The sequence below is a fragment of the Quercus robur genome, chromosome 8, assembly GCF_932294415.1.
Source record: "Quercus robur chromosome 8, dhQueRobu3.1, whole genome shotgun sequence".
In the NCBI taxonomy this organism is placed as follows: domain Eukaryota; kingdom Viridiplantae; phylum Streptophyta; class Magnoliopsida; order Fagales; family Fagaceae; genus Quercus; species Quercus robur.
In genome coordinates, this window is record NC_065541.1 from 62,212,498 (window position 1) to 62,284,586 (window position 72,089).

Genomic DNA, 72,089 nt, shown 5'->3' on the forward strand with positions numbered 1-72,089 from the left:
CTATAAAAGGAGGGTCTTGCCGTGAACAGAGGAGGAATAACGGGAACTTGGACTAAGAAATAGAAAACTTAAAAGAAATAGCAAAGAAAACGAAGTGAGAAGAAAGAAAGAAATAGTGAGAATTAGAAAGGTGGGCATGCACCGGTAGATTGGTCACTTCTCTCCCTCATGAAATCCTGCCCTCTGTAAGAAAACTCGAGAGTATTTGCGCAGAAAACCACTCAGACCCGTTTCCCTCAGGGCGGTTAACCTCTATGGCAGGACTTTTTCCTGAGAGATTGACTGCTTTAAGGAGGAGCGTTCTTCCCTTTGTGGTTTTGCTCCTGCGGATTGGATTTCTGGTCGATTTCCTCTAATATTCTGACTAACCCATGCGTATTAACATTTGATGTCCTCTGTTATGCTTTTTTTTTTCTCTTCCATAAAAAAAAAAACAATTAGTATTGCTGTTGTAATTGATTTTAGGGCCTATTTGGTCAATTCCCCATTAAATGGCTAGATATTTTCTGTTTATTTTATTATTATTATGTCTGCCTGTCATGATTTGTCTGAAACAGTTTCGCCTGCTGTGAACACGTCCCTGGCAGACTTGGCCTAGTTTGCGCACAAGTCGGACCAACTTAAGCTGAAGCTGGGCCGGTCCCGACTCTCTTATCCAGAAAACTTGGGCTTAGTGCAGCAGGAGGCAGCCCAACACCACTAACACAGCCCACCCCCTTACACCTGTGTGCACAATATCACATCATATCAAGAAAATAAAGTCTGTTTAAATCATGCTTAAAAGTCTTCTCTTACATTTTCAGTATTTCACTTTATTCTCTACTAGTCACAATTTGCTATGCAATTTTTTCCCTCTTTAAGAAATAGACAAAGTTTAAAATTAAAGGGAGAAAAAAAAAATCAAATACTACATACCATAGGTCAATTGGTGGGGATAGAGCTAAGGGAGTTGGGTGGGAAGACCAAAGGGGCCATGACCCCATAGCTTTTCAAAAATTTCCTTAACACTAAACCTATTTTAGAATTTAGCCTAATAAAATTGAACTTGGCCCCCCTAACAATATCCTTAGCCTCCTTTTTCTTTTTTCTTTTTTAAAAAGCCCAAATATCAATCCAACAACGAAAATTAATTAATGGGCATATGAAAGCCCAAAAATTTACCAAAAATTTATTAGACCCATCATATTCATATAGTCAAAATCTCCCTCCCCAAAAAAGTAAAATAAATAAATAAATAAATAAGAAGAAGAAGAAGAAAAATTCCCAACATTAAAGCTGGTCCAATCACTTTAGAAAGTAAATAAAGTAACTAAAGTACGGGCTAAAATATTATAATAAAGTTTATCTAAAAAATATATATTAGATTAAAGTTGGTTAGAGAGCATCTTCAGCAGACTTAGCAAATTTTTGTACTGTTTAGAGAATGAATAATAACTTTTACCTTTATCTACCCACTTTTTCAAATACACTTTCTAACAGACTCTCTATCTCATTTAAATATTATTTCTTTATTCATTATTTATTATTTTTTTAACAACTACACATCTTCCAACATTTTTTTATTCAACACCCAATTATTATAATAGAAAAAAAAGATTTGAAGAATGAATAATAATAATAGTAGGTGAAGTTAAGAGAAACTCAAATTAAAAATTCAAAATTAGAGTTCCAATTTTGCGTTATGTGTCCTAAATTTTTATTCTTAAAGAGTTTTATTTCTTAATTTTAAAATTAAATGTGGGACCACATTATAAATATTTATCCAAGTGAGTTATTAAGTATAAAAACCAAAGAATCTAGAATAAATGAATCGTAAAAATTAAACAAAAAAAAGAAAAAAAGAAAAAAAATTGATTTATAATAATTTAAAAAAATACATGGACAATTTACATTTTATACCTAATAATATCTTTACAAATTTTTTTAAAGAGTTGACAAAATATAAAAATGACTATCAATAATATTTAAATTATATATATAAGAATTATATTATACATCTTATTGTATATTTTTTAAGTGCATCCATGCATTTGCATGGAGTTACAAGTTAGTATATAATAATAGGTAAAGCAAAGAAAAAATCTAATTAAATTTCAAATTGAAATTCAATTAAAGTCTAATTTTGTCTTCTATCTCATTTAATTTAAATTTTAGAATTTCGTGCCAAGTGAGTTAATTTAATGGAAAAATTGAATTTCAATTAAAGTTTAATTTTACGCCACGTGTCTCATCTAATATAAATTTTTAAATTTTGTGCCAAATAAGTTAATTTAGTGTAGAAAATGAGGAGTCCAATATAATAAACCATAAAAAACATAATCATATAACTAAAAAAAATTCAAATTTATAAGTCATCTATATATATATATATATATTAATAGGTAAAACTTAGAGAAAGTTGAATTAGAATTTGAAATTATAATCCAATTTTGCACGTGTCTAAATTTATGTGGGAACTACGCCATAATTATCCACTTAAGCATGTGTCATGTGTTTAATTAAGTTTTTTAATCTTTGTGTCAAGTGAGTTAATGAGTGCAAAATACTAAAAATCTAATATTAATGAACTATATATATATATATATATATATATATATATATATAACAATTACATACACTCAATAAAAATCACCACATGTTTCTTAAAAAATAAATAAAATAAAAATCACCACACATTCTATCTTATTAAAAATTAGAAAAAAAAATGATCATAAGTAGTATTAAATTTAGATAATAATTTTAATATGTGACTAATTATATTTACTTTAAAAAAATAATTTGACTAATTAGCTATATTTTATGATAAAAATTGTGTTTAATTTTAAATGTATCTATATGTATGCATGAATACATGTGTCACATGTTTTTTTTTTTTTTAAAAAATAATAATTTGACTAATTATTTATATTTTTATAATAAAAATTTTGTTTAATTTTAAATGCATCCATACGTTTGTATGGAGTTACATGCTAGTTCTCTATCAAACTAAAAATAAAGTGTGAATTTGAATTTCTTCTTCTTTGAACTTTTTAGTTTATATGTTCAAAAAAGAAATTAATCCAATTGTCTTCCAAGATTAGATATGTAACAATGACAAAAAAAACAAACACCAAAACCTTAATCTCAAAGATTAGATATGGAGCCCCAATATAAATGAAATTGTGAAAGACAATAAACAACATTAACTTTAATTATATATATATATATATATATATATATAAAATTAAAGGAAAAGTTAAGAGAAAATTTAATTAGATTCCAATTATTATTTAATTTTACACCGTGTGTCTAAGAGAAAGAGAGTAAAACTTATCTATAACTTAAAAAATGTGTAACTATTACATTAAGTATAATTTGAATACATATGTGTGTAATTATAATTGTTTTTAATTATATCGTGTATATGCACATGCTATATACTAGTAAAATATAATAACTAGCTCGTAACCATATGCATACACATTGACATCTTCAAGAATAAATACAACAAAGTACATATTAAACTTTCATAATTAAGTTGAATTCTACCAATACTTGTTTTTGATTTTTTGTTAACTCCAAAAATCTTGTAAAGATATTATTTGGAAACGTACACAAAACGTTTATCCTTAATTACTCCATTTTAGGGGGAAAGAAAAATTAATTTGTTTACCAATATACGGGAAATTATTGTTTACTTTCGGAGTACCTTGTTGAGGTGCACGACACTTAGAGTCCAACCCATATATAAGGAATCCTATATCCATCAGAAATAGGTGTATTTGTTGCACAAGAAGTCAAAGACTCCTATTCAATTAAGAATAGGAGTGTAGGCGTTAGAGCTTTTATATACAGCATATTATGTGCTCTCACGTATAGTGTGAGAGATTTAGAGAGACTAAAGAGTGAAACATAGATTTGAAGCCGATTGAAGGAAAAATATTAGTGCTTTGTGTGGCATTGAGGGAAAAAAGAAAATGTGATTTTTCTTTTGCTCAAGACACACAAGGAAGATAAATTGGGGGTTTTCTCTAGGACGATTATTTGAGTGCTACAACCACAGAGAGTTGAAGTATTTAGAGTGGAAAATCTTGCTACCAGGTTTTGTGGTGAGGTTGTATTTGTTCCTAGAAGTATTATTATATTTTCCCAATTTATTGTGAATTCAGGTTTTTGGATATAACTTGAGTGTTGTAATCTCTATTTTATTATAGTGGATTAATTGAATTTGCCTCGTGGTTTTTCCCTTTACGCTAGAGGGTTTTCCGCGTAATTTCTTGGTGTTCTTGTTGGTTGATTTTTATCACTTCTGTAGATTTCTATTTTCTTTATTGCTTGGGTTATATTTAATTTAATTCACACATAGACAGGGATTTATCCCAACAAGTGGTATCAGAGCCAGGTTATTGGATGTGATTGTCTTGTGTTGAATTAAATAGAAAATATGAATATGAATATGAGCACTATGATTAAACTCTCAGCATCAAATTATTCGATCTGGAACCCGATGATGGAGGATGTCCTTTACTGTAAGGATTTGCATGACCCTATTGAGGGTGATAGTGCTAAGCCAAGCAAGATGTCTAATAAAGACTAGGAGAAGTTAAATAGAAAAACCATTGGATGTATTAGACAACGCATCGATGTGAGTGTGTTTCATCATGTATCTCAAGAGACTAATGTAAAAGCTCTTTGGGAAAAATTAAAGGGTCTCTATGAAAGAAAGACAACTCAAAATAAAGCTTTTGTGGCTAGAAAACTTGTGAATTTGAAGTTTAAGGAAGGGAGATCCGTTGCCGAGCATTTGAGTGAGTTTCAAGATCTGGTGAATCAGATGGTTACAATGAAGTTGATAATTGATGATGAGCTTCAAGCTTTATTACTTCTGAGTTCCTTACCTGACAGTTGGGAGACTTTGGTGGTGTCACTTTGTAACTCTGCTCCAAATGGTGTGCTACAACTTGCAGTGGTCAAGGATAGCTTGTTCAATGAAGAAATAAGAAGAAAAGACATGGGCAAGGATAATGCATAGGCTCTTGTCATAGAGAACATGGGGAGGAGTAAGACTAGAAATTCTAAGGGGCATGGTAAATCTAGAAGTCAGTTAGAATCAAAAGGAAAATTCAAGTGTTTCTACTGTGACAAAGAAGGTCATATAAGAAGAAACTACAAGGCTTGGAAGAATAAACAGAAAGATGAGAAAAATCAGAATAAGGTAGAAGAACAGAATACCACTGCTGTCTCGACAATTGAAGATGTGGTGATTTGTGTAGGAAAGGATGAGTGTTGCAATGTTTCACATGCTTATGTTGAATAGGTGATTGACTCAGCATTTTCCTGTCATGTCACTCCAAGAAAGGAGCTCTTTACTTCATATAAAGTAGGAGATTTTGAGAGAGCGAAGATGGGCAATAACAGTTATGTTGACATTGTGGGAATTGGAGATATTTGTGTTGAGACTAACACTGGATACACCTTGGAATTGAAGAATGTGCGACATGTGCCTGATATGCGCTTGAATCTGATTTCTACTCATATTCTAGATAATGAAGGCTACAACAACTATTTTGGAGATGGCAAATGGAGACTCTCCAAAGGATCATTGGTGCTTGCTAGAGGGAAGATTTGTTGTACACTTTACAAGACACAAGTAAAGGTGTGCAAAGATATTGTTAGTGCAACTCAGGAAGATTCTACGCCTAACTTGTGGCATAGGCGATTGGCTCACATGAGTGGAAGGGGATGTAGATTTTGGCAAAAAAGTCTCTCATTCCTTTTGCCAAAGGTATGCCACTTAAACCTTGTAATTAATGTTTATTTGGAAAACAACATAGAGTGTCTTTTTGCATTCCTTCTATTAGAAAGCCCAATGTGTTAGATCTTGTTTATTCTGATGTATGTGGTCCCATTGATGTCGAGTCCTTAGGTGTCAATAAGTATTTTGTTACTTTTATTGATGATGCTTCACGAAAGGTGTGGGTGTATTTTTTGAAAACTAAAGACCAGGTATTTGAGCACTTCAAGAAATTCCATGCCATGGCGAAAAGAGAGAAAAGGAAGCCTTTGAAATGTTTTCGTACTGACAACGGAGGAGAATATACGTCTAATGAGTTCAAAAGTTACTGCTTCGAGAAAGATATTAGACATGAAAAGATAGTTCATGGTACCCCACATCAAAATGGTGTGGCAGAGAGGATGAATCGCACTATTGTTGAGAAGGTCAGATGTATGTTGAGAATGACTAATCTGCCTAAGTCATTCTGGTGTGAAGTTGTTCAAACTGTGTGCTACCTAATTAATCGGTCTCCATCAGTTCCATCAGTTCTATTGTTGAGAAGGTCAGATGTTTGTTGAGAATGACTAATCTGCCTAAGTCATTTTGGTGTGAAGCTGTTCAAACTGCGTGCTACCTAATTAATCAATCTCCATCAGTTCCATTGGAGTTTGATATTCCAAAGAGAGTTTGGACTGGGAAAGATATTTCTTACTCTCACTTGAAGGTATTTGGGTGCAAGACATTTGCACGTGTGCCTAAGGAACAAAGATTGAAGCTTGATAGTAAAGCCATTCCTTGTAAATTTGTAGGCTAAGGAGATGCAGAATTTGGCTAAAAGTTATGGGATCTTGAGAAAAAGAAGATGATCAGAAGTCGAGATGTGGTTTTTCATGAGAATAAAAATTTGGCAAACTTTGAGAAAACTGAAAAGACAAAGGATGTTGTTGTAGGTGTTCCTAACCTTACACCTACCTCTTCTTCCTCTAATCGTGCCACAAATAGGGAAGAGGTGCAAGATGAGAATCTTGGTGATGATCCAATAGCAGTTGATGGTGATGTACCAGTAAGAGCTGATGGTGATGATGCTCAAGATATTGAAGATGTTGAACAGGGGGAGCAACCTGTTCCACCAGAGATTGAAAAACCTCAAGTGAGGAGGTCTACTAGGGAGCGTCGTCCATTGACTAGATATCCCTCTTCTGAGTATATTTTGCTTACTGATGAGGGGGAGCCAGAATGCTTTCAAAAAGTAGAGTCTCATAAGGACAAGCAGAGCTGGATGAAGTCTATGCAAGAAAAGATGAATTCTTTGTACAAGAATAAAACTTATGAGTTGGTTGAACTTCCAAAAGGTAAGAAGGCATTGAGAAATAAATAGGTGTTCAAGAAAGATAGTGAAAAGTTAGTGAAGTACAAAGCTTGATTGGTGGTCCAGGGTTTTAGTTAGAAACATGGGGTTGATTTTGATGAAATATTCTCTCCAGTAGTAAAGATGAGTTCCATTCGAGTAGTTCTGGGATTAGTAGCTAGCTTGGATCTTGAGCTTGAGTAATTAGATGTGAAGACTGCTTTCCTCCATGGTGATTTGGAGGAAGAGATCTACATGGTACAGCCAGAGGGATTTGAAGTGAAAGGAAAAGAACACATGGTGTGCAGATTGAAGAAGAGTTTGTATGGGTTGAAGCAAGTTCCAAGACAGTGGTACAAGAAGTTTAACTCATTCATGGTAGGTCACGGGTACACAAAGACAAATGTAGATCATTGTGTGTATGTCAAAAAGTTTCCTGATGGTAAATTTCTTATTCTTCTGTTATCTGTAGATGATATGTTGATAGTAGGGCAAGATGATAGTATGATTGGTGATTTGAAGAAGGATTTGTTCAAGGCCTTTGATATAAAAGACTTAGGTCCAGCACGACAAATTCTAGGCATGAAAATTACACGTGATAGGAAAGCCAAGAAGTTATGATTGTCACAAGAAAAAAATGTTGAAAGAATACTTGAAAGGTTTAACATGAAGCATGCCAAACCAATTGGTACACCTCTTGGCGGTCATTTCAAGCTAAGTAAGAAATCTTGTCCGTCATCCATGAAAGAGAAAGAGAACATGGCATCAGTTCCTTATTCCTCTGCAGTCGGGAGTTTGATGTATGCTATGGTTTGCACATGACTAGATATTGCTCATGCAGTTGATGTTGTCAACAGGTTTATGGTTAATCCCGATAAAGATCACTAGGAAGCAGTGAAGTGGATCTTTAGATATTTGAGAGGTAGCTCTAAGTCTTGCTTGAGTTTTGGTAGCTCTAAACCAGTTTTGGAGGGTTATACAGATGCAGATATGGCTGGTGACCTTGATGGTAGAAAATCTACTTCTTGGTATTTATTTACTTTTGTAGGGGGAGCTGTATCATGGCAGTCAAAATTGTAGAAGTGTGTTGCCTTATCTACAATTGAGGTTGAGTATATTGTAGCGAATGAAGCAAGTAAAGAAATGCTTTGGATGAAACGATTTCTCCAAGAATTGGGTTTGACGCAAGACAAGTGTGTAGTTCATTGTGATAGTCAAAGTGCAATAGACTTGAGCAAGAATGCTATGTTCCATTCTCGCTTGAAGCACATTGAAGTAAGATACCATTGAATAAGACTAGTTGTTGAAAAAAGATTGATGTAACTGAGAAAGATTCATACTGAGAAGAATCCAGTTGATATGTTGACTAAGGTTGTGACCAAAGAGAAGCTTGAGCTTTGTGCCAGAACAGTCGGCATGAATTCTAACTGAAGAGTTGGGATGAAGATCTCTTTCCTTGATGGGCAGGAGGGGGAGATTGTTGAGGTGCACGGCACCTAGAGTCCAGCCCATATATAAGGAATCCTATTTCCATTAGAAATAGGTGTATGTGTTGCACAAGAAGTCAAAGACTCCTATTCAATTAAGAATAGGAGTGTAGGCGGCAGAACTTTTATATAAAGCATATTTCGTGCTTTCACGTATAGTGTGAGAGATTCAGAGAGACTGAAGAGTGAAACACAAATTTGAAGCCGACTGAAGGAAAAATATTGGTGCTTTGTGTGGCATTGAGGGAAAAATGAAAATGTGATTTTTCTTTTGCTCAAGACACACAAGGAAGATAAATTGAGGGGTTTTCTTTAGGATGATTATTTGAGTGCTACAACCATAGAGAGTTGAAGTATTCAAAGTGGAAGATCTTGCTACCGGATTTTGTGGTGAGGTTGTATTTGTTCCTAGAAGTATTATTGTATTTTCTCAATTTATTGTGACCCACCATTCATGTGAGATGAGAGAGTACACATTTATGGTACTCCGAGAGTACCTAATAATTTTTCCCAATATACATACTCTTCTTTCTTTCTTTATTGTTTGTTATATAGAAAAATTGTAGGGGGTGACTTGTCCAAGGAAGACCTTGCCTAGGTATGACCATTAACCATCACAACATCTATTCATTGAGTAACCAATGTCTTTAGAATCTAAATAAGAGATTGGGAAATGGAGGACCGGGGACCATAGATACTCATCCAATGGGTTCAGCCATAGCATAACCTCAAAACTAGTATTGTCTGTGGGTGCTTGAAAACCAAATTTATGAATTAAGGATTGTGATAGTCTATAGTGATATCTTAGTCGTGTCCGATGTCTATATATAGTTTGAATCTCACCTCTCTTTAATCTCCTCCTCCTAATTAACTCCCCCACAATATACCTTAAACAAAATTAAAATTTATATTACAACACGTAATAGGTCCTCTTAATTTAAGGCTTCAATATTACTATACATAACTAGATAATTAGATTACGTACTAAAAAAATTTCTCTTAAGAAGTTATCAATATATCAAGAACAAATAAGTTTACACAGTTGCTAATTCTGCAAAAGTTTGTGTATTAGCAGTGCTTGTAATAAACACTATCTACAATTATATATTCCAAAAAGCGACATCACCAACAACTAACCAAAAATGCCGTAAGTATTTTAAGGCAATAAATTGTGGAGGCAGAAAAGTCTACGCGAAGACCGAGTAAACCCACACTTAACAAATTTCCAACGTTGACAAGATTTGAAAATGAGACACTTAACAAATTCATTGCATACCTATGTTACCTGTCAACATTTTTTTTATCACAATATTGGGCCATGACACGACTTGTGTCATACTGTCCACGTCACAAATTATGAATGATGGAAAAAAAGTGGCAATTTAATATGAAAGTAACAGATAATTAATCACAGTCTAACATGTAAGAAAGTTATATAAAAAATTGTAATAATTTATGTGGTACTAGAATTACTCCAAACTCCTCTATCCTATTCTTAGTCCTTAGAGCAGTCTAGTCAATGCTGTTCACTCAAAGTGTACATGAGAGAAATGGACATTTTAAACGAAGGAACTGAACTTGGGCCAAACTAAAGAGTCTTCTAGCCTCAAATAGCTTTTGTTAAGCCCGCCAATAAACTAATTAAACTGTCCGAAGCCAACACTAACAATCTTCTGATCTTATCTCAAATAGTTATTTTAAAAATAATTTTTTGTTTTCCAATTACAGAAAATTGTAGGTCCCAAAAGAAAAGTGTATTTAACGCCTATTTTAAGAAAATTGTTCTCAAAAGTCACTACAGAGAACAGTTTTTTGTTTTCAATTTAATTTAGTCTTCAAAGGCAATGTTTATTTAAATAATAATATATGTTTTTGTCTTTAAACCCATCTCTCTCTCTCTCTCTCAAGCTCCCTTCATCGGTGGGCAAATTAGGTTGGGCTTCTTGGGTGTTTTGCGGCAAGGCTGGGTTGTCAGGAATTGCAATGGTGAGACGCAACACTCTCTCTCTCTCTCTCTCTCTCTCAAAACACCATAACGACTTGAGATTTTAATTAGTATTTATAATAGTATCTATCCCAAACATTTTACAAAATAAAAAGGTAAAACTATATATATATATATATATTTTTTTTGTTAAATTTTATAAATAAACCAAGATATTTGATTCTTTATATAAAATTAATCAAGTTGTATATTGTATTTTACGACTCGCCTTTATTATGAAAATGTTGTGAATGTATGTATCATTTTTTTTTTTGAGAAATAAGATTAATACACCATTATCGTAGGTCTCAAATTGTATTAAGTTGACCTTGATTACATATCAGAAAGACATAATCTTTAATGGGGGTACTACAGTTAAGTACAATCAAGCAACAAAAGTTTACAACCATTTTTTGTGGTGTAGTTTCATCGCCACTATCATCGTTCTTAATATGAGCATAATACTTCAAAGCTTTTGCTTTATTATTAATATTATTTTTGAATTCAAAGCTTTTGCTTGCTTAATATTGGTAATACATGTTCCATATATAGAATGTCAAAATGCTTCATACACAACAATGGGGCTCCTCACTTGAAATGTGCCATCATCCCAAATTAAAGAAGCAGAGACTATTTGTCTATCTATTGTTCCTTTAATCGTAAGGGAAAACGATAGCTTTTGTTTGAGAGATGTAAATGATAGAACACTAGGGTTCACTTTGATACTAAGTCCAGGTGGGGTGCTCACAATAGCTTTGTATGTAGATGTTGATGTTCCAACATTGGTGATTGTCCGATTGAAAACATGACTTATAGAATTTGAGGATGGTGTGGATAGAGCAAAAGAAGGATAGTTTAGATCGAAAACTTTTCTATTAGTACCTTTGGGACAACTACTACTGTCTCCGGTAATAGCTTGTAATAACTTCGTACTATATCCTTGTCCACACAAAAAAGCTATGTAGTCAAGTGCATCAATATCATATATTAAACCGGGATTTGCACCCCTATGTGGATTAATATTGCCCGCACCATATGCAAATTCAGCTCCAGAGCTCTCTTCAGGATTCATGGGGACAGCTGCAAGTATTACACCAAATTTGGTTGTGGTTATGGTTTATATTAAAATGAGGATAAAATACAATATTAATCCTTAAACTTTAAACTTTAATTTACCAACTATATTAGTTCCTAAAGTTTAAAGTTATATCTTTTAATTCCTAACAAACTTAAGGTAATCTTTTTATTTTTATTTTATATATATATATATATATATATATATATATATATATATATATATATATATATATATTTATATATTCAACAACCATCAAATCTCTCTAATGAAACGATGACATGACCAAACTAAAAACTAACACATCATCATTATGTTAGACATGTTAGGGACAAAAGTCACAAAAGACGATCACTTTAAGCTTAAGAGACAAAAGAGACTCACTTTTGTTAGGGATTTAAAACAATCAATTTAGACTTAAAGAACAAACTAATTAGTTTGGCCTTAAAATGACCAAGATTAGGAACTGAATATAGCTATTACCAGTAGTCATCAGAGCAGATTTGATAGCTGCAGGTGACCATGTGGGATGGAAAGATTTGATGTAGGCAGCCGCGCCTGAACCATGAGGGCAAGACATTGATGTCCCCGAGATTATATTATATGACAATGCTCTCTTATCAAAATTGACATTAGAAATTGGGGAAATTGGAGAAATTGGTGGCCATGCAGCTAGAATGTCTACTCCAGGAGCAGCTAAATCGGGCTAAAACAAGATAAAATAGGTTTCAATAAGAATAATAATACCAATAATTCTAGGGGAGTAACATAATTTATAACTTTATTCACCACTATTGACATAGTCGGTTGTGATTGATGTATAATAAAAGCAATTACTGATTACTAGGAAGTTACCTTGAGAATGTTGTGTGCAGCTGGGTTTGGACCTCTAGATGAGAACTCAGCTATGTAAGGTGCAAATGGATCTTTACGGTCATCAGTCTTAAGAATAGTCGCAGTTGGGCTTCTGTAAAATTGTGCATCTTGATTAGGATTAGTGTGTCCTGTGAGTTGTGAAGTCCTTAATTGTCTAGGATATTTTAGATTAATACCTTGTCGAATTTATGTACAAGTAAATATCGCCACCATCCTCCAAGCTAAGGTAAGCTGCAGGCAAGGGAAACGCAAAAGCCCCAGAACCGGGGCGTCGGCCTTGCATCACAGTACCAACTGCACCAGCTAAGAGTTGCCCAACCCCATAATTCTCAACATCACAAAGTACAATTTTACCTTTCACCAAATTTTTGTCCAAGGAATCTTCGTAGCAATACCTGCATTTTTCCAATAAGTTCCATTTTTTTTAACTACCAACTTTTCTTTTATAATACTTCCATGTTAGAATACGCTTTTTTTCAATAATTCGATAGTTAAGTGGATGAATATGAATCTTAAATGTTTCTATTAAAAATACTAAAAAGTTTCAATTAAGTTATAAAGCACTTGATAATTGGTACCACTCCTTTGAAGCAAAAGGAATTTCCACCTGCTAGTTTAATACAATTTCTACCATTCATCTCAAAAAAAAAAAAAAAAAAAACCATAAAATTGCTCCTTTTGTTTGTGAGTAGTTCTAAGACCACAAACTATTCCACCACTTTTTTGTTACAACTCTGACATGGCAAACTATGAATAGTTAATTATCACTTATAAATAGACCCATAATTTTTTCTTCACCATCACACTTTGTCACATCACAATTATAGCAAAGAAGTTGTGTAATTTTTTGTGGTACTAGAATTTTTCATTTTGTATATGTATATATCAAAAAAAGTTACTTTCTTTTTTTTTTCAATTACCTGGACAGGGATGAATCATACTCTTCTGTCTTGTTTGGTGCATCTCCACCATAAATTATTGGATACGTTTCATTTTTGAGGTCAAATGTATTAATTGAAATACCCTACACACGAAGTAAAGAAATTCTACAAATTAGTTTGCAGTTTTATTTTTATACCATAGGCTTTACACATGCAATTCGACAGTACTATTAAGGAAATGGTTCGCTCAGCAGTTTCAAATAGAATGCAACTCCAATTCTCACATTGAGCGACTGAGTGTTTTACTTTATGTTTCATCAATTACCTTATATTATGTGCCTATATTTTTTATATCTCAATTTATTGTTACTTTCTAAGGAAAAACTAGGAATGTGTTGTAGACTACAATTAGTGAAGTATAAAATATAACACCAAGATTAGGATATAGGAATTTTTCCTTATGTATTAGCATTTTATTAATGTTATTATTTTTCAGAAAAACAAATTACATAGAATCTTTTCTTATAGGTCAAAAATAATAATAATTATTATTATCAAAAAAATCCCTAATTAAATTCCACAAGGGCATATTAATTACCTCAAAGATCTTGTTGTTACCTAATCGGACCTTGGTGTAGAACTTTCGGTCCATGGTGCTTGCAGCCACAGAAAGAGACCATGGGGCGAAGCTTGAGAGTGTTGCTAGATATGGACCTCGGTTACCAGCAGGAGTTGATGTCAATATTCCATTTCTCATAGCATGAAAGGCACCAATGGCAATTGTATCTATAAAATAGTTGTCAGAAGATCCACCAATTGAAATAGATATTATGTCAACTCCATCAGCAATGGCATCATCGAATGCTGCAAGAATATCAACATCATCACAGCCAAGATACCAACATACTTTGTACACAGCAATACGTGCTGATGGAAGCCCTCCTCGTGCTGTTCCCAAACCAATGCCTTTTACGCTGGCCTTGCTCACTAAGTTCCCAGCTGCTATTGATGCAACATGTGTTCCATGGCCTTCTGAATCTCTTGGAGATCGAAAATCTTCTTTTTGAAAATCTCGATCACTACGGTAATATTTTGCTCCAATGATTTTACTGCATTAATTTTAACCACATTTGTTAGTTGTACTTTTGATTCTAAATTTATGTGCTTGGCACAACGTTTTTCACAAACTTTTTCCCTAGTTGCTAACATGGCTTTTTGTGATTGGAACAATATTACTTTTACTTGCTTTACGATTGACATCAATTTTATTGTTCACTAATTACAATTAGTCATGTTAGTAATTTATAAAATAAAATACAAAACGCAATAGATGGATGTTAAAGATATACTTGTTGCAAGTGAAATTGGTTGGGGCTTGACATTTGCCCTTCCATTTGCTAGGTGGTGGACCAAATCCTTTGTCATTAAAGCTATCAGACTCCGGCCAAATTCCAGTGTCGAATACTCCTATAATGACGTCGCTCTTAGTTGTTGGTCTATCGACTTGCTTAGGAAGGCCAAGGAAGTCCCATGACCTTGTTGTATGGAGCTCTTTTTTTTGGTTAGGGAACACCGACACTACCCCATCCATTCCTACATATTCATTGTTACATCATTTTGTTATGAATTCAAGAAATTTTTTTTTGGGGGGGAAGAATTGTGATTAGGTTCACCCACCAGCCATTTTTTGAGCTTCTTGCTCAGTTAGCTCCACTGCAAATCCATGGAAACTCCTTTTGTAGCTATAAAGTAAAGATTCTGGACCAATATGGCTGAAAGTAGGCATATGCATTTTGACAGGTTAGGACCTAGAAGCATTTCAATGCTTGATAACTATAACCATATATTTTTTTATGTAATTGAGATCTTGTTAACTTTTTTTTTTTCTAACTTTTTTGAATCTAATGGATAAATTTAAAAAAAAAAAATCATATATATATATAAATTACAAAATTGCTAAAATCATTGAAATTGATAATAAAATAATAGCTAATAAAAATACAAAATGGAAAAATTAACTCATATTACATAAAGTACATTGCTTAAGTTTAATAATTTATCAAAACATAAAATGAAAATGTAAAATGGAATTTTAACCAGGGTAGTGTTTCTAACTTTTTGGGAATAAAATTTTATATATAATGTATTATATTAATAATTTTAAGGTAAAACCACAAATATATATTGAATGTATAACATTTATATTGAATCATATAATCTTAATATTATAATAATATGTAAAAACCAATGTTTATTATATTACATGTAATAATGATATAAGATTCTAAAAAAACCAAGTGACATAGATATAAAATACAACATGTGAGACTCCACTTTTTATTTTCCCACTAAATATAACATGACAAAAACTTATCGTGAAAAATGTCAAAAACTTGTTATAAAAAAAATAAAAAAAATAACATTCATATAGCGAGTTTATGGTGGTGCCATTATACTACTTTTATAACCTGCCGATGACATCTTGTAGCATGCTTGTGTAAAGGGATGATGTGGAAACTTCATCCCTCTTGTTGCCCATATACACAATATAAGCCTGCGTGCATAATATCATATCATATCATTTCAAGAAAATAAAGTTAGTTTAAGTCATGCCTAAAAGTCTTCCTTTATGAGTATTTTGCATTATTCTCTACTAATCATAGTTTGTCACATAATTCTTTTCCCTTTAAGAAGTATCCAAAGTTTAAAATTAAAGGGAGAAGAAAAAATCAAGTACTACATACCATACGTCAATTGCTGGCAGGGATAGAGGTAGGGGATTTGGGTGGGGAGACCAAAGGGGCCATGGCCCCCATATATAGCATTTCAAAAATCTCCTTAACACAATACCTATTTTAGAATTTAGCCCAATAAACTTGGCCCCCCCTAACAACCTAACAACATCATTGGCCTCCTTAAAAAAAAAAAAAAAGCCCAAATAACAATCCAACGACTAAAATTAAACGATTGGCATATGAAAGCCCAAGCATTTACCAAAAATTTACTAAACCCATCATATTCATATAGTCAAAATCTCACTCCCCAATTTTTTTTTTTTTTTGAAGAAGAAAAAAAATGCCCAAAATTAAAGCTGGTCCAATCACTTTAGAAAGTTAATAATAAAGCAGAGGCTAAAATATTATAATAAATTTATCTAAAAAGTAAATATTTGATTAAAGTTGGTTGAGCATTCTGATTTGATTTCCTTTATTTAATAGCAATGCAACATGCATAAAAAATTTAACAATATTTTTTTACAAAAGTTGAGTTGACAAACTTTTCGTAGTTCTCATATAGATTTATCATTAACATCATTTTTTTTAACTACCAGTAACAATTAGTCTCATCAACAATTGTGCAATTTTTTGTCTTCTTCTTTTTTTTTTTTTTTTTTTTTTGTGTGTGTTTATAGATTTTTGGTTTTCTAAAGGTTGTTGACTTACTAAAGTATTTAATAAAGATTTTTTTTTTTTGAGAAACTTTAATAAAGATAGTTGAGCACTTGTTTTTAGTTTGACATCCTTATATTAAAGAGACAGAACATTTCTAGACATAAATTATTAACTTAGCAATAATAACTAATGTTAACAACAATCTTAATTATAGCAACATTTGACTTTGGATTTTTTGTTTTCTTGTATTTTTTTTTTTACCTAGCAAGTAGCAACCATAATTAATCTGAATAACAATACATGTATTGTAGTGAGGTATGGCATGATGAAATTTGCCAACTTATTTTACTATTCAGCTTATTTTTACTACTATTCATGGCCTCACTATACTTTTTTGTATTATTTATGGGTTTTACTATATTATTTCAACTAATTTTTACTTTTATCTACCTTACTTTCAGAAAAAAGTTTTCAGTTTCAGCAAAATAAACGGATCTCAAACAGATCCTAAAAAACAATCATTTTGTGTTTTTCAGTTTGTTTAGAAATTGCTAATATTGAATGAGTGTTATTTTGAACTTTTATGAATTTTTTATATTCATATTCTCCCTTCAATCGAAATTTTGGCTTCGTCCCTAATTAATGCAACTGTAAATTAAGCGGAAAAGCATAATTTACCTTTCGATCATTCTGAGAAGTTGAGTGACCAATAAGCAGAGTGGAGGCGAAGCTGAGAAAGAGAAGCATCAAAAGACTGGTGGTTTTGCCTGCCATTGGAGGGTCAGGTCAGGTAGCTATAAATCTGGCTAGCCTGTTATAAATATTACCTGCACAAAAGGTTTCGGCTCAACTGAAACTCCAGCCCTTTCAAAACACATTGATGCTCATGTATTATGATTCATAGAGGTCAAGTATAGTCATAGCTCCCCCAAGTATTTAAAAGTCAAGAATTTAAGGAAAACTAAAAGTTTTACCTTGATTTATAGTGGCTGCCAATGGTGGGACTACGTAGTGGCATAGCCGGGCCAAGTGAGAAGAAGATGAGTCTGGGATAGGGGAAGGAGGTAGATATATAGAGCCGTAGAGGACTGGGTACGTATAGTTTCTTGTTGGAGAGCTTGGGCTTCAAATTGGCAAAATATCTTGGGTGCATGTATTTGTACTAGGTTGCCCCTTAAAAGCAATAATTCTCTATAGAACTAAAAATAAAGTGTGAATTTATTTATTTATTTTTTTGGTTGAACTTTTTAGTTTATTTGTTTATGTATCAGTAATTTTTTTAAACCTCGTTTTCATTGATAACTTTCAACAAAAAATTAATCCAATTTTATTCCAAGATTTTTTTTTTTTTTTTTTTTAGAAACAAACACACACATACAAAAGATGAGAAAATGGGTTCTAATACAAAGACATGTCACAATTCCACTCAAAAGCCATTGTCATGTAACAATAACAAAAAAAACAACAACCAAAGCCTTAATCTCAAAGATTAGATATGGATCCCCAATAAAAATGAAATTGTGAAAGACAAATAAACAACATTAACTATAATTATAAAATAACAACTAGGTTGTAACCATATGCATACACACTTACACATTTAAGAATAAATACAACTAAATACATATTAAAATTTCATAATTAAGTTGAGTTATACTGATATTTGTTTTGAATTTTTGTTAACTCCAAAAATTATGTAAAGATATTATTTGGAAACTTACACAAAATGTTTATTCTTGATTACTTCATTTTAGGGGGGAAAGAAAAATTAATTTGTTTACCAATATATAGACTTTTTTTTTTCTTTCTTATGAAGAAATATTGTAGGGGTGACTCGTTCAAGGAAGACCTTGCCTAGGTTTGGCCATTAACCATCACAACATCTATTCATTGAGGAGTCAATGTCTACGAAACTTAAATAAGTGATGGGAGAAAATGGAGGATTACATAACCTACTACTAGGGTCTATTTGGTTTGGAGGATGGAAAAGTATGAGAAAAGAAAATGGGGAGGGGTGGTATAGGTAGATAGAAAATATTTAGTTTTCCCTCCGTATGTTTGATCGAAGGAGTGAAAAAGTTGAGAGATGAAAAACTATTTTGTTTGGTTGAGTAAAAAAGTGAGAGGATTGAAAATGTAGATAGTATAAATTTACTCTCATACTCCTAGTACATAAAAAATAAAAAATTCTAATAATTTATAAAATAAAATTTTTAATTACTACAAACTAATACAACTAATAAAGCATCTAGCAAAATAAAAACTAATAATAATTAAAAAAAAATTGTCATTGATAGGAAAAAAAAAGGAAAAAGAAAAGAAAAGGAAGCAAAACAACGCAACCAACGTGGCACAATAACATACCACGGAAAAACAAAAAGAAGAAGAAAGAGGAAGTCAAAAATAGAAAAAGAACACCAACGTTAAATAAGGGGAAGGGCAAATAGGTAATTTTTCATCAAACCTACTCCCTCCCCACTTTTCTGTTTAGTTCTCTCCCCAACTTTAGGGAGAAAACTAGTACTATTTTCTCCTAAATGGTGGGCTTGGGGAGAAAACTCCCCCACCCCCATTCTCTCTCCAATTTTTTCTCCTCTTGTATTTTGTCTGCTCATTTCACTCCAACTAAAAAGACCATTAGAGTCGCAGTATTGTCTGTGGGTACTTGAAAACTAAATTTATGTTTAAGGATTGTGATATCCCAATTCCTAATGGTAATAATTTTTGTAGTGTCCTATGTCTATAATTTGAACCTCACCTCTCCCTTCCTCCCTCCCTCCCTCCCCCACTATGTACCTTAAACAAAATTAAATTTTATATTACAACACGTAACATGAACCTACGTCCTCTTAATTTAAGGCTTCATTATCACTATACATAAGTAGATAAGAACTAAAAGTTTCTCATAAGAAATTATCAATATATCAAAAAGAAACAGTTTACAGAGTTGCTTTTTCTAGTTTTGTAAAAATTTGTGTATTAAGGGTGTATGTCACACTACTAAAAAAAAATATCTACAATTATATCCTCCAAAAAGCGACATCACCGCCAGCTAACCAAAAATGAGATAAGTATTTTAAGGCCATAGATATTAGATAGTGGAAGACTTGGAAGTTGGAAGCAGAAAAGTCTACGCGAAGACCGAGTAAACGTACCATACATAACAAATTTCCATAGTTGATAAGACTCGCAAATGAGAATTCATCGCATATCCGTGTTTACCTGTCAATTATTTTTTTAACTTTTTTTTTTAATCACAATACTGGCCCATGAGCTATCGGTTTCTTTTTTGCTGAATGAGCTATCAGTTTCGGTAAGGCTAATCAAGATAAAGCCATGCAAGGGAAGATGTTTGGCTTTCCATTAGAGAACTCTCCTATCCTATTCTGAGTCCTAAGTCCTACGAGCAGTCTAATCAATGTTGTTCGCTCAAAGTGTGCGTCAGAGAAAAATGGACTTTTAAAGGAAGGAATTGAACTTTTTATTTTTTCTATTTTTATATAAAATAGAAATTCTATTTTAATCTAATCTAAGTATATATGTGTGTGAAACTCATTCGTAGAAACTTGAATTTTGACCCTTATCCTTCCATGCCAGAAGTACTTTGTATTTGTGAAATGAAGCGTGGTGGGGTGGAATTGAACTTGAGCCAAACTCTTTAAGTTCAATATTCTTCTTGTAGATTTTTGCGGTAAAACCTTGGTGAAAATAGTCAAATACCATGTTTTGGCAAAATTTGTGGCAAACTAGTACTGTTTCGGAAATATTTAACAATCTACCACTTTTTTAATACTTGAGTTTCATAAAATCGAGTTCTAAATAGTACTCAAGTTCAGTAAACTCGAATTCCTAAGTGAGCCACCAGCGTGACACTGCTGACTTAGAATTAGTGTAATTGAAAAAGTAACGCGGTACTCGATTTTATAGAAATCGATTACTTCTTTATAGTACTCGATCTTAAGGAAGTCAAGTACTTTTTTTTTTTCTACTTTTTGTTTTATAGTAGAAGACTAGTTCCCACCAACTTTGCTAAAACTTCCAAGCAAGTGATGAAATGTAAATGTAAATGAAAAAGAAGATTTTTTAGGAAAAAAAAGAAAAAATAAATGAAAGTTGGAATAAGTGGGTTTTGAAATACCTGTTTGAAGGGAAGAGCTTAATAGTAGTAGTGGGTAGCAAGAAGCTTCAAACAAACAAACAAAAAGACAGCAAGTACTCTAACTCTCTCGTAGACAGAGTAAAATTGGATTTTGGTCGAAAATGGAGACGCAAAGACAAAAAATTATATATTAAAAAAAAATGGAGCAACGACCATTTTTAAGCTCAAGATGACTTAAAAACGAAGCCGTTGACTACAATGTAAAGAAAGAGAAAAGAGAAAAGAGTTTTTAATAATTCTAATAATGACTTTGAAAAGTTTGTTGTCGTGTGGGAGTGGGAGAGGGAGTGGGAATGGGATTGGGATGGATGGACAAAAAGGCAAAAAGAAAGGGTTTGTTGTTTGTTTACATTTACATTTACATTTCATCACTTGCTTGGAAGTTTCAACAGAGATGGTGGGACTAGTCTTCTACTACGAAACAAAAAGTAGAAAAAAGAAAAAAGAAAAAGAAAAAAGAAAAAGAAAAAAAAGAAACGAAAAACAAGGTACTCGACTTTAGTAAAATCGAGTACTGTAAAGAAGTACTCAATTTTCGTATTATCAAGTACCACATTACTTTTTAGTTACACAAATTCCAGATCAGCAGTGCCACGCTGGTGACTTACCTAGAAACTCGAGTTCACTGAGCTCGAGTACTAAAAAAGTGGTAGATTGCTAAATATTTCTGAAACAATGCTAGTTTGCCACAAATTTTGCCAAAACGTGGTGTTTGGCTATTTTCATTGTAAAACCTTCTTGTTGTAACTACAAATAAGAGCAGTGTACAATATTAATGAAGGAATTGAACTTGGGCCAAACTAAAAAGTCTTTTGATCTCAAATAGCTTTTGTCAAGCCCGCCAACAAACTAAATTGTCCGAAGCCAACGCTAACAATCTTCTGATCTTATCTCAAATAGTTATTTTAAAAATAGTTTTCTATTTTCCAATTACAAAAAATTGTAGGACCCAAAAGAAAAGAATGTTTAACACATGTTTTAAGAAAATTGTTCTCCAAAAGTCACTACAGAGTACAGAGAACAATTTTTTTGTTTCAATTTTAGTCTTCAAAGGTAATGTTTATTTAAATAATAAAATATGTTTTTGTCTTTAAACCCATTCGTCTCTCTCTCTCCCTCTCTCAAGCTCCCTTCATTGGTGGGTGGATTAGGTTGGGCTTCTTGGGTGTTTTGCGACTAGGTTGGGTTGTCGGGAATTGCAATGGTGAGATGTGATTCTCTCTCTTTCTCAACACCATAACGTCTTGAGATTTTAATTAGTCTACTAACTATATAAAAAGAGGCAATGCCTCTATAGTGCCACTTTTGGTTTCGTGAGTCCTTTATTGTCTGTTTATGGAGGGCTAAATGATGTGTTTGGCTGAATAAAACAATAAAAGGGAGAGAGACAATAACAATGAAAGGGAGAGAGGCCAAAGGGTCTGGAACTCTCTTTTCTCTCTGGAACTCTCCGTGTATCTTCTCTCTCTCTTTTCTCTCTATCATTTTAGGATGACAAGACCAGATCGGCTTAGGAAAAAAAAAAAATACGTGGGAAGAAAGATCAACTAATTTTTACTGTAAGTATCTCTTTTTTTTTTTTTTTTTTTTTTCTCCGTTTCTTCAAAATTTCCTTTTTTTTTTTTTTTGGTTCTTAAAATCTGTGTTTGTATTTATTTCCCTCTGGGTTTCAATCTTTGATTGTTTGCTAATACGGGTCTTTTAGGTTTTGATAAAGAAAGGAGATTTGGTTCCATTTTCGGCATTTTCGACTTACACAAGAAACAGAGATGGGAGTGGGTGAAAGCGACAAACAGAGAGGGGTGAAAGACGAGAGACCTCATTTTGGCACTAAAGAACTCTAAGTTTCTTCTTTTCAATGAAAGCAAATCTCCTTTCTTTATCAAAACCTAAAATATCTGTATTAGCTAATATGGGTATTAACCATTCTTGATTTCTTCTTTTCATTTGCTAATATGTGTATTTTGGGTTTCTTTTCTTCTAAACTTTTAGCTACTGGGTATGGAGTTGTATGTGCGTGGGTTTCTCCTTTCTAAGGTGAGAAGCTATTGAAAGAGGGAGAGAGAAACAGATCATAAAGAAAGGGGATTTGGTTCCATTTTTGGTATTTTCGGCTAACACACTATAGGTAAGTGCTCTCTCTCTCTCTCTCTCTAATATTTCCACTTTGAAGTTTCACTAATCATAATTTGGTTCCATTTTTGCCTAATCCCATGTCATTCTCTCTATTTTATAACAACGGGAAAAAAATGGACTGATGATACAGACCTATACACTAGAGACAAAAACCAATTTTTCCAAAAAGAAAAGCTGCCTTCTCCATTCGATTGTAAAGTTGCTGTTTTTCCATCAATTTCATAGAAAAATTTGTGCTTTATGTTTTTCTCTATACACATAAATGAATGATCCTACCTGTAGAAAGAATTAAAAGAACCATACAAATTAGAATGTTCTAGAAGAATATATCAATTGTTGTTGTTTTTGTTTCTGGTAATGGTGGTGGTGATGTGGTTGGTCATGGGGTTTGTAATCTTCCTCTCTTTTTTTTTGGTTTAAACAAATTTTTTGGAAGTGTTAATTTGTTATATTCGATTTGTAGCCACCAGATTCAAAAGTAGTGACTAATCTTTTGGATATCATCCTCACAAAGGTAAGGTATGCTTTGTGTTTTGGTAAAAATGTTTGGTCTTTGAATATATATATATATATATATATATATATATATATTTATATATTTTTAAATATTTGATATATTGATTCTAGGCACAACGTGATCAGTGATCTGTAATCAAACCAATTTTCACTCAAATTAATCTCTTTTCTTCTTGTTTTATTCATTTTCATCATGGGTTTTGGATTTCATCTCATCTTTCTTCTTTCTAAAAATGCACTTATGTCACTTTCTCTTATTTAACTCTATATTTCTATTATTCTAGAATGTTAGTTTCATAGTTCTTGGAATTTTGGGAGGATGATCAATTTTGTTCTTTTATTATTTATTTTAAGCTTAGTTGGCTATTGATCTAATCTTTATATATGTGTGTGTGTGTGTATATCTTATATTTTAAATCTCTGATATTTTAAATGGGAAATCTTACACTATGATCTGAACTTCTAAAGCATATTTGTATATTAAATCGATGTGTATGACTAAATTTTTTACCCCATCTATGAATATTAATTTTGAACAACATCATCAGAATTCTGTTAAGATGTTTCATCCCTAATTTCTTTGCCTTTTCGTTTGTGAGATTTTTGAGTTGCTAATCCCAATTCTTATCTTAGGTCTTTTTACAAATTTGGCTTGGAAAATTATTTGCATTAAATCAAGTTAGCATAACTAAAAAGAGCTTGACCAAACCAAAGTGCCAATTTATCCAAATTATCAAGGATTGGATTCTATTAATCTAGGCAAACACTAACCATGGTAGAATAGGTTCAATCATATCTCATCTCTTTTTCCCCCTAATGTATATTCTTATTCCAAGGCTATTTTTTGTGGTTATGCTTCTAAAATCACCATTTATGTACATTGCAGATGGAGAAGGTTGTTAGGACATATGTGATTCACTTGTTAGGAACATATGTCACTACTTTATGTAATTGTCTAATCCTTTGACAAAACACACTTTATTTGTAATTGGGTAGTTCTAGGATATGTTTAATACTTCAAGAAACCTTGTTTCAAGTCAAGTGTTAAAGCCATGTAAGTCTGTCCAAGATTCAAGTGTAGAAAATGTTGTTTATTAAAACTCGACAGCAGCTTGACAGATAGGCATCTGTCGAGGTTCATGAAAAACAGAATTTCAGTTCTGTTTTGGCTCTAATCCGTGATTGTATGTTTGGACTTTCTTTTCTTACAACCCTAGACATATAAAAGGATTATTTTAAGGGCCGTCAAAGTGGACACAAATTGCACAAGTGTTGAGCAAAGTTTGTTCAAGCAAATTGTGACTGGAGACAGAATTTGCCCTAGTTCATCTTTCTTGTGAAGAAGCTGCTGTGTTTGTGCACAGTTGGGTTTTGTGACCAAGCATCTTCTTGATCTTCATTGTTTGTATGAACTGAAGAATTTTGCAGCCAACAACCTTCTCTAGTTGGTGATTGAAGTCGTGTACTGGGATCCACACAATTGATTAGTCACGTATTGAGAGCCGTGCATTACAATGAGAGATTGTCACAACAGAACAAGTTCAATTGGGTATTGGGGTAAGGGTTCAACTGTAAGTTGGTATAAGGTACTAGGATTCCTTTACTTGTAACCGCTTGTTATGATAATAGTGAATTCTCGGGAGTGGTGACCTTAAAATCACCCGGTGGGGTTTTTGCCGTGTTGGTTTTTCCTATTCGTAAACAAATCACTGTGTCAATTTATTTTTCGTTGCATACTTAGTTTAATTGGTAATTTGTTTGTGCTACCACGCATTTGCATGTTAATTTGATTAATTATTAAACTTGGCTAATTAATCAATTAATTCATCATAAGGGGTCAATACATTTTTGGCCTATCAAAGGTGTTCTTGATTTTACCCAAAGTTTTCCTCATGTAAGATTTCACAGTTTCGTTTGGATATAGCTATATCCATGTTTCTTTTCTTTGCTTTGAAAATGTTGCACGTGTGTCTTTTGAGATGAGAATGGTTAAGAGCAAGATTTAAATTTGTTTTCTTTTAATATTCTAGCATTGTCTAATTTAGACAATTGAAGTGTGTGTAATCAATTGGAAGGCTATTGGTTACTGAAAATGGATAAGAAGAAAAGTATAGAGATCTAAATTTCAAAATTCTTAGATCTTTTGGGTTGTGTGTCTATTCAGAGATGGGGATAGTGAAGGGTGAGTATTAAAATTTGGATTTCATTTCTATTGTTTTCTGACATTTTCTTATGTAAGCAAATGAAGTTTGTAAAATGAATTGGAAGTCTATTTGGTAACTCAGAAAGGATAAGAAGAAAAGTATTAGCAATTTGAATTTTACAATTCTTAGATATTTTGGGTTATAAGTTTTTTTTTTTTTGGAATTCAAATATTATCTTTCCCCTTTTTGTTTCTATTTGCCTTATCGTTTTTCACTTATTTATTTTTATACTTTTTGTAATTTGTAATTAAATTTTTGTTTAATATAATAATATCGCATAAATATGTTTTTGTTAATAGTTGTGCAAATGTGTGGTTTTTCCTCATTCGTTACATTTTATAGGAAACTACATAATACTTGCTTGTGGTTTAAGCATATTTTGGCTTTGTAATATTGCAATTTCATGGTTCACAATTGTCATTAAGACAAATGATATAGTAGATGTTTAAATGACATTTCTCTTTGCAATTTAAACTCAGTTCAACCATAATTTTGACTCTCTTTTTATTTCTTGCCACCAAGATAAATAGAGAAATGAAATTTAATTTACATGGTTTGTTGAAATTATGCCTTCTTTGTTAAAGCAAGAAATTATGTGAATGTGACTTATTTAGAAAAATGTGCTTCTTGGAGTTAAAGCTCCTTTCTTGCTAGTCAAGCCACAAGAATTGTAAATAGTAATTAGGAAGCCAAAAGAATGGACAATTTTGATTTATGGCACATCACATAATGATATATAAGGTTGTGTTTGTTTCCTTTGGCTGAATATCATTTTTTTCTAATGTTATATCACATCTATATGTGTGTGTGTTTTACTGTAATTTTGACTTTTTAGAAAATAAAAAATAGAAAAGAAAGTGAGCTTTTTACTTGTCATGTTGAAGCTATTAGCTTATGTAAGAATTAAATTATAATAAATCCAGAGGCTAACAAAAGTATAAATTAATGAAATGGTACAAGTTTTGTTATTTAAGGATGTCTTTTGGTAAGAGAAAAATGGAAAAGAAAGTAAGCTTATTACTTCTCTTGTTGAAGCTATAAGCTTAGTTGAGCTTATGTGAGTTCAATTATGAGAAACTTAAGAGGGGTTAAAAAAGAAAAGAAAAAAAATAATAGTCCAGATTGTGTCATTTTGGATTTTGGGTCTTTTAGTAAGAGAAAAAACAATAAAGAAGCAGAGCTTATTACATGTCTTGTCAAAGCTATGAATTTAGGGAGCTGAGGTTAGAGTTAAAATATGAAAATCCCAATAGAAGAAAAAAGAATGAATTGCACAAAATTTTGCTTTCTTTCCTATTCTTAAGTAAACAAATGGAGAGCTTAAAATTTTTGCCTCTCTTAGGAAAGGTTGTTCAAATTTTAAGCAATAAAATTAAGTGAATGCTTTTTTTTTTTTTTTAATTCGTCAATAAGGATCAAATTTTGTGCATAATTAGGTAATGAGATTATTAGAACATGTGAATAAGTAGCGTACACTCTTGTCTCTTAGCTTGAGCTTTTAGAGTAATTGGTAAATTCGGTTGGAAATCAGAAGTTGTATTTGAATTGAACCAAAAGTATTATATTGTTTATGTTAAATATCTCAATGCTGAAATTCAGACAGTTTTCAGGCTCATTTAAATTAAGAAGCTCTAAGAAGATTGAAACAAATGCACTTGGAGAAATTAGCCCTGTCATTTGGTGATATTTTTCAACTCTATGATGGAATTTAACTTAGAGAATTAAAAAAAATTAAATTGATATCTTCGTTCTCTCTAGAGAGAGAGAGAGAGAGAGAGAGAGAGAGAGAGAGAGAGTTTTGTGAATCAATTAGCTCCGTTCCTTTTTGGATGTTTTGATTTTGTCTCTTACATGTTGTTCAGTTTAGTTTAGTTTAGTTTAATATTACAAATGGTTATAGAATTATGAAATTGAAACTGGTTGATTGAATATAACCTTTTTTAAAAATATATATAATTCGATAGTTGTGGGAGAGGCAATTTGAAGTTTGAACCCTTGATGTCTCAGATGAAAATACTAGGAGGTGCCAATCAATTGAGTTACAGGGCTCTTGGCTAATTGAATATACTTTTAGTTTAGTTTGGTTATACCATTACAATGCATATTAGGCATCCTTTCCAAATATGTGAGGAGAAATGTTTTTAATATATTATTTATTGGTTTTGTTTTGTTTGTATACGCATATTAGGCATTGTTTCCGAATATATTGATAGGCCACAAATTGAATGACCCCTTGTGATAGAAATTAATTAATTAATTAGTCAAGTTATTAATTAATCAATTTATCATGCAAACGCATGGTAGCACAAACAAATCACCAATAAACTAATTATGCAGCGAAAAATAAATAACACGGTGATTTGTTTACAAATGGGGAAAACCTAACGGCAAAAACTCCACCGGATGATTTTCAGGTCACCACTTCCGAAATTCCACCATTATCACAACAAGAGGTTACAAGTAAAGGAATCCCAAGAACCTTACCAACCTACAGTTGAATCCTTACCCCAATACCCAATTGGACTTATTCTGTAATGATAGTTCCCCTTTCAATGCACGACTCCCAAGTACATGACTAACCAATTGCACGGATCCCAGTACGCGACTTCAATCACCAACTAGGAAGGTTGTTGGTTGCAAAGTTCTTCAATTCATTCACACGATGAAGATCAAGAAGATGCTTAGTCACAAAACCCTACGGTGCACATACATAGTAACTTCTTCAAGAGAAAGAGATGAACTAGGGCAAGAACTTTGTCTCCGGTCACAATTTGCTTGAACAGAGTTTGTTCAATGCTTGTACAACTTGTGAACAGTTTGACAGCCCTTAAACTGATCTTTTTCTATGTCTAGGGTTAGGAGAAAAGAAAACCCAAAGACAAATTCACGGATCTCAAGAAAATCATATTGGAATTCTGAGAATCTTAAACCTCGACAGATAGGAGGTGTCGAGCAACTGTCGAGAACACCGAATGTAGAACAGCTTCCTTAAGCTCGATAGATACAGCTGTCGAGCTTTAATGATTTTGCACAATGAACTTGTTTTCTTGGACAGACTTGAAGGCTTCAATACTTGATCTTGAAATATGACTTCTTAAAGTATTTATACACATCGTAGATCTACTCAAATACAAGTAAAATGCATTTTGTCAAATGATAAGCCAATTACATAAAATCATAACATATGTTCTTAACGTGTGAAACACATATGTCCTAACAATCTCCCCCTTTTGGCAATCCGTGACAAAACACAACAAACAAATTAACATATGAGAGAAGTCATAAATCACTCAATTCATATTCACTTGTTGAATACAATAAAATCTTTCCTAACACAAACTCTTGAAAAACTTTGCAAGAAGATAGTTTATGACAAGTAGACTTTGACAATCTGTATTTCTGAAGCACTTTAAACAAAACTCATCAAGACATCTTTGTGTGAAACAGAAATAATAGATTGCATACAAGTATAAGAAACATGTGTATAAAGGGAGAAAAGAAACAACAAATGAAAGGGTAGGTGAAAGAAAAACATACAACAATATAAATAAGAAAATAGGCACAATGTATGTCTATAAATGGTCACAAGACCTCATGTACAAGAGTAATGTATCTAAAAGGAAAGAAAAGAAAAGATACATACTATCCTCACTACATCCCTCAAAATGTGTCAAAACTCCCCCTAACAAAATGGTCTTATACTAACTCTCCCCCTAAGATAGACTACTCTCATATCCAAAACTACTCTCCCTTTTTGTCATGAGTGACAAAGGGTAAGAGTGTCAAGTAGACATCTCATCGGTAGAGCTAGCATCTCCATTAGCATCATCTGAATCATCATCATCATCACCATCATCATTATCCTCATCCTTAGAAGCAGAAGCTACGGGAGAAGGTGGTGAAGGAGTAGCCTCAGGAGCAAAGCCACCCATGGACGCTTGTCGCTGTGCAATACGACCGACACGAACGTTCACCTGATACAACTTCGTAGAGAGTGTATCTAGGCGAGCATCCATGCGCTGCAGCTGCGCCATGATGTCTTCTAAAGTCACATCGCCTAAAGAAGAAGGAGGAGTAGATGTGGATGGAGTAAAACGAGATGGAGCTGAACGGGAGGGAGGAACAGTTGAATCCGACTGCCGCGACCAAAGCTGGGCCTCGCTACGTTTAACGGTAGCATAATCTATGGCACACATGACGGTGAAATGGTCGGAAGAGGGAAAAGGAACAGAAAAATGGCGTAAGATCCTCGTGATAGCAGAAGGAAAGATGAGCTTATCACGGGACGTCGAATCTAGATGAATATCTATAATAAATAGAATGAAATGAGAAGGAAAATCTATAGTAAGATGCTCAAGAAGCGACAACAAAAATCGAGCACGAGGCTCTGGAATGGAGTTATAGTGAAAGAGTGGATGCAAAACAAAGGTCATCACCATGTTCATGAATCTAGGACCTTTAGCAAAAGGTCGACATGGTGTAAACAGATGCTCACCCCAAGTAGAAGGGCTCTCACAGAAAGCAGACATGAGCTCATCCCTAGACACAGTCCTCAGATGCTCACAACTAGGATAGTCAGGAAACTCTATCCTAGGGACCCGAAGCACATTCGCAACAAGTTGCAGTGTGATAGGAATGCGCGTACCTCGCGAGTGAAGAAAAGAGGTACTGAACGATCAATCCTGTGCATGTTGGAGTAAAACTCCTGGATAAGCACGAGAGGACAGGTGACCGGGACATTACACAGTGACTCCTATCCCCTACTGTGAATGACAGAGGGAAGGTCGGTGTCAGCAAAGTCCGTCAGAATGACTTGGCGCTCCGAATGAATGCCTCGTCTAGAAAAGTTCTCTGAAATTGCTTTAAAGGCATTATCATCACGGAACCGGATATGAGTCAGAGTCTGATCAGAGGACAAAGAAGCGCTGGAATGAAGAGGGTTCTGGGTGGAGTGGATTTACACTTAGGTGCCATAGACACGACTAACGTAAACTAACAGAGAGGGAGAGAAAGAATGACAATAAGAAAAGTCCCAAGCAAAATCAAATATAACAAGTATATTGAAAAAGAGTACGTATGCATGGGAAATGCATGAACATGTGACATGCAAAAGAAATTGCATCTTGGGCTCAGTCCAATCCAAACCTATCAGCACACAAACAGATAGCACACATCTAAATGCATGACAATATCATTATAATGCTAATGTGATGCAATGTATGGGGTTTTAAACACATTTAAGTGAAAACCCATCCCAAAATTTCAATAAAAACTCATCAATTTTGAAAACCCCCAAAATTTTTCAAAAATCCCAAAATCTAGGTTTCAAAACATGAAATGCATGAATGTGAAAGGATTAGAAGCTTACCAATTAAAGAAAAAATTGAAAAAACTTGAAGAATCCTTGAGGAACCAAGATTGGAGTGAGATGAGAGTGTTTTGGGAGAGAAAATAGAGAAGTATCGAGAGAGAGATTGAAGGAAATGAGTTCCAGATCGCACAGTGGGCTTATATAATGCTGCCATTAAATCTCGACAGATGCAGGTATCGAGAGGTATCGAGGTATCTGTCGAGGAGGTGTCGAGAAAAAGCTCTTCGACAGCTGAGGTGTCGAGGAGGTATCGAGGAACAACACATCAGAATCAAGAACAGAAGCTCGATCGATCCACCAGGTGTCGAGGTGCTAGCGAGATTGCAATAAGAAAAAGCTTAGAAAGCTCGACAGATAGCTAGCTATCGAGGAGGTGTCGAGCAAGTTTTTTAAAAATAGTTTTTCGAGATGTGAAAAACACAGACATGAATGCAATCCAACATGCAACTTAACCAGTGATCCAATCAACATATTAATCTCTTAAAATCATCTCTCAATTAAAATTTTAATCGCATGGATCTTCAAAAACACACACACACACTAAACAAGTCTAACCAATTTTATATTTCAAAAACAAGTCAAAACAGTTTAGTGCGCATACATTAACACATGTAAAACCTCGTGATGGCCAAATCACATTGTACCTGCACATGTATCAAGAATAGCAAAGAATATTGTGTGTTGTGTGTGAAAAACATCGCAAGATTGCATAAGTGTATACATGTTATGACGATTTGAGATACGAGAAAATCCCTTTAACTCACACACAATCATAACTGCTTGATGGGGACTATCACCTTCAAGGTACATCTTATAACTCCCACATCTCCTAGAATACACGCTTGCAATCATATTTAGAGCATTTTTGATCTTTTTGCTTTTAATTTTCTTTGTATATTTTTCTTTTAAGCATATCATGCATGGGCACATTAGAGAGAGAAAAGAAATACCCAATGATATTTGACATTCCAATTTTGCTATGCCTAAGCACACAAATGTCATTGACACTGCACTTTTGCTATGCCGAAGCATACATGTGTCATATTATGATAGGCGGGCAACAGTGGTGAGATGGTTATTTATATCTTTCTCTTAGGATTTTCTAGTCCTTCCCGTCAAAAAGAGTGATATGAGTGTTAAGTATAAGAGATAACTTAATCTTACTCATCACAAACATGAGCCACAAAGCTCACTTGCTTAGTTGTGTATAGAGATGCTCATTTAAGCTACAAATGATACAAAGTTTAGAAGACTTTATTTCAATGGCCATTCAGGGTACACAAGTACCAATGTACACAAAACACAAACTGTTTTTGTATTTTTCTGATTTTTCAATTTTTTGTTATATGAAAAACAAAACAAAGCAAAATAGAAAAATAACAAAACAAAAAACATGTTAAACAAACAAAGCATAAAAACTAGACTGACTCAAAACTTGAAAGCAAAACACATAAGTAATGCACACACAAAAACAAGAAGAGAGAGAGAAAAGTGACGACATCACTTGGAACCCTTTTCCTTCCATACCTTGGAAGAACCTTTTCGTCTAGCAAACACTTGAACTGGCGGTGAAGGGGAAGAATTAAAATCGTTCAAGTTTGAAATGAACATAAGGGCATTGAGAAGATCTCCAAGGGGAGCAAGAGAGGATTGAAGCTGATTCTAGTTCCCAAATGCTATCATGCCGTTGTTCTGTTGAGTGACAAGCCACTTATAGCAATTTGGTCGAGTATGACTGGCAGCTCCACAATGATGACAGAGGTGTTGTTTCTTTTGTTTAGGCTTTTGAGAGTTAGCCTTCTTAGCCCTAGGGTTTTTAACATCTTTCTTCTCAAGCTTAGGGGGTGCTCCTAAGGTAGATTTACCCTTGTCTATGTTTTCACTAGCTAATTCAGATGTAATCTCATTGTTCTTAGTTTTAACATTATTAGCAAAAGGAACAAAAACAGTAGTATTAGAAGAAGCAGTATTAGAGGAAGAAAGTCCATACCCTAAACCTGTTTGATCTGAAGCAGATTTTTGAATGCTTAGCATCTCATCCAACTTAGCGCTTGAAGTCCTCTCCAGTTGAGCTCTGACTTGACATAGCTTTGTTTCAATCTTCTTGGTCTTCTCAGCTAAGAAATTGTTCTCAAACCTCAGTGCCCCAATAATCTGATTAGCCTCATCAAACTTTGTGGAAAGCTCCTCACGGTCAAGTTCCACATCACTGAGCTTTTTAGTGGTTAGCCTATATAGTTTCTCATGCTTCTCAGAAAGCTTGTACAGCTTCTCATATGCTGTATGGATGTCATCTTGATCATCCATTTTCTCAAACTTAGATTTCACCAATTCCTCTTCTTCAACAATCCCATCAGTAGGATCAATAGTGGCAGTGAAGGCATTCAAGATTCCGTCATCATCATTGTCGGAATTATCCTCAGGCTCGATGTCACTCAGGGTAACAGCAAGTACCTTGCTTTTCCCAATGCTCTCAAGATATGTAGGACACTCATGCTTCATGTGACCGAAGCCTTGACACCCAAAGCACTTAGGTCCTGCTGGAACAGTGTACTGACCACCTTTCTTAGCATCCTTCTTCCCTTTGTCTTGGCCTTTAAACTGAGAAGAACTGGATTGCCTACGATCCTTGTCAAAACCCTTTCCATTGGCGTTCTTCATAAACTTCTTGAACTGCCTGGTGATGTAGGACTTCATCTTGGAATCTTCATCATCAGAAGATTCATCTGTTTCACTGCTCTTGGCCTTCATTGCCATACTCTTGCTTTTACCCGACTTGCCTATTCTTGTCAACCCTAACTCGTAGGTTTGCAAGTTTCCAACCAGCTCAGTCAGAGGAATCTTGTCAATATCCTTTGATTCCTCTATTACTGTAATCTTGGCATGGAATCTCTCGGGTAGAAATCTGAGCACTTTCCTCACAATCTTGGGTTCAGGAATGATTTCCCCAAGATTGAAAGCTGAGTTCGCTATGTCCTTTAGTTTGGCATAGAACTCATCGAATGACTCATCCTCCTCCATCTTTATCTCTTCAAAGCTTGTAATGAGCCTCTGAAACTTTGAGTCCTTGACAGCCTTAGTACCTTCATAGGTTGTTTAGAGAATGGTCCAAGCCTCCTTGGCAGTTTCAGTTGAGGATATCTTCTTGAACTCCTCATTGGTGACTGCACTGAACAATGCATTCAGTGCTCTGCTGTTGAAGTTTGCCGCCTTAATCTTGGCATCATCCCAGTCGGCTGGCACTTCTGTAGGCTTAGTCTAGCCTATCTCCATAGCTTGCCACACTTTCTCATCTAAAGACTACAAGAAGGCTCTCATACGTACTTTTCAGTATGCATAGTTAGTGTCATCAAATAAAGGAGGTATGATTAATGACTGTCCTCTATCCATGACAAACAGATGTCAATGGATCAACACAACAAAGATTAAACCTTAATCAGAGTGTACCTGCTCTGATACCACTTGATAGGCCACAAACTGAATGACCCCTTGTGATAGAAATTAATTAATTAATTAGTCAAGTTATTAATTAATCAATTTATCATGCAAATGCGTGGTAGCACAAACAAATTACCAATAAACTAATTATGCAGCAAAAAATGAATAACACGATGATTTGTTTATGAATGGGGAAAACCTAACGGCAAAAACCCCACCAAGTGATTTTCAGGTCACCATTCCCGAAACTCCACTATTATCACAACAAACAGTTACAAGTAAAGGAATCCCAAGTACTTTACCAACCTACAGTTGAACCCTTACCCCAATACCCAATTGGACTTGTTCTATAGTAACAGTTCTCCTTTCAATGCACGACTCCCACGTACGTGACTAACCAATTGTGCGGATCCCAGTACGCGACTTCAATCACCAACTAAGAAGGTTGTTGGTTGCAAAGTTCTTCAGTTCATCCACACGATGAATATCAAAAAGATGCTTGGTCACAAAATCCTACGGTGCACATACACAGCAATTTCTTCAAGTGAAAGAGATGAACTAGGGTAAGAACTTCGTCTCCTATCACAATTTGCTTGAACAGAGTTTGTTCAATACTTGTGCAACTTGTGAACAGTTTGACAGCCCTTAAACTGATCCTTTTATATGTCTAGGGTTAGGAGAAAAGAAAGCCCAAAGACAAATTCACGGATCCCAAGAAAATCATATTGGAATTCTGAGAATCTTAAACCTCGACAGATAGGAGGTATCGAGCAGCTGTCGAGCAAGTGTCGAGAACACCGAATGTAGAATAGCTTCCTTAAGCTTGATAGATACAGCTGTCGAGCTTTAATGATTTTGCACAATGAACTTGTTTTCTTGGACAGATTTGAAGGCTTTAACACTTGATCTTGAAACATGGTTTCTTGAAGTATTTAAACAGATCTTAAATCTACCCAAATACAAGTAAAGTGCATTTTGTCAAAGGATAAGCCAATTACATAAAATCATGACATATGTTCTTAACATGTGAAACACATATGTCCTAACATATGTAAGGAGAAATGTTTTAATATATTTTTCAATTTTGTTTTGTTTGTATTGTATGTAGGGTGTAGTAAACAACATTCATTCCTTTAACAGGTGGTCACCTAATGTGCTACGGTGGAAGTGCCAATTCATGAAGGTTTTATGGCTTAACACTGCAGATACTTAAGAGCCTAAACCTTTGACAGAGTAGAAAGTGTGGATCAGCAAATGAGATTAAGAGTATAAAAAGTCAGAGAAAGATCATTGTTTATAAATTCTTTATGATGTTTTGAACTTTGATAATGTTCAATGTTTTGATGGCATTGAAAAGTACATTGTTTCATGACATAGAATATATGTGTCTTCTTTAATTAGGATTTGATTGTAGAAGTGGGTTTTTGATCTAAATTGGAATTTATATTATAGACACAAGCTGATAATAGGTTCTACATTTGACTTTATGTGACTATTAAGTATAATGGCAGGCACGTGCTGCCCCAAATAGTATTTATAATAGTATCTATCCTACACATAATAGTTGTCAATATTAGTCATCTAATATCTTATATGGTCCCCCAACAAATAATCTCTCTCTCTCGCTCTCTCTCTCTACACCAAAATCATATTTGGAAATTAGATTTCAATTTTTTTCTTTCATCATGTAACCGGTTATTCAAGGTAAATCAAAACTCATTTTACAAAATAAAAACTAAAACTATATCTCTTTTTTGTTAAAGTTTATAGATAAACCAAAGTATTTGATTCTTTATATAAAACTAATCAAGTTATATATTTTATTCGACGATTTTTCTTTGTTACGAATATGTTGTTAACTTTAACATACATATCAATTTTTTTTTTTTTTTTGAGAAATAAGATTAATACACCATTATCTTTGGTCTCAAATTGTATCAAGTTGACCTGATTACATATCAGAAAGACAATCTTTAATGGGGGCACTACAGTTAATTACAATCAAGAAGCAAAGGCTTACAACCATTTTTTGTGGTGTAATTTCATCGCTACCGCCATCCTTCTTTATGAGCATATTACTTCAAAGCTTTTGCTTTATTATTAATTTTATTTATTTTTTAGAGAATTTCAATATATGGCGTCCGCTCTTGATGATAGCTCTTTATCATCAGACCATGACACCAATCAATTTTTGTGCAAACGAGAATTAAACCCCAGATCTCTTATACAACCATCAGAGACTTTACCAATTGAAATGGAACCCACATTATTAATTTTATTTTTGAAACCAAAGCTTTTGCTTTATTAATATTGGTAATACATGTTCCATATATAGAATGTCAAAATGCGTACACAACAATGGGGCTCCTCACTTGAAATGTACCATCATCCCAGATTAAAGAAGCAGAGACTATCTGTCTATCTATTGTTCCTTCAATAGTAAGTGTAAACGATAGCTTTTGACCAAGACATGTAAATGATAGAACAGTAGGGTTCACTTTGATACTAAGTCCAGGTGGGGCACTTACTTTAGCTTTGTATGTAGATGTTGATGTTCCAACATTGGTGACTGTTCGATTGAAAACATGACTTATAGAATTTGAGGACGATGTGGATAGAGCAAATGAAGGATAGTTTAGATCAAAAACTTTTCCATTAGTACCTTTGGGACAACTACTACTGTCTCCAGTAACAGCTTGTAATAACTTTGTACTATATCCTTGTCCACACAAAAAAGCTATGTAGTCAAGTGCATCAATATCATATATTAAACCAGGATTTGCACTCTTATGTGGATTAATATTGCCTGCACCATATGCAAATTCAGCTCCTGAGCTCTCTTCAGGACTCATGGGGACAGCTACAAGTAATACACCAAATTGGTCATGGTTTTGGTTTAAATAAAATGAGGATAAAATACAATATTGATTCTTAAACTTTAGTTTATCAACTATTTTAGTTCCTAAAGTTTAAAGTTATCGCTTTTAATTCCTAACACACTTAGAGTAATATTTTTTGTTCTTCAATAACCATCAAATCTTTCTAATGAAATGATGACATGACCAAACTAAAACCTAACACATCATCATTTCGTTAGACATGTTAGGGACAAAAGGAGACCGCTTTAAATTTTAAAGACAAAAGACAATCACTTATACACTTAAGTTTGGAACAAACTAATTAGTTTGGCCTTAAAATTACTAAGATTCGGAATTGAATATAACTATTACCAGTCGTCATAAGAGCAGATTTGATAGCTGCAGGTGACCATGTTGGATGGAGGGATTTGATGTAGGCCGCCGCCCCTGAACCATGAGGGCAAGACATTGATGTCCCTGAGATTATATTATATAAGAATGCTCTCTTATCAGAACTGACATCGGAAATCGGGGAAATTGGAGACCATGCAGCTACAATCTCAACTCCAGGAGCAGCTAAATCAGGCTAAAACAACATAAAATTTTGTGTCTCTAGAATTACTCAAATAATACGAGGGTTCAAATGTTAAAAAAAAAAAAAAAGTGATTATTAGAAATTACCTTGAGAATGTTATGTGAAGCTGGATTGGGACCTCTAGATGAGAATTCAGCTACGTAAGGAGCATATGGATCTTTACGTTCATTAGTCTTAAGGATAGTCGCAGTTGGGCTTCTGTAAAATTGTGCATCTTCATTAGGATTAGTATGTGTTGTGAGTTGTGACGTCCTTAATTGTCAAAGGTGTTTTAGCTTAATATATATATATACCTTGTCGAATTCATGTAGGAGTAAACGTTGCCACCATCCTCCAAACTAACGTAAGCTGCAGGCAATGGGAACGCAAAAGAACCAGAACTAGGGCGTCGGCCTTGCATCACAGTACCTACTGCACCGGCTGAGAGTTGCCCAGTCCCTTCATTCTCAACATCACAAAGTACAATTTTACCTTTCACCAAATTTTTGTCTAATGTATCATCGTCGCAATACCTGCATTTTTACAGTAAGTTCCATTTTTTTTTAACTACCATTTGGGATTTGAACTCTGTATGTTTTTATTTAAAATATAAAAAAGTTTCAATTGATAGTGCTCTTTTGAAGTTATTTCACCTGCTAGTTTCATAGATTTGTGTATGCACAGCTTTTCAAATGGTTAAACATGTTTCTTTTGTCTATAAGTACATCAAAAAATAGTTAAAGATTATTTGAACTTTCTTATTATTTTTCAGTTACCTACTTACCTGGAAATGGATGAGTCAACATTTGCTTTCTTGTTTGGTGCATCTCCACCATAGATTATTGGATACGTTTTATTCTTGAGATCAAATGTATTAATTGAAATTCCCTACACATGAAGTAAAGAAATGATTCAAATTAGTTTGCAGTTTTAATTTTATGCCATAGTCTTTACACGTGCAATTTGACACGATTAACGAATAAGGAAATGGTTAGCTCAGCACTTTAAAATTGAATATGACACTATATCTCACTTTGAGTGACAAAGTGTTTCACTTTATGTTCTATTAATTACTTTATAGTCTATATAATGTTTGCTTGTATTTTTTCAATCTTAAATTTTTGTTATTTTGTTTCTCCAAAACAAAATTGTTATTTTACAAGCAAAACCAAGAATGTGTGGCAAACTACAATTGGTGAAGTATAAAATAGAATATAGAGTGTAATATAGGATATTTCCTTATGTATTAGCATTTTATTATTGTCATTATTTTTCAAAGAACAAAATATAAAAAATAAAAAATTCCTAGATTCCACTCTGAGTATTCTACTTTATACTTCATTAATCACAATTTATCACATATTTTATTTTTTACTCCTTAGAAAATAACTTTTTAAGTTTACAATTAATCGACAATAAATAAGCATGGAATTATATAGTTGATGAAGTGAAATAGTAAAAGTAGGATAAATGATTTTTATTCCAACACAAGGGCTAGACATATTAATTACCTCATAGATCTTGTTGTTACCTAATCGGACCTCGGTGTAGAACTTTCGGTCTATGGTGCTTGCAGCCACAGAAAGAGACCACGGGGAGAAGTTTGAGATGGTTCCCAAATTTGGACCCCCATTACCAATAGAAGTTGATGTCAATATTCCATTTCTCATAGCATGAAAGGCACCAATGGCAACTACATCTGTAAAATAGCTCTTAGCAGATCCACCAAGTGATACAGATATAATGTCTACCCCATCAGCAATGGCATCATCAAATGCTGCAAGAATGTCTGCATCATAACAGCTACCAAAACATACTTTGTACACAGCAATTCGTGCTGATGGAAACCCTCCTCGTGCTGTTCCCAAGCCAAGGCCTTGTACGCTTGCCATGTTAACTAAGTTCCCAGCTGCTATTGATGCGACATGTGTCCCATGGCCATCTGAATCTCTTGGAGATTGAATATCTTCTTTTTCAAAAAGTTTATTGCCACGGTAATATCTTGCTCCAATGATTTTACTGCATTAATTGTAACCACATTTGTTATTTGAACTTTTTGCCTAAATTGTATGCCTTTGATATAATTCCTGACATGACTCTTTGTAATTTGAACATTTTTTAACATTTTCATGTAAGATTACTATCGACACCACTTTTATCAAGTACTAATCATAATAGGTCATGTCATTAGTTATTAAAAAAATTGTGAAAAAATTAAATATCGTGCATGTTTCATAGAATCTAATACAAAACACATTAGTTAGATGTTAAAGATATACTTGTTGCAAGTGAAATCAGTTGAGGCTTGGCACTTTCCCTTCCATTTGCTAGGTGGTGGACCAAATCCCTTGTCATTAAAGCTATCAGACTCCGGCCAAATTCCAGAGTCAAAGACTCCTATGATGATGTTGCTTTCAATAGTTTTTCCATCCACTTGCTTTGGAATTGGAAGGCCAAGAAAGTCCCATGACCTTGTTGTATGGAGCTCTTTCTTTTGGTTAGGGAACACCGACACTACGCCATCCATTCCTACATATTCATTATTACAATAATTTGTTATGAATCCTTTGTTATTAAGGAGGGGAGTGGGAATCAGGATCAGGTTCACCCACCGGCCATTTTTTGAGCTTCTTGCTCGGTTAGCTCCACCGCAAATCCATGAAAACTCCTTTTGTAGCTATAGAGTAAAGATGTTGGACCAATATGGCTGAAAGCAAGCATATAGGCATTTTGACAAGTTAATAACTTTATCCATATATTTTTTTCTAATGTAATTGAGACCTGGTTAACTTAAAAATAAAAAATAAAAAATAACTCGTGCAATCTAATGGATTAATAATAAAAAATTACTAAAATCATTGAAATTGATAATAAATAGCTAATGAAAAATTAACCTGTATAACATAAAATACATTGTTTAAGATTAATATTTTATCAAAACATAAAATGATAGTGAAAATGGAATTTTAACTGAGGTATATAGTGTTTCAAACTTTTTGCAACTTTGATAATAGAATTTTATACATAATATCAATATAAGGATATGAAGAATAGGGAAAAGTACACTTTATCACTTTAAACTATATATGTCCTAGATTACACTTTGCACCGTAAACTATTCAGATGTACAGTTGGCCCTCTAAATTATGACCCTTGACGTCACACTTTGCAACTCAACGTTAGTTTCACCGTTAAATGGATGGAAATATGAAGTATGTGACTTGCTTAAATGGGACAAACGTAAAAGACCAAAAAACCCCTCTCCCCAATCAATTAAAAACTTTTTTTTTTCTTCTCTCTCTCAACACCACCATAGATTCATAAAGAATATAAAAAATTTTAGACTGTAGTTTACACAAGGAGATGGGAACAAAATTGGGTCTGTCTTCTCAAGATCTCTAAATTGTGTTGTGTAATTGGATTAGATTTTGGATTTGGACCTTTATGGGGAACTATACTTTGTTCACTTGTTGTTCTGGTTAGCACTTGTTATAGCCATGAAAATTGAAATTGGTCCTTAAATGGTTTACGCATCTCATTTTAAATGGAACATTACCTACATGTTTTGGGTTTTTTAAAATCTTAATTGCTTATGTGAATCCCACTTGACCTTTTCACATCCACCAAGCCACTTTGTAAGTTCCTTTGTATCACTGTGATATCCAGCATTTCTAATGGCATGGTGACCAACAACAATCTTCAACTTTGCAATGGATTTTGTTGATTCTACCTCCTATTATAAAGATTTATATAGAACACGAACATAGTTTTAGGGATTTCATCGTGGTGGTGGAATAATGGTGGTGCCAAAGATGATTTTGCTTTGGGGATTTAGGGTTGTAGGGATTTTGATCTGGGGAGAGGGGCTGATACGCATTAGAAAGAGATGAAAAAAAAAAGTTTTTAATTGATTGGGAAGATGGGATTTTTGGTCTTTTATGTTTGTCTCAATCAAGCAATGCACATGTGCAAGTCACATGCTTCATATTTCTATCCGACTTATCGGTAAAATTAATGTTGGGGTGCAAAGTGTAACAAGGGTTATAGTTTAGGATGCAAACTGTGCATACGAATAGTTTATGGTACAAAGTATAATTTAGGACATAATTTAAAATGGTAAAATGTAATTTCTCCTAAATAATAATATAAGGATGTGCAACCACAAACGTGACAAAAATATGCCATATAAATACTATATGTGAGATTAATATTAAATATAACATGACAAAAACTTATTATTGTGAAAATTGTCAAAAGCTTGTTATAACTAAGAAATTGAAGCCATTATTCTACTTAAATTTTATAACCTGCCAATGACATCTTGTAACATGCTTGTGTAAAGGGATGATGTGGAAACCTCGTCCCTCTTATTACCCATATACACAATATAAGCCTGTATGCACAATATATCATATCGTAAGAAGAACATTAAAGTTGGTTAGGTAGAAAATAAAGGCGTTTAAGTAGTGCCTAAATATATCTTTTGTCACATTCTGAATATTCAACTTTATTCTTTACTAATTACAATCTACTATTACATGACCATTATATTTTTCTTTATAAGGTAATCACAATTAAAAAAAAAAAATTAAATACATATCATACGTCAATTGATGGAACTGTAAATTAAGCTGGCAAGCTCTCTCGCCTTCCCCCCCCCCCCCCCCTTCCCAAAAATAAATAAAAAATTAAACACATGCCATACTATAATTGATGAAAATGTAAATTAAATTGGAAAGCTCATACATTTGGATACAATTTATTTTACTGAAAACTGAAAATAATAAAAAAATAATTTTTAATTACTGTTCACACTCACAAAATACTGTTCATTTGCTTTAATGCACTGTTCATGGGATTTAATGCACTGTTCACACGCAAATGCAGCCATGAAATGCCTATCCAAACGCGTACTCACTCCCCTCCTCCCTTCTCTCAAAAAGATATAAAATAAAATAAGAGATCAGCGATAGAAATATTTGCCTTTCGGTCCTTCTGAGAAGTTGAGCGACCAATAAGCAGAATGGAGGCGAAGCTGAGAAGGAGCAGCATTGAAAGACTTGACGTTATGCCTGCCATTGGAGGGTCAAGTAGCTATAAACCTGGCTAGCCTGTTATAAATATTACCTGCACAAAAGGTTTCAGCTCAATTGAAACTTCAGTCCCTTCAAGACACCATTAATTGTAACTAACTCTAGTTAATCCTAATGTATTATTCATAGAGATCAAGTATAGTTATGGCTCCAAGAACATAAGGAAAACCAAAAGTTTTACCTTGATTTATAGTGGAAATAGTGGCCGCCAATGGTGGGAAGAAGATGTGATAGTGGCATAGCTAGCCAAGTGATCAGAAGAATATGAGAGTGGGATATATGTGGGGGAGGTAGATAGAGCCGAAGAGGACAGGGTGTAGTTTCTTGTTGGAGAGCTTGGGCTTCAAATTGACAAAATATCTTGGGTGTCTTTGTACTAAGTGGCCCCGTATATGTCCCAACATTCAAATCTTCCCAAGATTCTTAAGGCAAAGCAGCAGTAATTAATTCTCTATAAAACTAAAAATAAGTGTGAATTTGAATTTTTTTTTTTCTTTTAACTGTTTAGTTGATTTGTTTATATATTATAATTTTTTTTAAATCTCATTTTTCAAATCTACAATTGTACCTTTTTTTTTAATATATAACTTTAAGCAAAAAGTTGATCCAACTGCATTCCACGATTAGATATTTAGATATACAGCCTCAATAAAAATGAAATTGTGTAAGACAAATAAGCAACGTTAACTTTAACTTTAATTATAAAATAATAATTAGCACATATAAAAAAAAATACTGCTAGATTCATATTTTTTTATGAGCTACATATTAAATTTTCATAATTAAGTTGAATTTTACCTATATTTTTTTTTTGAATTTTTGTAAACTCTACAAAAATCTTGTAAAGATATTATTTGGAAAAGCACTCAAAATATTTATTCTTGATTAATCCTTTTTAGGGGAAAGAAAGTAATCTGTTTACCAATTTACATGCTTTCCTTTTTCTTTTTCTTTTTTTCTTTTCTTTTTTTTTTTTAAAGAAAAATTGTAGAGGCGATTTGTTCAAGGAAGGCCTTGCCTATACAAGAACGACCACAGTATTTATTGATCGAGGAACCAATGTCTAAAGGAATCTAAATAATAGATGGGGAAGTGGAGTGGGGACCATAGATAATACTTCATCCAATAGGTTCAGCATCAGATCGCAGTATTGTCTACTCTCTGTAGTAGGTGACTATAAATCCAAATTTATGCACCGAAAATTGTGTTAGCCCAATATTAATAACTAATAACATTATTTGCGGTGTTTGATATCTATATTTTGAACCTCACCTCCTGATTTAAGGCTTCAATATCACTATACATAACCAGATAATGGAAAATTAGATAAGCACTAAAAAAATTTTCATAACAAGTTATCAACATATTTTTTTTAAAAAAGGATTTCAACACCGAGACGCACTAATGATCCAAACATAATAATGTTATATTAGTGTAATGTGATCACATGAATCAAATATTACAAGTATCTAATATTACATTACAATCTAACATCATGCAAACCAAACGCTCATAGTTCCACATTAATTCCATTCATTCTCGATCTTCTTCGTCATTCAGTTGCATGTTTTCAAATTTTGTCCAACCCAGTCACAACCAGGGCTGGCCCAAATGTTTTGGAGGCCTAAGACGAAATCTTCAAATGAGCTCTTTATGTTATCACTTAAATAATATTTTACTAGTATTTCATATAATAATTATTTTTTTTAAATCCATTCTTTTTACTTTTTTATGTGATTTTTTTGTTGTTGAGAAAATGCTAAAGTTATAACAAATTTCACTACAAACTGGTGTTCTAATGAATGTGATTAGTGACATGAGGCTTACAAAAAAAGCTAGAGATATTATAAAATTTATAACATGAGAATTACAAAGATATACCACCAATCACAAAAGTTTATTCAAAAATGCATTCAATGATTTGTGACGGGAACTTTGGCAATTATTTCCTCCAGAAAGAGACATCACCGAAAGCCAACCAAATAATGAGATAAGTTTTCTAAGGCAATGAATAGCTGAAGCAGAAAAGTCTACAGGAAGCCGAGTAAACGTTCCATACTTAACAAATTGCCAACGTTGATAATAAGAGTTCATTGCATATCCATGTTACCTGTCAATTTTTTTTAATCAAAATACTGGCCCATGAGTTGTCCGTTTCGGTAAGGCTAATTAAGATAAGAAATTTACTATCGTCTGCCTTAGGGCATACGTTACAGAATTCTCCTATCCTATCCTAGAGAGCAGTCTAATCAATGCTGTTCATTCAAAGTGTACGTGAGAACAATGGACTTTGTAAAGAAAGGAATTGAAGTTGGGCCAAACTCTTTAAAGGGTAATGTTAACGAGTGCAGCAAAACCCCTCTTTAAATTCAATGTTCTTCTTGAAGACTTTTGTGGTAACACATTCTTGTTGTAACTACAAATAAGAGCATTAATGGGCTTACTTACATTAATGAAGGAATACTTGACCCTAAAAAGCCTTCAAATCTTTAATAGCTTTTGTCAAGCCCACCCGACAAACAGAACTAACCAAAGCCAACATTAAGGATTTATTTAGATACTACTTATTTGCTAAAAGTTAAAAATTTATTACTAAAAACATTATAGTAAAATAAATTTTTTAAAGGTAAAATACTGTTCATGAATACTATTCACGCATTTTTGTGCTTTACTTGGTTCATGAACAGTGCACTGTAGCTGTGGGTCCCACTGTTTCAAACGCCAAACGTAGACGTGGAACTAAAAACGTGCTTTCCAAACGCATCCTAACAATGTTTTCCCTTTTTTTAATATATAAAAAATATATTTATCTATTTTAAAACCCTATTTTTAAACATTGTTATCTTCTTGTTGGAAGTTATTTTTTGTTGCTCTATAGGTTTGATTAATACGAATAATCTCATTGAATGACTAAAACTCTCAAGATTTATATAGTCGGTGGATTTTCCTCTTTTTATAAATTTTATTCTTGTTGGTATTAACATGTGGAATAGGACTCTATCTTTATCTCTTTATTCGATTAATTAGTTCTTCAAAAGATCTATCTATCCAACTACAACGGAGGAAATAATTTGATTAATAATTTTTTTTTGGAGTAAATGTTCCAATACAAAATTAATTAGTCTAGTTTTGATTCTATTCAGTCTGTCTATCTAGCTCGTCTTTTTTAATACATTCAACACTAATTTTAACATAGCCGACTTCAAAATTTTGGGACTAAGATTTTATTGTTGTTGACAGTGGCGGCTCTAGGAATTTTTTTTAGGGTGGTTACTAAGAAATTTAAATCATACAAAATCTAATAAAGTGATAACTTGAATATTTGCTACAATTGTGAGTCGAGTCGCTAAGGAGAGCAAAATTGTAGCGACTGCAAAGCCAAAAAGAATATAATTGTCTCCACCATCAAGGAGAAATGACAACTACAATATTTTTCTTGGTACCATTTTTTAGTGAAAAATAAAATTAGAAATTATTTTTATTGAATAAGTTGAACGAGCTAAAAATTTGAATATTTAGCAATTTTTATCTTTTTGCTTTATAATAGGATTTTTGTTGAATAATTTGATCACTTGATGTTGTTTAGTCTTGTAGTGTTTTTGTTTGGTTTATATTTTTGTTATTTGGGCTAATATTTATTGTCATTATTTAAGCCTTTTCTTTTTAATTTTATAAAAGGGATTAAGGATTATTTTTGGGGGCAAAATTAATTTTGGAGCAATGCTACTTCTACAACATTTTTACAATAAATCTTATGCAACAAACTGTTATTAGTGAGTAAAAAAATAATATCATTATTTGGCCCAAATTAGAATTAGTAACAGCTTACCACATTGGATTTGCTATAAAAGTATTGTGAAAATGTTTGTGAATGTAGCATTATATTTATTTTTGTTGAACCCAACTTTTTGTAATTCTCAAGTCAAGATGTTCAACATTTTTATTAAGGTGGTCACAATAGGTTAGTTTAACATAGAATATTTTTTTTTGGCAAGTATATATATGCATTTTTTTGCAAGTTATAGTGGTCCTATGACCACCCTGGCTTGCATGTGAAGCCGCTAGTGGTTGTTGATTTGTTGTATGTACAATATTTATGGTCACTGTAGGGGCCTTTTGTGCGTATTGTGCGTTGGGCTGGGCTGCCTCCTGCGGTAATGGACCGAATGTTTTCTGAGTAAGGGAGTTGGGGCCGGTCCAATTGTAACTCAACTTGGGCCGGTTTGTGCACAAACTTATGCCTTGTCTGCCAGGAGTAGGCTTACGGCAAGCAGAACTGTTTCAGATGAGTTACGGCAGGCAGATATAATAACAATAACCAAAACAGAGTATTCTGACTATTTAAATAAATGGCAATGTAATCCCTACTTATAAAGCATGATTACAGTTGTGATAATATCATTCACAGAGAAAGTAAAGGAGAAAGAAAATAATATGAGCTAATCAAGAATTGGCATAAATCAAGTTTTAAATTTAGTCTGCTGAAGCAAAGCCAAAGAGGGGAGAACGCCTCTTCTCAATGCAAATAATCTCCTAGGAAAAGATCCTTCCGTGGAGATTAATGGCTTTGAGGGAGTCGGACCTGAATGGTTATTGCCCGAAAGGAGTCCTTGTTACATTTTGGAAGAGAGCAGGATTTGAAGGGGGAGAGAGGGAAACCGACCTACTGGTGCATGCCCATTGAACTATCTCTCTTTTTTCCTCAATTTCCTCTCTTTTCTTCTCTGTTTTCTTTCTTATCTATTTTCTTTTCTTTTTATTCTGTTTTTCTTTTTACTCCATGAATGTTCTATTTTTCGATCCCCTTTTTAGGGCACGGCAAGGGCCCTTTTATAGTGCCTGCCCTGATCAATGTTTTACCACTTTACCCCTTAACCGCCTTTGTCTGGTCTGAGCGTACTTGCCGACCACCAAGTCTGTGCGACATTCACCCTTGCCAGACAAAGGTAGGTTTGTTTCGTTCCTTAGTCTACCGTAGCACTTCTTTCCTGCCACGGTATAAATGCTTTCTCTCTCTACTCTCAAGGCATGCACCCAACGGCTCCCCCTCAAACTTGCCTCTTTTGGGTGGTTTGTCATCCCAGCAGGACGTACCTCCCAAAAGAGCTTGGGCAGGAGCAGCAAAATAGATCTTTTCCCCTCTCCCCACCACCAAACCATACCTCCTTTACCTCTTACCTCTGGCCCATGGCCCCACCATGTCCTATATTGGTTGGGTACAGGCTGGTAGTGACTGGACCTTGCGCGTGCTTTCCTTTCAGATATGTCAAAGAGTCTGCCTGCTGCTCATGCGTCTGCCGTGATCTAGAGGCTCTCCGTCCGTGTTTTCTGACCTTTTATGTGGGCTTTTCTTTGGTTTCCCGCTTCATTCAAGAGTTGGGGTTTGTCTGATGATGGGCCTTACATTTCTTTGGTCCACTCTTGATTTTCTTTATTTCTTGCAACGTTGGACTTTTATTCCTGCCGTAATAACTTAATCCTGCTAGACCTCTTTTGGGCTAGCCGTTTATCCCTTTTCTTAGTGGCTTATCATGGGCACTGTTTTGCTTTTACTTATGGGCTCCTATGTCCCTTTGGGCTTTCCTTTGGGCATCCACGGCCCGATTGCTTTCTTTGGGTTTTCTTAGCTTGTTTGCTTAATTCCACATTCTCATGGGGTTTTTACTAACTTCATTAGACTTCCCTGATCCAATAACCTTATTCTCATCCTTGGGGTTCATGGGCCTGCCATAAATCCCTTACTCTCTTAGTTTGCATTGCCTTGGGCCTACGGCGGTCCTTTCTCGCTTTTCTACCTCATACATTGCCCATGGGATGCTATTTCTTTCTTTCCTGGCTTCTTTGAGCCCGCTTACCTCTTCAAGACCTATTTATTTATTTGTTGAGCCTATGATCCATTATTCCTGCCACTTGGGCCTAATAGTTTTTTGCTATCTATTTTGTCAATTCTTTGTTGCCCTTATTATTGGGCTTTCTTTCTGTCTGCCTGGGCTTTCACAAATGGCCCTCAACAGTCACCAAAAACCTTCCTCTGGTTTCCCTCCATTCCCCTGTGTTTCCTTGTGTTTTCCTTGCTATCTCTCACTCCCAAATTTTTCCAACCACTAGCTTTGTGTGCTTCAATCCCTTATATAGCCTCCTCTTAGTGGGGTTGAAATGATTACCATTAGCTTTTTTCCATGTGTTGATGGCCATTTCGGAAACCCAAGTGGAAGGGAGAGGCCCAGCAACACAGATAGAAAAGAGTTGGCAAACGGATAGAAAACCCATTAAGCCTAAGCGGCAGAAATAATGAATCACAGGCCCATGAGATGAACAAATAGGCCTTGAGGAGGTAAATGGGCTTAAAGGAGTTCAGAAAGAGAGAAAAAGCAAACCATGGACAGTATATGATGTGGAAAAGTGAGAATGGGTCACAGTAGACCCAAAGTAATGAAAGTAAAGAAAGTAAGGGATTGATGGCAAGCCCATGAACCCCAAGGATGAGAAATAATGTAATTGGGCTGAGGAAACCCAAAGAATTCAATAAAAGTTCATGGGAATGCAAAGTTAAGAAAAGGGCTGAGGAAGCCCAAGGAAGCAAACGGGCCCGGGACCCCCAAGGGAAAACAAATGGGACACAGGAGCCTGCCAATGATATAATAAAAGAACCAATGGCCGTACTGGGCCATTGGGAGAAGAATAAACGATAGGCCCAAAGAGGCCCAGCCGAATTGAGGCAAATAACTTCGCAGCATGAATGATAGAGTGGTATGACAGGAGATGGTAGCAGAAAAAGGGTGGATTGAAGAAAAGTAAAGCTCACTGTCAAGCAAGGCCTAGCCCCTAAGTAGGGCAAGCCATAAAGGAAAGGAGAACTAGAAAATAGTCAAAAATGAACGACAGACTATGCAGGCCAACCACGGCAAACACATGAGCAACAAACAGATTTTGGACATACATGGAAGAGTGGCACGCACAAGGCCCAGACCTTACTAGCCTTTACCCAGCCAATACAGGACATGGTGAGGTCATGGATCAGAGATAAGAGAGCATGGTTTGGAAGTGGGGAGAGGGAAAAAACCTATTTTGAGGTTCCTGCTCGGGCTCTTTTGGGAGAAGTGTCCTACTGGGATGACATACCATCCAAATGAGCAAAACTGAACTAGAACCACTAGGTGCATGCCATAAGGGATAGAGAGAGAGAAGACACCCACACCATAGCAAGAAAGGGTGCCACGGCAGACACATAAACAAAATAGTTTTCTTTTGTCTGGTGATGGGGAGTGGCACACAAACGGACCAATGGTGGTCGGCAAGTATACTCAAACTAGACAAAGGTGATTAAGGGTTAAAATAGTAAAATCCGATCACGGCAGGCACTATAAAAAGACCCTTGCCATGTACCGGAATGAGGACAACAAGCACCACGGTATTGGAAACTTGAAAATCAGGAAATAGAAAACAAGTATTAAGAAAAAAAAGTAGAAAGAAAAAAGATAAGAAAGGAGAATATTAGAAGAGAAGGAAAGAAAAAGATAGGGAGTTAGAACGACAGGCATGCACCAATAGGTTGATTCCCTCTCTCCCTCTCAAAATCCTACTCTCTACCGAAAACAAAGAGTCCTCTTATGTACCAACCATTCAGGTCCGCTTCCCTCAAAGTGATTAATTTCCACGACAGGATCTCCCTAAGAGATTATTCACTTTGAGAAGAGGTGTTCTTTCCTCTCTGTTTTTGGTCCTACGGATTAGATTTAATTTGATTCATTTCCTTTTTCAATCAACTTATATACTACCTACTTGTTTCCCTTACTTTTCTTATAAAATAATTGTTGTTAAACTGTGATTATCTTTTCTTAAGTAGGGATTATCTGTTTACCTTAATAAAGATGTCAAAGTATTTTATTTTATCTTGTTATTATCATATTTGTCTGCCGCAGCCCGCAACTCATCTGAAACAATTCTACCCGCCATAAGCATGCTCCTGGCAGACGAGGCATAGTTTGTGCACAAGCCGAATCAAATTGAGTTGCAGTTGGACCGGTCTCAACTTTCTTATTCAGAATACTTAGGCCCAGTATCGCAGGAGGCAGCTCAGCCCACTTTAACCAAAAAGGCCCACTACACCATGCAATCCCACTTTCACCTCTAATCCCCAGAATAGTCATATCCCTTGAAGATTCTCTCGAAACTTGTTCTAGATGCCAAATAGTGTTCGACAGCGGATTTCCCAAAGGCATTAACTATGATCGGCTACCGACCTAGTATATCCACTTGCAAAATTCTCTTGGTCATCGGTTTGCACTGGTCTCGATGTGGTATATTTCCCAATCGCTACAATTAGACCTTAGCACATCCACCAGTGAACTAGTCTTGGCCCAACGACAATGGGCCTCAGTTACCCGAACCGCCCTGGGTCACCTGGGCTGTTTTGGGTCACTTGAGCCTAAACCCCTACATATGGGCCGTTCTGGGTCACTTGGGCTCGAGCCCCTACAATATTGATTTTACAAAATTCAAAAAAAAAAGGAAGAAAAAAAATAATTTTACAGTCACAATATTTTAGCATAAAAAATATTGCAAAGATTTTTTTTCCCATATATCAACTTCCAAATAAAAAATTCTTAGGTACTCCTGAGCAAATGGTGCTCTTTATTCTCACATTCATGGTAGGGTCCTCTAGGAATTTAATGAGTATATCTAATCACCATGCATATGAGAGGAGAGAACATCATTTATTATACTCCAAGAGTAACTAAGAATTACTACAAATAAAAGGTACCAATAGCAATAACTCCACTAATAAGTATCTTGTTTCAATTTTTTTTCTTTTAGTTGAATTTTTTTTTTTAATTATTAGAATAATTTTGAATTTATGTCTCTTATTTAAATAGTTTTGAAGTCTGATTTAATCATATCATAGTTTTGAATTTAAAAAAAAAAAAAAATTTGAGTTAGGATTTAGTATATTCTCTAATTTAAGAATATTTGCCAAATTTATCAATTGCTGTTGAACCGGTAGTGTTTAATAATAATAATAATAATAATAATTAAAAAAAAAAATTGGATTGGATCGGGTACTGCTGGTGGATTGTTGGGTTTACTAGTCGGTTAGGGTTCTAAGAGTTGGCGAATAGATATAAATTGAACCCTCAGAAGGAAAAAAAACCTGCAATCTATCTCTACAAAAATCTTCTGTCTATCTCTCCTATTCGTTCGAGAAAGAAAAAGGTTTTCAATTTCATGGAACCCTCGACTTCCTTTTTTGTCCTAGCAATCAAGTTCGTCAACAGCGTGCAGGTTCAGTTTCAACACAACGATGATGATAGTGTTTACGAGAAGTACCTGGATTTCATGAACGATTACTTCGAGGGCAGAACGAGCCAAGTGGAGTTATGCGATCAGGTCACTGATCTTTTAAAGGGTCACCGAGATTTGCTCTCTGCTTTTCAGGCTTTTGTTGATTATTCTCAAACACTTGTGTACTATCGACGACTTACGCTTTTCAAGAAAATACAAGCGATTTTGTCTCCTGAGGCATATACAGATCGGTTTTTGAAAAACTTTCATAGATATAGTAAAGGAGAGATTGATGGGTGGCAATTGGAACGTTATATTGCTGATATATTTAAAGAATATCGTGCTTCTTCGGCCGTTTCGGGTGATCCTGAGAAAGAGGAAGAGTTTGATGATCTTGTGAAAGTGTTTAATGTTTTTGCGGAAGATTTATATAGCATTAGTAACAATCCAAGTTATCGGGTTCCGAAAGATAAAGAATGTTTCGCTCCAGCAAGTCGGAGTAGAGAACTTGAACATCAAGTATTGAATAACACGGTGAAGTGTGAAAATCCTGATTTCAAATATGTAGAGAAGAAACTAAGTCCTGATGAAATTTTTTGGAATCAATATGAAGATGATATTTCTGAGATGGATGTGATGATTTCAACCCTGAGTTCTGCGGCTAGGCGTGCCGAGGAATTGTTGCAGAAGATTCATTCATTGCAGATGATTCAACCAAATTCGAAGAAGCGTATTCGAATGGAAAAACACTTGATAGCTGAGCACTTGATAGCTGCGGATTTGAGGTGTATTGAGACGTTATATCCAGAATGTGGTACTGAGATGGTTTGGTGCCTACGTAAATATCCAGGAGATGTGTTGACTGTAGTTGTACCTCGGCTAAAGCAAAAGTTAAAGGAGGCAGAGGAGAAGAGGAATGCAGGCTTATTTACATTCAAGAATTATTTCGAGAAAAATATTAAAGTAGAGCGTTACAAGTAGTTTATTGCATATGCCTCTGGTCCTCTGTATCTAATAATTCGTATTTGCTTGATTTAGTTTCTTTAGAGAGACTTGTAGTGCAGTTGTTTATTTATTTTTATGACTTTTGATATGTTGTTGACTATTAATTTGTGCTTTTGTTCTCTATTTGTTTCTCACATTTGCTTAATTCCATAAATTATTCTAATAGATTTAAATTTATTTCAAGTAAATGTAAATTTTGATGAGCCATGAAAACAAAAAAAGGATGGCAAACACCCATAATTATGGTCAATATTGGGTGAGATTATGCAGGTCTGTTATCATTGTTTTTTTGGTTATCTCTTTACATTTTTTATTCTTGCTGAGAATGATGATAACCAAGTTCTCTTGCCTTTAAAACAACTTTCATGTTTCATCCATGCTTCACCACTACTTCTACTTCATATATATATATATATATATATATATATATATATATATATATATATATATATATATATATATATTATCATTATCATTCTTAGCTTCAACAGCATATCCACATCTTTCTGATGCTCTCCACCTTGACTGTCATTCCCTATTCGTGACTTGTGAGATCACCATTTGTTTGACGTTTATGTTTGTATTGAGGGAGCTTCTGTAAGAAAAAACCATTGAATTATAGGTAACTATGTTTCTATTAGGCAATTATCAAACTGTCAACCATGTGAGGCATTAATTGAGAATTTAAGGTGAAAAAAAATTTGGCAGGCATTAACCAAGAACTAGTCTCAAAGACTTTGTGATCTTTACTTAGAAGCCTCCACGACTGAAGCTCAAGCCAACGATAGCATGATGAGGTTGGGCTGACGCTAAGATCGACGTCGTGAACTTGTGATAGATAAATAGAACAATGGTGAGGTCTGATTAAGAACGAAAGTGTCGTGATTTGGGTGGAGATGGTCACTAGGTTGTGATGGGTGGTAGGTGACGTTGCTGGGTCACGACCTGGTTGTGTTGTCCATGCGGGTCTGTTTGGTTTTGCTATTGGATGTATGATATTAGATCTAGTTGGGCTGATTTGTGCCTGATCTATTTGGGTTTTGTTAGAGATATATATTAGACATATTAGCCCAATGTAATAGGCCCAAGCCCATTCCTGCTTGTACTAGTAGTCTAGGGTTTAGTCGCCTATATATACTCATGTTAGGGTTCATTGTAACACAGGGAAATTATTGTACTACACTCTCATACAATAAAGATGTAGCCCTTAAGGGATTCCTCCGTGGATGTAGGCCGTAAGGCTGAACCACGTAACCCTCGTGTTCTCAGTGTTCCTCATCTATGCTTCCTCTTCCGCATCTACTCTAGCATACACAATATGGTATAACACATCACGTTTTTAATATCTCTATGCTAATATATTTAACATGGTATCAGAGCCAAACTCCGTTCTTGGCATCAAACAAACATCTCTAGCAAGCAAAGAAGATTCTCACGTGCACACCACCATCAAAAGTTATATGCTTGTCGGCTGGATCTAGACTCCACGGCATCTCGCAGCCACTATGGCTCTCACTGCTGTGTCCAGATCTTAAACCCAAGCAATCAGTGTCTCTCCCTATCAGATCTGTGCACATCAAGCCTTCGCCTGATGAAACCAACAAGACATACGTGCTCCACGGCATATCGCGACCAAAACCCAGAAACCCGACCTCCAACGGCAGCCGCACGCGCCACCACGCGCGACCAATGGCTCCTGGAACTCTCACACGCACCGCCGAAGATTCTCGACTCCTAGTTCGGATCTCAGTCACACGCGCCGCCAAGCCGGCCTTGTCGTCCACCGATCCAATTGGCCTGAGAATCTAGTCATCAAACGAGCTCTCACACGCCACCACGCGCCGCAGTAGCCTCTGGAAAATCTGCCACGCGCCGCCATAGATTCTTGACTTCTAGATCGTCTTCTGGGCGCACGCGCCACCCTGTCGGCCTCCTCGTCCGCCGATCTACAAAACCTGAAATTATGGGCCTCAACCGAGCTTACACGCGCTACCACGCGCCTCCCAAGTTTCTGGCTTCTCCTCCACGCGCCGGCAACGATGTCACGCGCCTTCCACTCGCCGGAAAACTACTGCTGATGACGTCTGACGTCATCCGATGACGTCATCACTCCACGTCAGTAGCCATGCAAGCCCTCCACATCAGCCTTAGTCCACGTCAGCGACACGTCATCAGCCACGTCAGCAGTGTCGTCTCGTCAACACCACGTCACCTAGCTGACCGTTGACCCAGACCGACCCGACCCGGACCACCTGGATCTGACCCATGAGCACTTTGACTGTTGACTTTGACCTGGACCAGTTGACTTTGACTTTTTGCGTTGACTTTTGACCAAAAGTCAAAATTTCCAAAAGGGCCTATCTTGCTCAGTTTTTCGCGTAGATTCCGATTTTGGCCTCCGTTTCTTCATTTGAAGCTCCGAAATTGGACATTTGGCACATTCTTCATTGTGGTTTCTTCGAAGGCATTCTTCAAGGCATCTCCAAGTGATCTTCTCATGCTTATCCAACCTCAAGCCTTCATCGAGCTTCCGCCTTGAGTTTGAGGGAGGGTGTTAGAGATATATATTAGACATATTAGCCCAATGTAATAGGCCCAAGCCCATTCCTGCTTGTACTAGTAGTCTAGGGTTTAGTCGCCTATATATACTCATGTTAGGGTTCATTGTAACACAAGGAAATTATTGTACTACACTCTCATACAATAAAGATGTAGCCCTTAAGGGATTCCTCCGTGGATGTAGGCCATAAGGCTGAACCACGTAACCCTCGTGTTCTCAGTGTTCCTCATCTATGCTTCCTCTTCCGCATCTACTCTAGCATACACAACATGATATAACACATCGCGTTGCTAATATTTAACAGGTTTGAATCATTTTATGTTTGGTATTGGATCACGTTGGGTTGATTGAATTTTGATGTGGTTGTGTTTGTTTGATCCTGGACAGAGAAAATGTTGAATTGGAGAAGGACAAGGTAAAAAAAGAAAGATAATTGGAAAGATTAAAAAAAAAAAAGGTGAAAGAAGAAATATATTTGGAAAAACTAATATATATATATATATATATATATATATTAAATAATAATAAAGTACTGAATCTAATAAAGAATATGAATAGTAAGAACATTCATACCAAGAATATATGAATGCCAAAAACTTAAAAAAAAAAAAATCATTTTTGCCACTCATCCCACAAAAAAAAAATATTACAGGTCTATTTGGGATCCACTTATTTTATTAAAATTGAAAACTTTTTACTGAAAATACTTTAGATAATGTTAAAAATTAGTTGAAATAGTAACTCACAAATAGTACCAAAAAATACAGTAGGACCCTTGAATAATAGCAAAATTAAGTTAAATTGTAAAATAAATTGGCAAAAATAATTTTTGCCAAACAGACACTACATCAATGTTGTTATACTTAAATTTTTTTGGCAATTTAGCCATAATAAACTACCATTTTTAGCAATCTATTGTAGCTCAAAAATTATAAAAAATAATAATATTTTATTATTCCTTCAATTAAAATACTCTCTTTCTCTCTCTTCTTGTTCTCATTTTGGTTCCGAGATGGGTCTCATCTCGTCGTTCTTATCTCATCTCTCTTTCCCTTGTCATGAGTCACAGTGGTTCATGGATTGAACTGATTGGTGGGTCATAGTGTTGTTTTGTTTTAAGAGGAGGTAATGTGGTGTGAATCACACACCGGATCGGGGTGCGTCTTGTGGTTGCGTTGACGCAGAAATCAGATCAGGGTGTATTTTGTAGTTGTGTTAACATAGAGATCAAATCGGGGGTGCGTTTTGTCACAGAAATCAGATCGAGGTGGGTTGTTATTAGGGTTCATGGCTGGGGTGGGTTGTTGTTGGGGTTTTGTGGGTGGTGGTTGGTTATGCGTTTGTGGAGATGGTGAATGGTGGGCTGTAAGGGTGATCAGACGAAGAGAAAGGGGTGAGGGTGTGACATAAGGGGAGAGAGAAATCAATAAAAAAAATGAATAGTTTTTAGCTTAGATGTAAAAAATAGAACCTTTGATATTAGATAAATTGTAAAGTGTGTTGTTAATATAGATAAAGTAATGTTTTAAGTTGTTAAAAACTTAAATTTTTAACATTCTTGATGTGAATGCTATAAATTAATTAAAGTAAATTTTAGACCAAATTTAGCCAAAAAATTTTGAGGTTGATGTGAATTCTCACAATGAATTACTCAGAGTTACATTCCCTCAATTTACTTATTATAGGCTACAGCTATCTAATGAGCAGACTACAGGCCCTTCAGCCTTCGAAGTTTTTTCTAGGCCATTGACCCATAGAGGTTTCTTTTTGGGTCTAATTCGCAACCCATCAAAATTGTAGGTACAAAGTGTTTGTCAAAAGCCCAATAATAATAATAATAATAATAATCATCATCATAACGCGATGATCACACAGGAAAGAGAAGTCGGCCAAAAAGTTTTTTATTTTTTATTATTTTTTTATAGATATTTTTAACCTAGGGGTCCACTTTTAATAATATATTTATTATTAGATTAAAATACCAACTATTTTTAATATAGACAAGGATTGAATTTTATATTTTTTATTCAATCGTTAAAGATTTTATCAATTAAATTAACTAAAACATACCGATCGGCAAAAAAGTTAAAAAACTTTTTTGTATCACTCTCAGGTTGGGAACCAAAACTTGGCGGTGAGTTGGTGATGTCCCACACGAAAACGTCATAGTCACAGCCACTTTCCACATGTTCCAATCATTTACCACATTTCACAAAAATAATTCTAATTGGCCGTATAGACAAAAATTAAGATTTATATTTTTTATTCAATTATCATATATTATACCAGTTAAATTATCACAAACCTACGAGTCGGCCAAAAAGTTGAAATACTTTTTTTTATCATTTGCAGGTTGGAAACCAAAACTTGGCGGTGAGTCGGTGACAAAACGACATAGCCACACCCACTTTCCATGTACTCCAATCATCCACCACATTTCTCAAAAAAAAACCCCAACTGGCCAATCCCTCCCTTCTGGGACCCACAATAAGAGAATTAAAAGCATCCCAAACCTCCAAAAAAAAGGAGGGAAACTATTTACCAAAAAAACGTGTGGCCAAGATTCAAAATCAGCGTCCACGTGGCTAAAGTTGATTCACTTTTTATTGCCACCTATGTTACTCGTAACCTCAGGCTTTAGTTGCTTCCACCACACGTTTGGATAAGTCAATGTGCACCTTCCGGAACAAGCCAGAGCTTGGTGGGTCCAACTCCAAAAAATTCCCATACTATAAAGCCACTTAAAAAGAATCGCTGTGTCTCACATACTCGTCCGGATTCCAAACTCAAACCAGTACTTTCTTTTTTGGGTTACATTTGAGTCCGAACAGTAACAATGGAGGTGATAGTTGAAGAAGGTTGTAGAACTCCGAGACACAGTGAGTGTCAAATACCAGCGGATTTGGCATGCCCACCAGCCCCGAGGAAGAAGAAGGTGGGTTATGTGATGAAGCAGCGGGACCCGCCCAAGAATGGTTATTTTCAGCCACCTGATCTTGAGGTTCTCTTTACCGTTGCACCCAGGAGAGAAGCTTTTGCTTGGACTTGACTTGATTTTGAGTGAGTGTGTGTGTGTATGTGACTCACCTAATTTTAAGTAGGATCTATAGAGTTTAGAGAGGTCTGCAGAATTGCTTTTTTTTTTTTTTTTTTGTAAATTATATATTATGTGACCCCTTTTGTTTTTGGTTAAGTTAGAGAAACCCACGAATGGTCGAAGAAATATGTTAACAGTTGCAAATGTAAGTTTATTCGGTTGTTTCATTGCCATGATAAGATGGTACTAGTTGTAACTTGTAACTCAGGCTTTTAGCAGTAACCTTTTTATCTTGCAAAGTTATTCTTCGTATTATGTTTGATTTTTCTCTTTTGAGAGAGTTTCAGCAACTTATTATTTCGAAGTTGCAAGAGGACCATGGCTGGTGGATTTCTTTGTCTTTATCAAATTTGCTAGGTTGTCTGTAAATTGGATTGTAGGTACTGTGTGAACGTGATTTTGTACATCATGGGCCAACACAAGCAGCCTGTTATTAATGAATACAACATTCTGCGAAAAACTACCCTAGATTATAGGATAATTAATTTTGGGCTTAAAGAATAAGACTTGCTATAAGGTTCCCACATAAATAAGCCCAACCAAAATTTGGGCACGGCCTCAATAGTACCATTATTGGAACTGGTGAGGACAATCATGAAATGGGCAGCCTAGACTAGCTTGCTTAAAAACGATCAATGGCAGCCCGGCCTCAATAGGCCCAATCGAACCAAAATGACCGTACAATCCGAATAAAGTATTAAATTGGAGACCTCCTTGAGCAGCCAAGGCAAGCTTGTTTCAAAATTAAAAAACCAAAGGGCAGCTCAGCTATGAAAAAAGAGTTATATATATATATATATATATATATATGAGCATAACTTAGGTACAGTACTTAAGTGTTGTTTCATAGGTTCTCTTTTTAAAATTTTGCCATATAAGTTTTTTCTTATAGGATGAAAGTGTATTTTTTTAGTTAAGTAGCCATAGAGTTGAATCTTAAGAAGAGAACCGTACTATACCTAAATTTTGTCATATATATATATATATATATATATAAAGCTAAAGATAAGGGAAAATTTAATTAGATTCCAAATTAAGTTTCAACTATGGGCTAATTTTGTGTCATATGTTCACTTTTTTTTTTCTTTTTTTTTTTTTGTTGTTGTGCTAAATAAGTTAATGAGTGCATAATACTAAGAATCCAACGAAGACTTCACAACATCATTATTTTATTTAACTGATTTTTAAACCAAAATTTACCACTATAAATGTGTTTCTCTTATATTTATGTTGGGTACTTCGGTCTATTTTGGTCTTATTCAGTCTATCTTGGTCCACTTTAGTCCTATTTGGTCCAGTCGGTCCACTTCAGTCCTATTTGGTTCATTTTGTCCACTTCGGTCCAATTTGGTCTTATTCGGTCCTAGTATATCCACTTTTGCTCTATTTGGTCCACTCAATTCAATTTGGTTCACTTCGGTTCTATTTGGTCTATTTCGGTCCTACTCGGTCCACTTAGGTTCTTTTCAGTTTATTCAGTCTACCGTGATCTTATTGGTCCGATTTGGTCTATTCTGTCCACTTCGGTCCTATTAGGTCCAATTCAGTCCACTTCAGTCCTATTCGGTCCATACTTTTCATTTTGGTCTTATTCAGTCCATTAGGTCTACTTCAGTTCTATTCAGTCCAATTTGGTCTTATTCGGTCCACATTGATCCTATTCAGTCTATCCGGTCCAGTTTGGTCCTATTCTGTCTTATTCTATCTACTTTGGTTCAATTTGGTCCATTTTGGTTTATACAGACCAAAGACACTTTGGTCTTATTCTGTCCAATTCGATCCAAAGCTAAGAAACAAGCTAATTGGATTTCAATTAAAGTCTAATTTTCTGCAACATGTCTATTTTACTTTTACCAACCATTTTTTTGTCTAACTAAAAATAGTTTAAATTTATAAGTCATTTTTATAATATTATGAACATGTACCATCCGTTACTAACTAGATATAAATATAGGGGAATGATAACCTCTAGTTTTCAAAACTTCAATTTCCTCCAGTTTTAAAATAGATGAGTGACATGTGTATATAAAATGATCCAGCGGTTAGGAAAAACTTAACAATTTTTCGTATCTCTGTTGCCTCTCCCTTCAACATCTCTGGAGCCAAACTGATCTACCATACATCACCACTGTTCAACCCAAGACTACTGCTTCCTTCACCACCTCCATAAGGCCTCTTCGCCGCTGCCTTGCCGCTATCAAAAGCCACAGCCGTCGCATCATCAAGTCTGAGCCTCCCTTTAGATTTGTTAGTTTTTCTTAATCGTTTCGTGAAACCAACGCCACAGATCTCTTCTTTGGCCTCCGATATGCTAAACCCAAGAGTTCAAACTCCATCTTCCCCTACATGCGTTGCCACGCACAGTGGCCGTCGATCTATGCACCGTCACAATTTCTTCCTTCGACTGGTGGTTCGTGAAACCAATGCCATGGTTCTCTTTGTCAGCCTCCAATATGTAAAACCCAAGAAGCCGGCCTCCATCTTTGCTCTCACGCACCTCCACGTGCGGCCTGAAATTTGGCCGCCGATCTACGCGCCATCAAAGGTTGCCGTCGACTATTGCTCTAACTCCAACGAGCCCATGCTTTCTTCTTGCACTTTTTATCTTAAAAAGTCTGCTTTTGCATTTATTTATTAAAAAACAAATTGCTAATTTTCTAATCATTGGATCATTTTATTTACATGTGTCACTCACCTATTTTAAAACGGGAGGAACTAAAGGTTTTAAAACTGGAGGTGATCCTCTCCTATAAACATAAATATTATATATGTGTATGTTAATTGTGATTGTTTTTATTTGTACTTGCACAACTTATAATTTATAAACTAATGCAATTTATGACCAAGCACTAGAGAACTGTTTCTCAAAAAGAGGGAAAGAAAATGAAATTAAGGCTGCGTTTGACTCTATGTAAATCGAATTCCAAGTGTAAAATGAATATAAGGAAAAATGAATTCCCGTAAGGAAAATGAAATCTTGGTGTTTAGTTCTGCAATGGAAAATAGTCCGGAAAACGATTTCCGATGTTTGGTAACATTCTAAAAATACTATTTTCCTACAAATTTTTCACATTCTTTTAGCCATTTTCTCAGCTTCCAAACAAATTTTATAACAGAAAATATCAAAATATACACTTCACACAACCAAAAATCAAAATAAAAACATTTATTCACAACATATACATGATATACTCGGTGAGAGGAGGAAGAAAGAGTGAGAGATTGAGGGAAAGAGAGATAGATCAGGAAAGAGAGAGATTGAAGTGGATGGAGGATGGCGGCGGCCAGATCAGGTGGGTTTGGGGGTGGAGTGAAGTGGGCTGGTGGCGGCCTGATCGGCGACATTGAGCAAGAGGGAGAAGAAGAGTTGAGGAAGAAGAGAGAAAAAAGAGGAAGCTTGGCTGATGCGATCTGGGCGGTGGGGTAGCGTGATTTGGGTGGTGGGGGGTGGCACGATCTGGGCTGGCCGAAGCTTGGTTGGGTAGCCACTTGTGCTCTCTCTCTCTCTCTCTCTCTCTCTCTCTCTCTCTCTCTCTCTCTCTCTCTCTCTCTCTCTCTCTCTCTCTCTCGAAAATCATTTGAAGGTAAAATGAGAGTTGCATTGCTTTTACAGCTAACATGGGTGTTTTTACAGTCAACGTGTAATTGATTTTCCATTTAACCACATTTTTTGTTAGAGCCAAACACACACAAGAGTGTAAAAGTAATTCCTGAATTAGTTTTCAACTGAAACAAACGCAGCCTAATTGTTGGCACGCAAACCATTTTTGCATGAAAACTTAAAGAAATTAAAATCTTTGGAAAGCAATAATACGACCAGGTCACTGATACACTGTATATGAATGAGTGGCAGTTTGAATATATTTGAATTACAGCCACAAACACGGAAGGTGTTTCTTAGCTCGGTTCTTTTAATGGGTAGAATTATTGTACCATTGGGGTCGCAAAATTTTCACTGATTAAAGGGTACGTGATGTACTGAATGTCCTGTCTAGTGGGTTTCTTTGGGTTTGGGAACTTCGACTGTAGGCATTGGATACCCCTGTTCACTCTCATCTTTTTGGGTCCACTTTCACCCTATTATACTCTTGGCCATGTTTTATACCAACATTATTGTACTGCAAAAGTCTTGCATACTGCATACTTTGTGTAAAATTTTTAAAACAAAAGAGTTTTTGTAATACAGGGCTTTAATTGAAAAGTTTTGCCAAATTCTTGTATGAGTTTTTGTTTTTTAATTTTTAATTTTTTATATATGTTTTCAATGGAGATATTTAGAGTTCAAATTTCCACTATTTTTTTTTGAGAAATTAAAACTATATCAACAATGGTATTTTTATTTTTAGCCATGATAAATTAAAATTATTGTTACTAGAATTTTGATATAATCAGCATCTTTTTGTGTCCCTATTTTATGAATGGTTAAAAATATATGCGTAAAACAAATTTACTAATTAACCTAGCTTATTCTATTCATATTTTATTCAAATACTATAACAATATTAGAATTATAGTCTCATTTTTATTAGTCTTGTAATACTTCAAATGCTAATGAAACTATTTTGAAAAAGTTTTGAGTGTTTAACAAATTGTAATGAAATATTATTTTAGAGTTCTTGATTTGCATAGCATGGACAACAACTCCAAATTTCAGTTGTAGCCTTCAAGCCGCTCAATGTCTTCTGGATCCTAAGACGATAACACTAAGTGGAGAAATTACATAGTTCTTTGATGGACCATGTCACTTGTTTACCATTCCACTAAAAGACTCTCATTTGTTTAAAATTGCTGAGTCAATAATCAGTTTCTGTTTAAAAAAAATTTCTAATTCAGCAATTTTAAACAGGTGTAAGTCTTTTAGTGAAATGGTGGACCACATCACTTATCTACCATATGGACCTTATAATTTCTCCACTAAGTGGGCCCCTTTCTTATATTCAAATATTAATTAGAAAATGTTATTTAAATTTTGATTTTTTTTTTCATTTATATCTATTTTTCTTATTTTTAGAGATGTAAGCTACTAATTAAGTTTTTTTTTTCAAGGTTCTCTAGCATTTTCTTTTCAATTGATTTTATGGCCAATCCAATAAAAATTATGTGATTGAAAAATTTAATGAAATTATAATTCGAAAATTAATTTTTTGTTAACATCTAGGTTACTATTAAATAATACATAGAATTTTTGGACATGGATCATCTGGTAAAGAAAAAATGAAATTGAAGTTGAAATTTTATTTTAAAAATATAATAGATAAGTATGAAATGTAGTGGAATTATAATTTCCGTTTTGTTTCATTGAAAGAGATAGAAAGTGATTTAAAGTGATTTTTCAGTTTCTACATGTGGAAGATTAATAATTACTACACTCTTGACCTCCGAGAAAATTGTAACGGTTAGTCACACACATTCAATGAAAATAAAAATTTCTTTGAGAAATTTTTTTTATTTTATTTATTGATTAATATTTGGAACCTAATTAATATGTTCACATGTATAGAGATATTTTTATTGGTTAAAATTCGGGGTCTTTTTTATTTATTTATTTGGTGACCTATATTTCACTTAGGGGCCTTGTTTTTCTTTTACAGAAAATTACTTTTTATTTATTGGTTAATATTTAAAGCCTAATTAATATTTTCACTGATAAATAGATATCTCTATTAATTAAAATTTGGGGGTCTATTTTATTCAGATGGCTTAGGCGATTGCCACACTTGCTTTATACATTAAACTGGCCTTAATCTTCTTTAGTAAAATTACTACCGTGGATATTTGATAGTTTCAGCTAAAAGAATTTTCAAATTACTACATGAAAATCAGGCAATCCATTGTAAGCCAAAACAGTCAATAATTACATTGTACTAATCTTTTTTTTCTTTTTGGAGAAGAATTGTACTAATCTGTTTATCCTGATCTTTTTGTTTTTTTTTTTTTTGGGTTTTACCTCATTGATAATTCATCGTGTCAGGCTGTCAGCTTATCTATGGAAGAATCATTATCATGTATGTACCATTCCCAGCAGATCATTAAGGGACCACGACGCAATCAGTAAAAACTTAAAAAAATTCGACCAAAAAAAAAAACTTTGGTTTTATCTGCTTTATTGATATATAATTCATCTAGTCGTAAACTCAACTATGGAACTAACATTGTCATGTACCTACCATTTCCAGGTCATTTTTGTTTTACGGGACAGACTGAATAGACCAGTCACATTTAGCCAAATCATGGTGGAATTTTGAGAATATTTCTGCCACCCCAATCTAAATATGCTTTGTAATATGCACCATCCTGATCAGTTGTGTTTGTGTAACCCGGCATTGGATATACTCTTTATTGTCTTTCTAATATGATAATAACTAATGTAAGTGTTAACGGATACAACGAGGGACAAGAGACCAAAAAAAAGGAACTTATAATTGGATCCAATGCCAGCATAATCGATGTCCATAGTTTTTTTTTTTTTTTTGTTGGAGATAATGCCTTTCAAAGGTTCCAAAACTTGGTGGTTGGTGGGTTGCATGGCTTTTATTTTGTGGATGAATTACAAGGCAGTTATTTATTTATTTTTTTAATTACTTATCTCTCTTGTAATCAGCAATTTGAAGTCAATGTCTTAGTTCCATATCAGTTACAAAATATAGGATCGAGAGTAGGTTGTCATCTTATAATTTTCGAAAATTTTATTAACTTAAAGGTGAGAGAAAAGGAGAATTTAACCGCGCACCAAAAAAAAAAAAAATGGAAGAAGAAAGAAACTGAGACACCAAACAAACACTAAATATATTACAATAATTATGTGAATATAACATTTTTCACAACTATTAGATGTTTTTATTAGCTCAATTGGTGAAAGATTAGGAGTTCAATTCTTGCTTATACCAAAAATCGATTGATTTCTTGGTTAACAAGAGTAGATACTATAGGTTGAAACTCAATAAAAAAAATAAAAATAAATAATAATAATAAAAAGAATGAGTTTCGCAACAAATCATATCTGGCTGTTATTAAAAAAGCTGTCGCTAACGTAACATTACTCGTATTTTAATGGTTGAGTACGCAAAAGTCTGTCCATGCAACAAATAGTCTCAGATATCAGATCCCCCGCCCCTCAATTTTCTATTCAAGAACGTATTTTAGTTTACGTGGGATCCCACTTTGTATTCAAATCCAACAATGATGAAAGAATGTGGCGCTTGGAGGACTTAATCATTGAATATAGTATTGTGTTAGTTGATTCATAATTACAGTCAATTAGATTCTCTTCCATAGATGGGGTCATATTGCTATAACACTTGGCAACATGGCTACTTTTGGAGAGGTATATATCCAGACAATGACTTTAAAGAAAATTTTTCTTCATAAATCAATTTGATCAATTACCTCTCCTCTCTAGGCTCACCTTCCTTTTGATCCATCCATTCACTAAGTTGATTATCAAACTTCTGTCTTGGAACAGGTTAATGTTGGTAACTTATGGCATCACTGATAAGAAATTACTCATACCTGTTTGCTAAAGGGTATAACAAAGAAAGATTTTGTTTGCTGAAGGGTATAACAAATAAAGATTTTGTTTAAGCCAGTTGAACTACAAGCCTCTTAGCAAATTTATTTGTTTTTGTTTAATGCTGATGCTAGTTAAAAAATAAGTGAATAGGTACATGGCGAGGTTTTGAAGTGCTACACTGTTCGCTAACCAATCCAGAGAAAATACAATCACATGGCTTTCAAACATACAAGCAATGACATTGCTGGGCACGACTAAATTTAGAACAAGTGAGCAAAAACAGATCTAATCAGTAAGACACTCAAAAGTGCTCATTTGAACTAATTACTAATCAGAGTGACTCAATTAAATTCTAAATACTACAAAAGGATGGAATGGAATTTCTTCAAAATCTGTATAAAGCAAAGCGCACAGGTCCTCATTGAGCAGGCATCGTGCTTCATGCTGCAATGGATTGTATGATCAAGAGCAGCTAAAACAATTCAAGCATATTAGATCAATCAAAGTATGCATAACTAATGTATTATGCAACAAATCACACAAGTATCTTAGTGTTTGAAATTAGAAACAAGCTTTACTATGTACTAATCAAGTAATGTACCACACAAATGCAATTAGGATATACTTACCTAGATAGATGACATAAACAATATTAGAAAGTGAAACTAAAGAATCATTAATAGCTTTGGTAAATTAGGATTTAGGACATAATTCTCCACTGATATTTCAAAATGAGTGAAGTAAAAACTGATACTTACAAAATTTATTGAATGTGAACCACCATTAGACAACTAGCCATATATTTCAATTCTGACTATCTTCCTCTCTCCTCTCCTCCATCTCATTCCCTTCTATGATTACAAACATACCCGTATTAAATTTGATTTATTTATGAATTTTGCTCACTTCATTAAACTACAAGAATATGAGATGGCATATGTACTTTCATGGGAAGAAATAACAGTGCCAATTAATATGAATCACTTGAATGCATCCGCACCCACATATGTTATAAATGTAACTGTTCAGCTTTCCGCACATTCAAACATTCCTATGAATATAAATAAACAAAATCATAGCATGAAAAGAGAAAGATCAGATCTAAAGAAGCAAGATAGAGCAAGAGGGAATGATGTAGGATCATGTAATTCAAAGTGTGAATTTGGATGGACTTACTTATATAGACAGACTTATTTTATTAGGTTCATTAGGTAAACATGCATACAGCTGAATCTTGAAAAAGTTATCCATTAAAAAGTCTAAAATTTTCCATAAAAATTAGAAAGGGTTAAACTTGTTGTGAATAAATTATTTTACATATGTTTGCACACTCTCCTAAAGCAACTGGACTTCCAAGTTAGAAATCATGACTTAAAAGTCATAATTTCAGTTACATAAAATTGTGTAAAATAGTTTGGGTAATAAATACTTTTCAATTCGAAATATAATAATACTAGAGCTACTCGAACTCAGAGTTGATCTACTTATCTTAGTACACAAGTAGTACAAACTCTTGATTGCTCCTTGTATCCGTAATTAATTGCTGAAAAATTAGACCTCATATGATCACCAGTATTCCCATCACTGACTGACCTGTGTTCTCTAGTATAGAATTCAGCTTCTTTTTCCTGTCAATACTTTTGTTCTGGTTATACAAATTAAATATACCGAAATCAAACTCCATAGAACTTATAATTTATAAATGGCATCTTATAGCCAGCCTAGTGTAGTCAATATCAAAGTGTATAAAGAGACACAGAGAGTACGGGTAAGGAAATGGGAAAAGGTCATAAAAAAGGAGTGGCTTCAAATTGTAACAGCCTTCCACAGCCAAACAAAAACTCATTCTGGAGTGTTCAATAACCCATTTAATAAAATTTGCAATGACTCTAGCATCATTGTTACAAATAATACAACAAAGAAAGCTTTGCCAACCCTAAAAAGTCCATGATTGATGAAGACTAAGCACTCTCCTTCATGAATGTACACAAGATTGAAGATTTGAAAAAGATAACTTTAACATCGTTACCAAAAAATCCAAAAGTGTAAGCAAATCTTTAGTTTCATCCTTGAAAACAAAATTTTAGGGCCTATTTGGTAAGTGAGTTCAAACTCACATTTCTATATTTTATATAACATTATACACTTTTTCACTCACATATATTTCAAAAAATTTCAAACAATAATTCTCAAACTACTCTACTAAACACCCCTTAAAATTTCAAAAAGAGTTGAGGAAGATGTGAGCATTAAACAAGCACAACAAATCAAAAATGTTCCCCATGAAAGGGCAGCTTACACATTCAGATGCCAGAGGACAACCAATGGAACTCCATGATTTTTATGTACGAAACCAACAAAATGATTGTACGTTCTACTTGTTGTGTATTCCAAAGACATTAGAGAGAGAAGTAGTAAAAAGCTGGTCAATTATCTTAAGCTTGCGTAGATTGGTAATATATTAGATCAAAATAAACATCAAGACCCTGAAAGAAAAAGAAAAAGCGGTTCAAAAACATCCAAATATCTACTAACAAAAGGCACCATGATTTCTCTGTGTGACAATGTTCCACCAAAGTACAGACATACCTGCTGAGACCCAGGTGTTTCGCAGTACGGATAACCTTTTGAGAAAGGTTCAGAGAAACCACCAAATCCCTCATCACTGAAAAGAAAATCTTCAAACAACACAGATCACAGTATATTGCCATATGGATCATGTACAACCATTTTTAACACAACACGTTACAAGTTGAGGTTAGCCTAAGCCAACACAAATGACAAAACCCTAGCCTCATTCAAAGTTAACCTTACCAGCATTTGATGGACTAAAATATTTAGCCAATAGCAACAAAAGCTGCAGTTGCAACTATCAAAATTAGTGGTTTTAAATCCGTGAATGAAAACTTCTATAAAACATAAAATAGGGTTCTTTTTTTAAAACAAAAAGAGATGGTTTACTTTACCAGCAAAAAGTTTAGTCAATAACAACAGAAGCTGCAGTTTTTTTTTGATGAACAACAGAAGCTGCAGTTTAAACTATCAAAATTAATGGTTTTTAATTCATGAATAAAATTCTATGAAATATAAAATAGGGTACTTCTTTTTTCTTTTTTTTTTGAGAAACAAAATAGGGTACTTCTTTAAAACAAAAATAGATGGTTTACTTTTCCAGCAAAAAGTTTAGTCAATAACAACAGAAGCTGCAGTTTAAACTATCAAAATTAGTGGTTTTTAATCCATGAATAAAAAATTCTATGAAAATATAAAATAGGGTACTTCTTTAAAACAAAAATAGATGGTTTACCTTCACCAGTACTGTTGGTACCTTAATTATGAGACCGTTCTTCAGTAGTAACCTGTTAGTAAAAGTATTAGCCATTAATTGCCGCTGCAGCATCATCAAGATTCCCATTTCAAAGGCCATTTGAAGTGGACTGTGCAGAAAGCTAGGTGACCACACCCCACAAAGCCCTCAAAAAGTTTGTGAATCTTGATGATGCTCCATCCGCAAACAGTGACTGTATGTCTTTAAGATCTACTTTGTCATTCTCAGTCCATGCAAGAGATAGGGAAAGGAAAGGAAAAGAACCCTAACCCTAACCCTAAATCTGATCCCATGAATGAAAAGCAAAGAAACATAAAAAATAATGCATCAAAAATGTTCATACCCATGTTTAGGTCTAAGATTTTAATGAAAGACCCGCTTGGTATTTTGAAAAAAAAAAAAAACTCTTGTATGCATACAAGAAGAAAAGTTTAAAAGGCTAGGTAAGAAAAAAAGCTCACAAGAAAGGGAGAGAGAGGCATGAGATGGAGAACTGAGGGATGAAGAGAGGTGGTAGGGCATAAATATATAGAGTTTCTGTGAAGGAAAAGAAGGTAGGAGTATTGAATAAGAGAGGGGACTGTTTGGTGTCTCACAGATTTGTCAGAGAGAGTGAAAGTGAAAGAGAAAGAGAGAGAGAAATGGCTGTGTCCACTGCTCACAACAGTTATCCATCGCAATCCTAGCTACCAAATTTACCAAAAATTTTAATCCTCTCTGACTCAGTCCCTCCGCCAGAGATGTCAAAAGAATAAATACTAGGCATATATATCCAATCTCTCTATGAGAAAATATTGGTAAAACGAAATTTGAAAACTTACCCAGTAAATGTAATGGTCTACAAATAGTGTCTCTAATATCTTTGCCTGTGTTTGCGTCCTCCACAAGCATTTTCAAGTGGGGGCGGTGGAAATTGACAGGGCCTTGTGACCGTGACCCTGACCCTGACCCTGACTCAGCCACATATCAAGGGGGTGTCCCCCAACTCTCTCTCCCATTTAGGGTTTCAACTCCCTTGTGTTTTTTGATGCCCTCGTTTGCCACTTTTGGATGCTTTCTAAGTTTTAATTTTAAGACTACCCTCTGCTAGTTTATGTCCTCTTGTGGTTTACTTTAAAGTTTTGATCTTTATTCCTAATCATTCTTTAGTCTTATTAACTTATATAGTACATATAGCTGTCTTTATTTCTTATATTAATTGACACAACCTACCCCACTGCATTTGAATTCTTCTTTTTCTATAATAATCTACCTTTGGAACGATCTAGACTAATCTCTATTGGGATAGGTATGTTCCTGTAAACGACAATGTTATGAAATGTACTTAAAGTTTTGTTGATTTTATATAACACCTGTAATTCATCCGCAGCGTGTCCATGGCAATGAGTTTCCTCCCTTCCATCTTCTATAAGGTCATTAATTTCTTAATTTTCTGGTGATATACTTGCCAGTAAGCTGTTGAGACAGCCAATTGATGCTCATTTGTAATACGGTGATTTGAAGCCCAGTATTACTGCAACATTACAGTTTTTAATCTTTTATAAAGTTTATGACTATTTGAAACTCAAGGAAGTTCCCTAATAAATTTTTAATTTATGATATTTGCTCTATAATAATTGATTTTTATTATTGAGTCAAGATATCGATTAGTTTTTTATGTAGTCGATGTTCAAAATATAAATCTTTTATTTAACAAACAAATATTTCATTAGTTGCTAATTGGAACCCAAAAGTTTATGTCTTTAATTAAGAGAGTTTATTTATGCATATCTCAAATGGTCCAATTATGCTTAATTGGCAGTTACTGATTTTAATTTCTTTTATACCTTATTAGTCTTTATTATAAATGAAATTTTGCTATTTTTGATTTCATTTAAGTGATAGTCCAGTAATAATGACATCTTTTATGGTTGAAATTATCTCTAAAATAAAGTTATAATCTAGTGATAATAGTGTTTCATGTCTTTAGTTTAAAACCTATTTCTCCCTCCTTACTATTTACTTATCTAAAAAAACTCACCTTTATGGATACATGTTGGGGCATCACCGACTAATATATGTGCTTGACAACTTATTATACACACACTCACAATTTTTATGTAAATTTAGTATGTATAAGAATGTGTATAATAACGTGTGAACTAGTTTTTACCCTTTGAC

The 72,089-nt window shown here is 34.3% G+C and overlaps 2 protein-coding genes and 1 long non-coding RNA gene across 6 annotated transcripts; all 3 read right to left on the reverse strand.

The window, feature by feature from the left end:
* Positions 1-11,027: 11,027 nt before the first annotated feature.
* Positions 11,028-17,937, reverse strand: LOC126697530 (cucumisin-like). 3 transcript variants are annotated; one of them, XM_050394565.1, is made up of 11 exons: positions 17,773-17,937; positions 17,477-17,625; positions 15,875-15,960; positions 15,084-15,178; positions 14,756-14,999; positions 14,005-14,515; positions 13,446-13,549; positions 12,702-12,920; positions 12,505-12,616; positions 12,133-12,355; positions 11,028-11,654 (listed from the first exon to the last, which is right to left on the reverse strand). In XM_050394565.1, exons 2-11 carry the CDS (start codon positions 17,570-17,572, stop codon positions 11,131-11,133), a joined length of 2,214 nt encoding a protein of 737 aa, XP_050250522.1. In that variant the 5' UTR covers positions 17,573-17,625; positions 17,773-17,937; the 3' UTR covers positions 11,028-11,130. The 3 variants fall into 3 exon arrangements, with proteins under 3 accessions (XP_050250522.1, XP_050250523.1, XP_050250524.1); XM_050394566.1 differs by having other exon boundaries at positions 17,477-17,565; positions 17,773-17,900; XM_050394567.1 differs by lacking the exons at positions 15,875-15,960; positions 17,773-17,937 and having other exon boundaries at positions 17,477-17,619.
* Positions 17,938-36,871: 18,934 nt separating this feature from the next.
* LOC126697531 (cucumisin-like) lies at positions 36,872-43,311 on the reverse strand. 2 transcript variants are annotated; one of them, XM_050394568.1, is made up of 10 exons: positions 43,038-43,311; positions 42,362-42,447; positions 40,667-40,761; positions 40,334-40,583; positions 39,566-40,073; positions 38,839-38,942; positions 38,369-38,587; positions 38,162-38,273; positions 37,853-38,066; positions 36,872-37,482 (listed from the first exon to the last, which is right to left on the reverse strand). In XM_050394568.1, exons 1-10 carry the CDS (start codon positions 43,131-43,133, stop codon positions 36,962-36,964), a joined length of 2,205 nt encoding a protein of 734 aa, XP_050250525.1. In that variant the 5' UTR covers positions 43,134-43,311; the 3' UTR covers positions 36,872-36,961. The 2 variants fall into 2 exon arrangements, with proteins under 2 accessions (XP_050250525.1, XP_050250526.1); XM_050394569.1 differs by having other exon boundaries at positions 37,257-37,482; positions 37,853-37,957.
* Positions 43,312-66,693: 23,382 nt separating this feature from the next.
* LOC126697532 (uncharacterized) lies at positions 66,694-70,800 on the reverse strand. Its single transcript, XR_007646215.1, has 2 exons — positions 67,360-70,800; positions 66,694-67,073 (listed from the first exon to the last, which is right to left on the reverse strand). It is a non-coding gene; the product is annotated as an uncharacterized LOC126697532 (long non-coding RNA).
* Between the last annotated feature and the right edge of the window lie 1,289 nt (positions 70,801-72,089).

What these genes read in the sequence shown, in the direction of transcription:
- LOC126697531 (XM_050394568.1), bottom strand. Translation starts at nt 43,133, where the DNA reads ATGGCAGGCATAACGTCAAGTCTTTCAATGCTGCTCCTTCTCAGCTTC. An exon ending in CTTCTCAGAAGGACCGAAAG is followed by an intron (nt 42,448 to 43,037) that starts GCAAATATTTCT and finishes TTGTGCATACAG; the next exon opens with GCTTATATTGTGTATATGGG. An exon ending in TTACAAGATGTCATTGGCAG is followed by an intron (nt 40,762 to 42,361) that starts GTTATAAAATTT and finishes GCTTGCTTTCAG; the next exon opens with CCATATTGGTCCAACATCTT.
- LOC126697530 (XM_050394565.1), bottom strand. Translation starts at nt 17,572, where the DNA reads ATGGCAGGCAAAACCACCAGTCTTTTGATGCTTCTCTTTCTCAGCTTC. An exon ending in CTACAAGATGTCATCGGCAG is followed by an intron (nt 15,179 to 15,874) that starts GTTATAAAAGTA and finishes GCCTACTTTCAG; the next exon opens with CCATATTGGTCCAGAATCTT. An exon ending in GTAACAACAAGATCTTTGAG is followed by an intron (nt 13,550 to 14,004) that starts GTAATTAATATG and finishes CTTCGTGTGTAG; the next exon opens with GGTATTTCAATTAATACATT.